Below are 72089 nucleotides of genomic sequence, written 5' to 3' on the forward strand. Positions count from 1 at the left end.
ATTCTAGATATTTAAATTAATGAAAATTATGTATTGTTGATGTACAAAGCATAATGGGAATATTGAATATGTGGAGATATGTGGAGAAGTTACATTTTAATTGATAAATTGATTCTTGAAATTATGTGTTTGATTATGCATATATATAGAGGATTATAATTATGCAGATAACTCCACTAATTAAGGATAATCTTTGTATTGTTATGCGACATCACTATGCAATACAATGATAGAGTAATTGATTGACCTACATAAGAACTTTGATTCTGGACGGGATCCCATGCTGGGATCTGTGACACAAAATGCGGAATCATAAGGAGGTCTGACACGCAATGCAGCACACGTGTATTAATGAAACAGGAAGACGGAGAGACAGACCCGGCTTATAAGCCGGGTAACAACTGAGAGGCTCCATACACACTGAGGAAGCCGCCGAGGATACATGAAGGCGGAGAAACGCGTATGTGATGACAAGTGAGTTATAGCCGGCCGGCTCATTCATTCATTCACTACAGGAGACGCCGACTGCCTCTAAAACACCGCACATCTCAGTACCCGGTTTTCCGGACCCCAGTGCTAAGGGGGAATTAGGAGGATTCTCCTTCATCTGAGTCATACAACATCACAATATAGAGGTTGGTGCGGCACCTGGGGATAGGGGGAGTTTCATATTGTCACATCCACGCAATAGTTCTTGATCATGCCGCCGTGCTGATACATGGACATTTTCACATCAGAACTCCCTTATACTTTACATAGAGACTGTTGCTTCATTTTTGCTTCTTGCAGAAACTAGATAGTCAGATCCAGATGGTGTAGGAGAATTTCTGGGGAATATGCCAGGCTCAACAAGTCATCCAGATATGGTAGGATCCTGACCCCTTGACAGCGGAGTACAGCTGCCATTACCACCATGACCTTGGTGAAGACTCGCGGAGCCGTGGTCAAACCTAAAAGGTAACGCCCGAAATTGGTAAGGGAGGTTGCCAACCGCAAACCTCAGCTACTGCCGGTTGCATCACTGCAATGGGAATATGCAGGTAAGCATCCTGTATTTCCAGGGAGACCATATAATCCCCAGGTCCCAAGGCCAGAACAATAGAGCGAAGAGGTTCCATACGAAACTTGGAGACCCTCACAAATTTGTTCAAGGACTTGAGGTTGAGAATGGGCCAGGATGACCCATTCGGTTTCGGGACTAGGAACAGCCGTGAATAGTACGTCTTGCCTCTCTGAGCCAGAGGCACCTGTACTACCACTCCTGTGTCCAGGAGGGACTGTACCACCGAATGCAGAGATTTTGCCTTCACCTGATCCGAAGGGACATCTGTCAGGCAAAATCGATGAGGGGGACGATTCTTGAAGGATACGGCGTAACCTCGAGTGATGACTTCCCTTATCCAGGCATCGGAAGTGGTCCTTAACCATTCCTGGGTATACCCTAGAAGTCGTCCCCCCACCCTGGGATGTCATGCGGCAGGCTTGTCAGTTTTGGAAGCAGGCTGACGGGCAGCCCAGGCCCATTTGGGTTTGGGCTTATTGGGTTTGGAAGTGCAAACCTGTTTCAGGTACGCCTGACCTTTTGGTTTCCCTGAAGGACGAAAGGAGCGAAATGGAGTACTCTTAGCCTTCAGCACCGAAGGAGCAGTACTAGGTAGACATGCTGTTTTAGCAGAAGCTAAGTCAGCCACTATCTTGTTGAGGTCTTCTCCGAAAAGAATGTCTCCCTTAAAAGGGAGTACCTCCAGGGTTTTCTTAGAGTCCAGATCCACAGACCAGGACCGTAAACAGAGAATCTGGCGAGCCAAAATGGACGTAGTAGAAGCCTTGGTCGCCAGAATACCGGCATCAGAAGCTGCCTCCTTAATGTAATGAGAAGCTTTGACAATATAAGACAGACATTGTCTAGCATGATCAGAAGCGCTGGAAGGCAACTCCACCTCCAGCTCCTGAGCCCACATTTCAACAGCCTCTGCAGCCCATGTAAAAAAGGATTACCAGCGCTAGGAGTTGTATTGCCAATTCAATAAATACTTGGATCAGTTGATTAAAAAATTAATTTTTAATGTAAAAAAGCTGCATGAAACTAAACATTCAATTAATATATGTATATATCAAATTTAAATAATTCATGAAACATTGGCTCTGAGATTTTGGTAATTACTTTGCTGGTAGGAACCAAACCATTAGCTTATGATCCCGGACTTTATATGCATAAGGATTCCCTCCTCCTTGTATGGCAATTGCACAGTCAGCTGGTAATGACCTGATGTTACCTCATACACAGTTCCACAAAGGATGGTAGTTGTTCATCTGTGTAGAGAATTCAAGGTGTTTCCATAAATTGCTGGATGTATAAGCACAGGAGAGGGCTGTTTCCTATTTCTTGCATCCAATTTGGAAAAATGGAAAAGTCCTTATCTGGATCAATCTCAAATGGTGTAGGTTTACGTTCCACAGTGGTGTCTTAACGCGTTTCCCTGAGCTAGGTCGCTCAGCTTCCTCAGAAGTTTTCTTCTGAGGAAACAGCCATAGACATACGGCTGAGAAACGCGTCAAGAGTGTCCCTTGTGTATGTGGACCTTATGGTGAAAACAGTCTTGATCTCCCCCCTGTCGGCAAGACACCTGGCAAAATCTCGTGCAGGCAGCGCGCAGCCGCTGACAGATACCGCCGGAGCGAACCAGCCCGACAGACCACACCACCGCAAGTTTCTGTGGTACTGTTTTGGGAGAGGCGGTCCGCGAGAGTCTCGGTGCAGGAGAAGCAGCCGCATGCTGCCTAAGACACCCACGGACGCCCGGCGGGAGCAGTAGCCGATAAGAACAGGGGTGAGACCAGCCGTGCATGCGGCCTCCATTTATTGAATAAGAACTCACGAATGAACTGTGGAGCATGCTTATTAAATAGGAGTCCTACTATATAAGTAACTTTATCACCAGACGGGGACGCCCGTCAGAACGGCAATATATTCAGTATCAATAGCCGCCAATTAAGGGATTGTACCAAGAAAAGTAGCTACTTTATCTCCTTAAATTTGACATTGCGTGCTCTCAATTTGTGGCTTTGGATGTATTATTGTCCCAGCGGGAGGAGATATATAATTTAGATTTGTGGTGAACATATCTCTCCGGATATGTCTGGGACTGTTAACACCTAACCCTTCCAATTACGTTTATAGGAGGCTGCTCAAAGGAGTTAACCATCAAAAAGGAATAAACACTGAGGGGATTAGTGTATGACATCTAACACAATTGTTTAATTAGATGCAGAGTGTGTCAATTTAATGCAAGTTACCCACTGTGTTTAAACTGTTTCACTAATAGGTACCACTGGAAAACAGCTATGGTTTATAATATGTTTCAATGTCTAAACCTTTAGATCAGTATTGATAAGGATATATGTGAATAGTGATTTTATAATTTTTAATCAAATAAAAAACTCTTTTATTGTGGACAGCGCTTTCAACTTTTTTCTTTAATTTATATTTAAACTATTGGGACTCAACAAACCCACTATTGAAAGCAGCAGTGCACAATTGAGAGGAGGTGTATTTTTAAGGAGCTGCACAGCTGACACACACAAGAGCTTAGCGCTTTCTAAAGTTTGAGGTTGCTTTTCTAATTTGTACTGCAATGGCAACAGGTGCCCCTACTCTCACCCTAATTAAGAGGGTATATAAACAGACAAGGGGCAACATGTGGCATATGCTCCTGAGGAAGCTGGCAACCATAAGACCAGCGAAACGCGTTGAGACAACCACTAACCACTGGCAAACCTTTCATCATCGTGCTTCCTGGTAAACATTTGGACTCATATGCTCCCTCGAATCCTTACAAGTATTGGAACTTTGGGACCCAGATCTTCCCTCCCCTGCTGCTATTTGGATCTCCGCACGCTATTGAGATTCTTTGGGGATCACACATGAGAGACCAGGTAATACTACATCCCAAATGAAATAAGGACTGCATTGAGGAATGAGCCCTAGCCAGAGACTGCATACAGGTTATAACTTTGAATGAGTCAGTGGTCATCTTTTTGCCATCAGCTTATTAAGTTTTGAAGAATCTTGTCATCCATGCCATTGATTTTTTAAACAAAAGATCTTTTTTAACTTTATTATTGTTTTCCCCTGTGGTTATATATTAAATTTGTGTACTAAATATTTTAATATAATTGTTTCACTGTCCCTTTATTGGAAGCTACAGCTAGCACCAGTATATTTCTATTATTTTGTACACACCTTTTTAGGGGCTTGACCCCCCTATACAGGCTGCCGCTGACAGCGCACTCATAATTTTTCTGTTTGTACTAGATTTAGGGGTCAGGCCACCCCATGGTACATTATTTCCCTCCCCTTTCCCACCTCCATCATGTCACTGTCGCCTTCATTTTGGGCCAGACGGGATGCCTCGAGACTGCCAAAGCAGCCCCAACCTCACCCTACTACCACCTCCCAGACCACAATTTGCTGCCCATTGTCCCACTCCTATCAGTTGCAAATACAACACAATCTGATCTATTATATTTACCTACACAGTGTTTTTGTTTTGTTGTTGCTTTATCCCAAGTACTGTAGATCAAAGGCATGAATCTACTTGATAAGGATGGCACTTTCTGGGGTGGCTGGGGGAGGAGGTGTTGGGGGTGGAGGGGGGGGGGGGGGAATTAGTGGAACACCAGGCTGATGAAGACAGGTGATTCTTTTTTTGTCATTACAGCTTAATTTTTTAATATTATACATTGCACTTACCCTTTTTATGTTAAGATGGACTCTTGGACAAAATGGCTGTTGAAAAAAATTAGAGGGCCAAGGTTATGGGTTGGTGTAAAGCTCAGTTGTTTAGCAGGATTTAGAAGGATTGCAGGGGCAACAGGGGGGATGGTCACAATAGCTAGAGACCCAACCAATGATGGGTCTAAAATAGTAATATTATCATTCTTGGTTATATAATATGGCATTTTTATATCTACATACTGTATTGTATGAGAATATTATTTTATGTTGATATAACAAAGTAGATCCTGAGGATGTCCTATACCAGAGTATACTGTATTCCTAACCTCAGACCACAATATATCCAATATTCACAAACAGCACACCATTACAGATGAACATCAGGAGCATCATTACATGTCCAAAGCACCAATTCTTCACAAAAAGTGTGAGTACAATATATGAGAGCCCTAAAACAATAACCTATGGTCCACATGGAAATACACTATGTCGAAATTCCTGATATCCTACTCCTGAGCAACTGAGATTCACACCAACCCATCATCTTGTCCAGACCCTCTGATTTCTTTGTTGTGTCACAAGTATCAACAGATAACGGTGTAGAAATGTCCAAGGCACACCTTGATATATTGACAATTGAACCTACAAAGAAAGGTTTTAAGAAGTGCCAGAACCAACTTCTCTGCACATATGTACGTTTTGTGGGTATTTTGTTAAATTAGTTCCCGGTGTTCCTGGCTGCACATCATTTATCCTCTGCATGCTAGAAACTCTGTTAACAGCAGAGGCGTAACTAGGGTTTTCGAAGCCCAGGGCAAGATGAAGAGTGGTGCTCGAAAAAAAAAAAGGCGAGTGTCAAAAATGGGCATGGCGGGGCGTGGTCACATACCAGAAGGGGCATGGCCACTGAAATTGGGGCGTGCCAACATGACACACCACCTGATTCACGTCACACTGGCATCATTCTTTTCAACTCCACATGTACCTTACCTATAAGTTGGTTTCTCACACTGTGGAACCTCTGAAGAAATGTATCCTCTAAGGCAGATGGCGTCTTCAGTCTGTATTCACTATTCATGTAGGATATCACATCATCTAGAAGATGCCTATTTGTGTAGGAATATTAACAAGATATCATCATACAACAGTGGTTCAACCAGACTTACATTATGCCCCGTGTCACATCCTGCCCCCTGCGTCTCTCAGCCACACCATCTCCTCCTGGGTCTCCCAGCACACCATCCCCTTACCCCACTGTCAAAGTCGAAAAATATTGCAGTACACACATCACGTACAAACTACACACAGATGGCCTCCGTGCGTGTACTTGTTCTGCCGTGCGTGCGCATATCCGCAATTTGTGTATGGTCGCTCCCGCGGTCCTGCGCATTAGCGTGTGGTATGAGTATTTACGGTAGAGTTTGTGAACGCATGGAAGGCTATCAAAACACATTACATATTTAATCCAAATAGTGCACAATGTACACATAGTCTCCCTGCACCACATCAGAAAGTAACAGCAGTTTAAATGGTAACAGAACAAAGGGATTCACCTTTATAGGATAGGAGGGGACAGAACAAGGTTATAAAGTGGTATTTGGTATCCAGCTGAAGGGTATTTTAAGGGTAACATTCCGGTGTTGGTTTGAGAAAGATTGCATGTTCCTGCGGATAGTTATGTGCAGGAGCAGAATATAGATATAAACTGTATTTACTGTACATTATGTATGCGGCGGGAATCCAGAGGAGACCACCCACAAGAGCAGTTGGAACAGACATCGCCCACCTATTCAAACCGACCTATGACCTCTCCTGTACTGTAAATGACCATCCCTGTGTCCAATGGACAAAGAGATTACAGTATCCATTGTGTTATGTTTTGGATGAATTGTATAAAGAGGGCCTGCAGCAGGCCTGGTCAGACACAAGATTCACAAAGTTATCTATTAGATGACCGAGGACCGGACCGGGTAGCGCGGCGAATCCAATCACGTATGTACCATTGAATGTAGCCATTATTCTGTTGTATTGTATTGTTTATATTGTAACCCCCTTTCAGCATTAATACGCTGTGGTGTCAGAACCCAGTGGTTTAACTACAGACTGGTGTCTTGTCTTTCTTTCCCTGCTAAGGTTTAAAGTGTAATAGCATCGCACTGCATTGCTGCATAAGGTTTAAAGTGTATTCATTGGGTGTGTACGCGCTGTGTGTACTTTGTACCGTCAGCCCGGCGCTTGTACGCAAAGTCCGTACACGGTACGGGACTCTGTACGCTAACAGAGTAAAAGGTGCGTAGAGTGTGTATTAAGTTTAGCGGCCGCAGCGGCTCCATGGTAAAGTATATTTAAAGTGTATATAAGGCATAGCTTTTCATTCCTGTATATAAATCAGCATTCTCAATTGGGGGCTCCATCCGGTTTTCCACATACTCACAGCCTAACAGGTCACAGCAGACTTAATCTATCAGCAAAAGGGTGGACAGAAAGTATCCTACGTATCCTTTTCCTGGTCGATGGATACACTGAAAACCCTACTTATTTACTGATTAGATGGTGTCTGCTCTGTATGGTTTGTAGAGATGCTGGTAGAACCTGTAAAATAAACAGGAAAAAAAGCTATTTAAAAATCTGTGAAATTTTTTTTGCCGCCAAAAGCATACACAGCACCCATACTCTTTGTATACCCTCACATTGTTGCCATAACACTCAGATTGCTAGATTCATTTAGACCTGTGTGAAACTGGAGATATTTGTTGCTATATAGTTAAAACTAAAATAAATATTTAAGGAAGTAAGCGTAAAGCACAAACGCAGTCTGGCCTAGTTGTAAAGGTTTATACAGAAAGAAACTGTGTTGTGTTTAGTGGGCAATAGTAGTTTTATTGCTTACATTTATAGAGTTGTATGATTTGTGCTATTGCGGACGTACGGTTTTGTACACGTGTCTCGGACAAAGTACGGAACTGCACACGCGGCGTAAGAGACACGCACGGTCGCGTGTTTACGCAAATTGCGTAAGAGTACGGGCGCTAAGTACAAATTACACAATAGTTTGTTTAGTTTAAAGGTGGGACAGTAGCCACGCTACAATAGCACAAAACTACCCGGTTTCTAAAAAAATGTAGAATAAAAACAAAATTTTGTATAATTAATTTTTATTTAATTTGCCTCTGGGGGAAAAGCTGCCAACCTGAATGAATCCAAATTTTCTGTACAGAAAAACAAAGTATATTTGAGTGAGCGAATGTAAGAGTGAACGTATTGAACTCCGGAAATCGGGTCCCGTGGTACATCAAGTAAGTAGAGGCTTGGTGGCGTGAGGCGGCTGACTCACGTTAATATAGCTTGAAATACGCAAATCATGAGGTGATTTGCAGAGGAGCGTGATAGTGCATAGTAGTGCGAAGTATTGAAATTAAAAGGTTTTTGTATTATGCTCCGGGCTGAGGGTCGCAGTTTGTACAACGACCCGTGGTTGTACGGCAGATAGGTAACAAGTACCTATATGCTGTGCGATTGGACCGCGCATTTGTGGGTGCGATATATATAGCGCAACTGGATACCCCTTTACAAGCTTTTGCGTAAAATCGTGGTACCATTAGCGCTGTATAGAGCATACGCAAGTGTGATTTGTGTATAAGGTTATAGGGAGTTTTTGCTGGTCTCTCTCAGGAAAATCTCCAGCGGTGTATATTTACTGGAATAGGTAAGTCACTCCTAAAAACTTCCAGTAAATATAGGTCAGATAGGGCCCTAGGTTGGGTACATTGCCTTCGCTGTCGACAGTGTATGGTAGTACTGGCCAACGTGGGCGTGAGCGAGTGAAAGCGCTAGGTGTCTTTCACCGTTCATCTGCGATGTGCATTGGGGATTGCGTTTGTTGGCAAAAAGTCTGTGATGGGATCCAATTGCACAAGCAGTGGGCGTTCAGTAGCCAGGGTTCAGGCTCAAGAAGTGGGACCAAAAAGGTCAGATTTGTGACCGAGAGGGTCAGCAAGGTTTATTATGTGTGAAAAGTATGGTTCACACACGGGGGCTTTTTGCAATGAATGGGTATGTATGACTAACAAAGATAGGGAACCATTCCCTAGGGTGGGCAGCTTTGAACCAGAGGTACTGCAGAATGTAAGCAGTAAATTATGTCTTCTTAAATCCAGAAAACAAAGGATTAGACATAATGATTGTTTAATTTTATGGCAGCAAGAGGGGGATATGCAAAGGGAACAAATTCGCAAAACAGGTTAAAAACCTAGCGGGAATGAGAACACAAACACACCACTGTCGACACAGGTCGAAGGGGAAGAGATGGCTACAGTCAATGGTATATCGGTAAATGATAGTAGTATGCAAAAACAATGTATTCACCCTAATTTTTGCAAGATGTATCCTGTTTTGAAGTCTTTTCAAGGTTATAGGTCACAAGAAGATGAAGGATCCAGCCAAATTGCAGCTCTCTTCCAAGCAGTCACCTTGCAGGGAACTCAGGTGGGGCCTGCCCAACCAGGTAGAGCAGTAACAATATTCCCCAATGAAAGAATTGGTGAGGTCACAGCTACCGGTAAGTGTGAGACAGTTCATTGCACAGAGACAACAACACCTCACAGTAAACAGATTAGGAACGGAATGGTAGAATTACACCGTCTTGGAAATAGTAACTCCCAATGGGGGAACCGATAGTCAGGGAGTAATCCTCACCAGGAATAATGCAATGTATTGCCCGTGGCACAGAGATGAGCTGCGCTCAATCATTTCAGAATTCCCCGACCCTCGGAAGCATTTAGCCAGATGTCAGAAGTCTATCAGAGATCTGGGTAATGCGTATGAACCGACAAACAAACACTGGCGGATATTTCTGAAAGCGTGCCTACCCCCTAATATTGACACCCAAAAATGTATCACTGATTGTAGATTAGAGTCGGATAGTCATATGACTGACAAACACAATCAGGAGAACTTAGAGCAAATTAACATGCAACTAGAGTTGTATTTCCCCACAACTGTTAAGTGGAGAAGAATTTTCTCCATAAAACAGAGGGAAAATGAAATGACATCTGAATATTTCCATCGGGCCCTGCAAATAATGGACAGATATATTGGGGTATCAGATACAGGGAACGATGCGAATTACAGGGAGGTGGCTGTCTCTGTGCTAATGGATGGACTCAATAAGACAGTAAGGGACAGGGTACAAACATCTTTGCCTAATTGGAGAGGGGTCACAGTAGCTTGTCTTAGAGAGTGCGCAATTGAACACCACAAGAATATTGTTAGGCGTAGAAAACAACAAGAGGAGAGGCTGAGGACTGAAAGTATACAGGCTCTTACACCAAAGTCTCATCAGCCTAAACCCCAAAACCCTGGTGGTAAGAAAAGGCCAATAATATGTTACACTTGTAAAAATAAAGGACATTTTGCTAGAGATTGTAAGAGTAGTAGAGCACATAGGCAATATAGATCCCTAGACAGAGAAAACAAGCCATGTTATTAAAACACATAGACGGGATCAAGGGACATATAGTAAGGAATCACGAGCCATATAGAAAACACAGATTCGGTTAATGGGGAGAACAGAATAAATGCAACTTTACCCTTTTGACAGAACTTGCTGGGGTTAGGAGGAGGCCTCTAAACTTTTGCTTCTACCTCTAGCAGAAGTGACCTCTAATTAACTTAACAGGAGTTTTGTTAGAGATGGTACACATATAGCATGCTCCCGCCCAGAAAGCACAAAGTATGTTGGATACCCACGAAGACTAATGTTGCATTTCACTGGTCTAGATGCATGTCCATCACAGGTAGAGGAAATGATCTCAAAAATACCGGGTTCCCTATGAACTTAGAATGGACAGGATACTGGATTGATGGCTGGGATAGTCCCAGTAGAGATATAACACACATAAAAATAGAATTTTTCTTAGGGGAACAGACCGAGTAGAGAATCATTCCCCTGTAGTGCCCAATCCAGATGTCAAATTTTGTAAAATATTTTTTTTGCCTCTACAAACTTATCTGTTACTAAATTCTATGAGATTTGTCTTCAAAGTTTCTTCTTCATCTCTTACGTTCACCGACAGGATTACAGTTCGAACGCCACATGCCTACTCGGTCTTTCAGAGCTCTGCCCAAATCCAGTATATCTCACTAGCATAAGGACACCAGTATTTATGCAGTGTGCCTGGTCATGCACAAAGCGTGGAGAATGAGAATACTGGTGAAGGGAAACTGTGCATAGACACCGATATGCATGATGGTGTGACAGCCTGATGGTGAACGCAAATCTGACAAATTTTCTTTTTATTATTTCCCCTCTCTTTTCGCTTTCCACAGACTGTTTACTTCACACAACTGATAATACACAACAGTTAAACGTATTGAAATGCAAGATTTGTGCTCTTTACAGGAAAATGCAGTCTGGAGGTCAAAGGGGTATGGCCAGGAGTCCTCAGGACTTTGGACAGGTGGACACGGTAAGCCAGTAGCCCCCAGAGCACATCTTCCAAGCCTAGCTGAGGCGGCACATGGTCTGACTCATCTGGGTAAAGAGGGTATGTGTAAGCTGGTGAGAGCCTACTGGTGTGCGCCAGGATTCTCTTCTCATGCAGGTATGAGAGCATGACATGTTTTACTTGCTTGAGGAAGAATATTGGAAAGTCAATACCAACAGAGCCATCCCATATCCCTCTGACAGACGGACCATTTCAGGTAATACAAATCGATTTCATACAGTTACCACCCTGTAGGAATTTAAAATATGTATTAGTTTGTATCGATGTATTTTCCAACTGGGTAGAAGCGTTCCCTGCTGCCACAAATACTGCTACGTTCACTGCAAAGAAAATTGTGCAGGAATTTGTGTGTAGATATGGTATCCCTAGAATAATTGAAAGTGATAGGTGTACCCATTTTACAGGTGAAGTTTTTCAGGTCATGTGCAAGCTGATGGGAATTAATAGCAAGCTGCATACTCCGTACCGTCCACAGGCGAGTGCAAAGGTGGAGAGAGTGAATAGCACTATTAAGAACAAGCTGAGCAAATTAATGGCTGAAACTGGATTGTCGTGGCCAGAAGCTTTGCCACTAGTGTTGTACAGCATCAGAACCACTCCCAGGTCTCCCCTTAACCTATCACCCTTTGAAATTATTTTTGGCCGACAACCTCATGTAATTATAGACCCCCAGGATGATTTGAAATGTAATAATGAAGTGACTGTGAAATATTTGGTTGGGATGAGCCAGCAGCTGAGAAATCAACAAAATTTAAAGCTGGTGATTCCTGACCTACCAAACAGTAATTGTCATGACATTGAACCTGGGGATTATGTGATGATTCGAAATTTCTTACGCTCAGGTTGCCTCATAGACAGGTGGGAAGGACCATATCAAGTCTTGTTAACCAGCACAACAGCATTGAAGGTCGCCGAAAGAGAGACTTGGATCCACTCGTCCCACTGCAAGAAGGTCGCTGACCCAGAGAGAACTCGTGACAAAGAGCAGAGTGTAGAGAATCTCTATCACTGGAGTGTCTGTTCCGGGAAAGTTGAGAGGCAGGACTGTTGAAAGGCATCTGAGCACAGAGAGTAACAAGAGCTAGAACGGTTGTCGTACCACTTTCTTTTTTCACCTCCCCCTGCATTTTTCCTTTCTTTTCTCCTTCTTATTTTCCTTCTTTCCCCAAACGAAATGGATCGATCACAAGAGACTGCGTTTCGGGTTCTGTTAGTAATTCTGGTTTTGATAAGGACAGTTTGTTTTGGTGAGGGTCCCAGAGAGGTCGAGCAGGGATCTGGAATGGGTTCTGATGGCAAGTATGAATTTGTAGGATCTCAGGATCAGCGCATCACTTTAGTAAAGGCTGGCATCAGTAAGCGCTCTGGTAGTCAGGGAGCTCGGAGGCACTGTAAGGGGTTATTGTCTGATGAATATTGTATTTGTAGGAATTGTGAGAATATAGTTGAGGATGGGTGCATCCAGAGATGTCAGTCCAACCTTAATATCGACATGGACCATCATCCTTTGAGTGATTACCACACACTAGTGGGTAAGGTCTTTAACCAGACAGAATGCTGGGTGTGCTCACAGGTACCTCAAGGTCAGAGCAAGTCAGGATTAGTACCGTACCCTTTCGCAATAGATGAGGTACTCGAATTACGGGGTGGGAGACCGGTGGACAAGAAATTCAATATTTCTAGGCCCCCTAGTTTGAAGCTCCACCAGTATCTTGTAGACAGGTCCTTATTGTGTTTTAATATTTCCAATTACCGAAAACCGGGAAATTGGGAAGTGACGTGGAATAACCAGACAATGACCTTTTCACACAGTGCTGATAGGATACCCATAGACTCTGAACTTGTACGCCAAATAGCCAACAGTGGGAGGTATTTTTGGTATAGGTATACTCATGGAAACAAGACCATGTGGGTTGGAAAAGTATCGCCAGGGTATTGTGCTCATATCATCCTGCCCGATACTTGTACTGAGCAGATGGGAGAACTAGGGATTGGTTTCTTCACTTGGGAAGATTGTAATATGGTGATGTTATATTTTGTCCCCTATGTTCTCCCAGATGATGCCTATTTCATATGTGGGAGGAAGGCGTACAAGTACTTGCCCCGAGCTCAGAGGGATTGTGTTACATTGGGAGAGTACTGCCAGAGGTCATGACCATAACCCATGATAAGATGAAAGACGTTCACCACAGTGCTCAGGCTCCTTATACTCATACTCACTATGAACACATCATCAAGAGACACCTCATAAATAGGACAGAGCACGCAGCCTCTGATTTGATCCACGAATCCACCGGGATTCAATTCCTTCTCGCATTAGACATCACCCGTATTGCCAGAGGAATGATAAATTATAGGTATATCCATGCGCTAGCGAACTTGATAGATAATATCACTGAGATGTATGACGACACCTTCAGGTATACGGGAAGGGAGTTACAAGCTTACAAGCAGGAACTGATTCAGCACAAGATGGTCCTTAATTATATCACAGCCGTGACAGGTGGGAACTGTGTTACTCTGGCAACTCAATATGGTGTGAAGTGCTGTACGTATATTACAAACAGCACTGATGACCCCACGGAGATCATCGATCAAAAGATGGACGATATCTTGCAGTTGAAGTGGGAGTTCAGGAGGAAGCACAACCTTACCTTAGCGACTGTGAGTAATGAACTGACCAGCTGGGTCTCATGGTTGAACCCACAAAATTGGTTCTCAGGTTTAGGAGAGTGGGCTCAAAATGTTATTATGAGTGTAGGGAAGTTTCTCCTTTGTATCCTGGGAGTCGTCATAATTATTGGTTCGATATTTAGGTGTGTTTGAATTCTGACGCGGCGCAAGCACGGCACAAAGTTGATGAGTCTAAGGAGCGAGGGCGCTGTTATAGCAGCAGATTTAATTTATGACCCATCCATAGAGACAGTGTTATGATAAGGATTGCAAATGAATTTCATGGCCTGTTTCTTTCACCCGTTTTTCTTTTGTTTCCCCCTCTGCCCAGATACATCCATCCGGAAAAGACATCAGCCCTACCCAAAATGTTTATGTGAATGTATTTTAGATATGTGTCTTATCTTCATCTCTGCAACCTCCAGTTAACAGCACACATAGTCGACAGGTGATATCCACATATACTAGCACTCACTTATGTTTCCCCCTCCATGTATCATCAATTAAATGTGTACTCCATTTGTTTTAACAAGAAGCCGAAAAAGAGCTCGGTAGTGTTTGTTGGCCCATTTACAGACCCTTAATACGGGATGAGAAGGATTTAATGTATACTTGGCAATACCTCGAAGCTTATTTAGAACATATACGGCACGATGATACATGCCCCTCAGACATGGATTCATACATACATGCTTTCTACTATCCCACTAGGTCATACATTTCCCACCTACAACTCTCCCCCGACCATCCAAAACTTCTGTAGATATTTTATAGATATTTTTCTGTTTAGTGATTAGATAGTGGCAGTTATTGGTGACTGCCAAAGGGTGGACTGTCAAAGTCGAAAAATATTGCAGTACACACATCACGTACAAACTACACACAGATGGCCTCCGCGCTTGTACTTGTTCTGCCGTGCGTGCGCATATCCGCAATTTGCGTATGGTCGCTCCCGCGGTCCTGCGCATTAGCGCGTGGTATGAGTATTTACGGTAGAGTTTTTGAACGCATGGAAGGCTATCAAAACACATTACATATTTAATCCAAATAGTGCACAATGTACACATAGGGCAATATTTACTAATATTCGTGTTTTGGCCATTTTGAAGGGAGTTTGAACTCGAATGGTATCGGGTGCATTTTACTGCAACTTTTTGAATCTTGATACGATCATTCACTAAGCTGCCGAGTTTTGCACAATCGTTTTTTCCGATGTCGATGTGATTCGTAATATCAGGCAGTGTTTTACGGGAGTGATGAGTAAAACACTGCCTGAAAAAACACAAGGATTCCCGGCCGGATCTGTGAGATCCGTGCAGGGCTTCATTGTGTACCTTAAAAAGTTCATTAAAGTCTTTAAAATTCAGAAAAAAATTGCGTGGGGTCCCCCCTCCTAAGCACAACCAGCCTCGGGCTCTTTGAGCCGGTCCTGGTTGAAAAAATATGGGGGAAAAAATGACAGGGGTCCCCCATATTTAATCAACCAGCACCGGGCTCTGCGCCTGGTCCTGGTTCCAAAAATACGGGGGACAAAAAGCGTAGGGGTCCCCCGTATTTCTGAAACCAGCACCGGGCTCCACTAGCTGGGGAGATAATGCCACAGCCGGGGGACACTTTGATATCGGTCCCTGCGGCCGTGCCATTAAAACCCCCACTAGTCACCCCTGTCCGGGGTATCCTGGAGGAGTGGGGACCCCTTCAATCAAGGGGTCCCCCCCCCTCCAGCCACCCAAGGGCCAGGGGTGAAGCCCAAGGCTGTCCCCCCCATCCAAGTGCGGCGGATGGGGGGCTGATAGCCAAGTGTGAAATTGTGAATATTGTTTTTAGTAGCAGTACTACAAGTCCCAGCAAGCCTCCCCCGCAAGCTGATACTTGGAGAACCACAAGTACCAGCATGCGGTGGAAAACCGGGCCCGCTGGTACCTGTAGTACTACTACTAAAAAAATACCCCAATAAAAACAGGACACACACACCGTGACAGTACAACTTTATTACATACATGCACACCAACAGACACACATACTTACCTATGTTCCCACGAGGCTCGGTCCTCTTCTCCATGTAGAATCCTAGGGGTACCTGTGATAAAAATTATACTCACATAATCCAGTGAAGAATCCGGCCTTTGAATAATCCACGTACTTGGCACACAAAAATAACGCAAACCCGACCACGCACTGAAAGGGGTCCCATGTTTACACATGGGACCCCTTTCCCCGACTGCCAGGACCCCCCCTGACTCCTGTCAAAGAGGGAACTTTGCGGTCAGCGGTTGACCGAAAGTAACCTCACCGCTGACCGCAAAGTTCCCACCATTGGCTACAATGGAGCGCATAGGCGCTACATTGTATCACTGCCGTGTGCTGCCTGACAGACACTACAGGAGCACACAGCCAATCAGGAGGGTGCCACGACGTGGCGCTCCCTGATTGGCTGAAGGGACCCTCTTTGACAGGAGTATAATTTTATAGATATAAACTGTATTTACTGTACATTATGTATGCGGCGGGAATCCAGAGGAGACCACCCACAAGAGCAGTTGGAACAGACATCGCCTACCTATTCAAACCGACCTCTCCTGTACTGTAAATGACCATCCCTGTGTCCAATGGACAAAGAGATTACAGTATCCATTGTGTTATGTTTTGGGTGAATTGTATAAAGAGGGCCTGCAGCAGGCCTGGTCAGACACAAGACTCACAAAGTTATCTATTAGATGACAGAGGACCGGACCGGGTAGCGCAGCGAATCCAATCACGTATGTACCATTGAATGTAGCCATTATTCAGTTGTATTGTATTGTTTATATTGTAACCCCCTTTCAGCATTAATACGCTGTGGTGTCGGAACCCAGTGGTTTAACTACAGACTGGTGTCGTGTCTTTCTTTCCCTGCTAAGGTTAAAAGTGTAATAGCATCGCACTGCATTGCTGCATAAGGTTTAAAGTGTATTCATTGGGTGTGTACGCGCTGTGTGTACTTTGTACCATCAGCGCGGTGTTTGTATGCAAAGTCCGTACACGGTACGGGACTCTGTACGCTAACAGAGTAAAAGGTGCGTAGAGTGTGTATTAAGTTTAGCGGCCGCAGCGGCTCCATGGTAAAGTGTATTTAAAGTGTGTATAAGGTATAGCTTTTCATTCCTGTATATAAATCAGCATTCTCACCACCATCGTCTCTCAGCACACCATCACCTCCCCCTGCAATGTCTCTCAGCACACCATCATCTCCCCCTAGTGTTGTCTCGCAGCACACCATCCCCTTACCCCACCATCGACTCTCAGCACACCATTACCTCCCCCTGCGACATCTCTCAGCACACCATCACCTCCCCCTGCATCGTCTCTCAGCACACCACCACCTACCGCCTCTGTCGTCTCTCAGCACACCATCACCTACCCCCTACATCATCTCTCAGCACATCATCATCTACCCTCTAAATCATCTCTCAGCACATCATCACCTACCCCCTACATTGTCTGCAGCACACCATCACCTCCCCCTGCAAAGTCTCTCAGCACACCATCACATTCTATGTCTCTGTCTCCCCTCCCCTTCATTTTGTCTCTCATTGTGTCGCGCCCCTTCATTTGTGTCCCTCAGTGTGTGTCCTCCCATTCATTCTGTGTCTCCCCCTCTTTTTCTATGTCTCGTAGTGTCTCTCTGTCTCCCCTTCTATGTCTCTCAGTGTGTGTGTAAGGGGACACACACACTGAGAGACATAGAAGGGGAGACAGAGACACTAAGAGACATAGAAAAAGAGGGGGAGAGACTTCCAGTGGGCGGGCCATTGTTTTCGCTGCCCGGTTGGCTGAGGAGGTGTCCCGACGCCTCATACCTTACCTAGAGAAAAAAATGTGTGATGTTTTGTCTGTTTTTGATCGGGAACGAACTTCCTTGGTTGATTGCTCTCACAGTATGGAAGCACCTATCTTGTCACAGGATGACTCAGAGATTGATGATCCCACTGATCCTATTTTCAGAGATGGGTTGGTTCCTTCTGAGCCCACGGATGTGGTTGGGGTGGCCATTTCCTCTGTACGGTTCAGTGGATTCACCTCCTCTAGGCTGCCTTTAAACACTACAACACATATTGTTTTTGTGGCACCAGCCCCACACTGCCTCACGGAGATCCTATTGGTGACGGCTTCATATTGGTCACACCAGCACTCATTGATTGATCTGTGTACACTATATTTGGAACTCATGTCATCTCTCGCAGTTTTTATTTTGCCGCAATTTCTAGGTCCTTTTGGGGCTGTTACATGAGGAGGTGGTTACTTACCCATAACCCTTATCGTCTTCCTCATACTAGACATACCTTTATGACTTTAACCATGCTCTTAGTTGACTAGAATCCCTATTGGTTATGGCGCAAAGATGGTTTATATGCTGCTTACTCCATAGTTTCAGTTTCAAGTTGCAGTACTGTTTGACTGATGACCGCAACCGAATATTTAACTTACATTCTCATTTTGCAACATAGTTTCCACTACATAGGTAGTTTGTATTTCTGTTGTAGTTTATCTTATGACCATGGGCTACGGCCGTAGCTCATGCTCTTCCCATTTTGGTTTGGAAAATTAAAAGGAAAAGGAGTAGTCTGGAGCAATATGTTTTTCATTTAACTTGTGATTACCATATGTCTTTTGCTATTCTTTTCTATAATACGCTATCACAAAATTTTCTATGCTGTGTTAAAACACTATCTCACTAGGTTCCTAGACCTACATGTAACGCTGTTATACTGTAAGACTTATTTTTGAACTATGTACAGTTTGAATACATTTGCTCCAATAAAAAAAAAAAAAAAAAGAGGGGGAGACACAGAATGGGCATGATTCAATTTGATGACAGTTGAATAGCTCCGGGAATTAGCTCCTAGTGCTATTCAATACAGCGCAGTGGAAAGTCGGATACTGCCCATTCTCCTGGACTAAACAGGGTGTTTTGTCGGGAGAACCGACATTCTCCGGCTTATGTGCCAGGTGCAGCACTGTTCTGTTGCGCTAAGGGCAGAAATCAGCATCACCCTGGCACTTTTGTTGGATTTCTGCTCAAGGTGTGCGAGAAGAAATCCCGTTGCCGGTTGTCACAGGGCGCTGTATTGAATAGCACCGGGAGCTAATTCCCGGCGCTATTCGGCTGTTATTGAATTGAATCATGATCAATGTATCTCGCTCTCCGCCCTTCTAAGTCTCTAAGTGTAACTCTCCCTCCTTCTATGTCTCTCAGTGTCTCTCTCTTGCCCTCTATGTCTCTCAGTGTCTCTCTCCCCCCTTCTATAGCTCTGTGTCTCTCTCCCCCCCTTCTATGTCTCTCAGTGTCTCTTTCCTCCCTTCTATGGGGTATATTTACTAAGCTCCCAATTTTGACCGATTTTGTGTTTTTTGTTCAAAGTGTCATCTCGGGAATTTACTAAACTCAAATCTCGGCAGTGATGAGGGCATACATTTTTTTTTTTAAAGTCAGAGATAAAAAAAACAAATGAATACACCATCGGTCAAACACGCCTGTTATTTTATACAACTCTGTAATTTACTAAAAAATCGTATTCTCAATCACTGCCTTCAAAAGCCAAACACTGCCGTGAAAAAGTACAAATCGTAAAAAAAAAGCAGTTTTCAAATAGAACTGCTTTCCCCCCCCCCCCGTATTCTGATAGGCATGCACGGATCAGTGAGATCTGTGCATGTTCATCTGTGGGAAGGGGTGTGAAAGGGTTAAAAACTAAAAAAAAAAAAAAAATTGCGGGGGTTTCCCCCTCCTAAGCATAATCAGCCTCGGGCTCTTTGAGCTGGTCCTGGTTGTAAAAACATAGGGGAAAAAATGAATAGGGTCCCCCCCATATTTAAACAACCAGCACAGGGCTCTGTGCCTGGTCCTGGTGCAAAAAATATGGGGGACAAAAGACGTAGGGGTCCCCCATATTTTTAACACCAGCACCGGGCTCCACTAGCCAAGGACATTATGCCGTAGCCGGGGGACACTTTTATACTGGTCCCGGCGGCCCTGGCATTACATCCCCAACTAGTCACCCCTGGCCGGGGTACCCTGGAAGAGTGGGGACCCCTTAAATCAAGGGTTCCCCCCCTCCAGCCACCCAAGGACCAGGGGTGAAGCCCGAGGTTGTCCCCCCCATCCGTGGGTGGTGGATGGGAGGCTGATAGCCTTTTGTGTAAAAAAAATATTGTTTTTTGTAGCAGAACTACAAGTCCCAGCAAAGCTCCCCCGCATGCTGGTACTTGGAGAACCACAAGTACCAGCATGCGGGGGGAAACGGGCCCACTGGTACCTGTAGTTCTACTACAAAAAAATACTCAAATAAAAACAAAACACACACACCGTGACAGTAAAACTTTAATTTACATACATGCACACTTACATACACACATACGTACCTATGTTGACACGGAGCCCCTCGGTCCTCTTCTCCAGTAGAATCCACGGGGTACCTGTAAAAAAAAAATATATACTTACAAACAATCCAGTGTAGATCGGTCCTCTTCTTTAAGTTTGTAATCCACGGACTTGTGTAAAATAATAAAACAAAATACCCGAACCACGAACTGAAAGGGGTCCCATGTTTACACATGGAACCACGAACTGAAAGGGGTCCCATGTTTACACATGGAACCCCTTTCCCCGACTGGCGGGACCCCCGTGACTGCTGTCAGTGAAGGTCTCACCAGCCAATCAGGGAGCGCCATGTCATGGCACTCTCCTGATTGGCTGTGCGCTCCTGCACTGTCAATCATGAGGAGCGCACTGGTTACGATGTAGTGTAGCTGCGCTCCATTGTAACCAATGATGGGAACTTTGCGGTCTGCGGTTAACCGCAAGTTGTAACCAGTGCCCTCCTCATGATTGACAGTGCAGGAGCGCACAGCCAATCAGGAGAGTGCCATGACGTGGCGCTCCCTGATTGGCTGGCGGGACCTTCATTGACATCAGTCACGGGGGGTCCCGCCAGTCGGGGAAAAGGGTTCCATGTGTAAACAATAAACATGGGACCCCTTTCAGTTTGTGGTTCAGGTATTTCATTTTATTATTTTACACAAGTCCGTGGATTACAAACTTAAAGAAGAGGACCGATCTACACTGGATTGTTTGTAAGTATATTTTTTATTTAGAGGTACCCCGTGGATTCTACTGGAGAAGAGGACCGAGGGGCTCCGTGTCAACATAGGTCAGTTTTTTTGTAGTAGAACTACAGGTACCAGCGGGCCCATTTCCCCACCGCATGCTGGTACTTGTGGTTCTCCAAGTACCAGCTTGCGGGGGAGGTTTGCTGGGACTTGTAGTTCTGCTACAAAAAACAATATTTTTTTTACACAAAAGGCTATCAGCCTCCCATCCACCACCCACGGATGGGGGGGACAGCCTTGGGCTTCACCCCTGGTCCTTGGGTAGCTGGAGGGGGGACCCCTTGATTTAAGGTGTTCCCACTCCTCCAGGGTACCCCAGCCTGGGGTGACTAGTTGGGGATGTAATGCCAGGGCCGCCGTTACCAGTATAAAAGTGTCCCCCGGCTGTGGCATAATGTCCTTGGCTAGTGGAGCCCGGTGCTGGTGTTAAAAATACGGGGGACCCCTACGTCTTTTGTCTCCCGTATTTTTTGCACCAGGACCAGGCGCAGAGCCCGGTGCTGGTTGTTTAAATATGCAGGGACCCTATTTATTTCCCCCCCTGTATTTTACAACCAGGACCGGCTCAAAGAGCCCGAGGCTGGTTATGCTTAGGAGGGGGGACCCCATGCAATTTTGGGGGGGATTTTTAACACTTTACAGACTTCTTTTAAGGTACACAATGAAGCCCTGCACGGATCACACTGATCTGGCCGGGATTCATTGTGTTAAGTCCTGCAGTGTTTAACTAATCACTCCCGTAAAACAGTGCCTGACATTACGAATGACATCGACATCTGAAAAAACGAAAATGCAGAATACGACAGCATAGTAAATGCCACGTAAAAAAAAACAAAAAGTTGCAAATTCACACTACCGATGTCATTCATGTTTAATCTCCCACCAAATCCCTACAATTACAAATCTTAGTAAATATACCCCCTATGTCTCTCAGTGTCTCTCTCTCCCCCCTTCTGTGACTCTCAGTGTCTCTCTTCCCCCTTCTATGTCTCTCAGTGTCTCTCTCTCTCTCCCCCTTCTATGTCTCTCAGTGTCTCCCCCTTCTATTTCTCTCAGTGTTTCTCTCTCACCCTTCTAAGTCTCTCAGTCTCTCTCTCCCCCTTCTATGTCTCTCAGTGTCTCTCTCTCCCCCCTTCTGTGTCTCTCTCTCCCCCCTTCTATGTCTCTCAGTGTCTCTCTCTCCCCCTTCTATGTCTCTCAGTGTCTTTCTCCACCCTTCTATGTCTCTCAGTGTCTCTCTCCCCCCCTTCTATGTCTTTCAGTGTCTCTCTCTCTCCCCCTTCTATGTCTCTCAGTGTCTCTCTCCCCCTCCCTTCTATGTCTCTCAGTGTCTCTCTCCAACCCTTCTATGTCTGTCAGTGTGTGCATAATGTACTAAGCTCTCCCGCCGTGGGATATCCCCTCTCTGCGATTCAGTTACCTGCTGCACGGTAACTGCTCTTCTCCCTCTGGCCGGCGCTGCCCTTCGCTTCCTGTAGGTCTCTCATCTCCCTTTCCGCATCTGAATCCCCATCATCGCCACGGCCACTCTGCTCTCCGCGTTGCGTTGGCTCAGCCGCCCTTCCCCTTTCCTATTCTCTGTCATTCCAGTGTGCACATGACGGGATGCTGTGCTAAATATGTGAGCGCAAGAGAATAGGAAGGGGGCGGCTGAGTCAACGCAGAAATCAGAGTGACTGCGGTGATGGGGATTCAGATGCAGAAGGGGAGATGAGAAACCTACGGGGAGCGAAGGGCAGCGCCGGCCAGAGGGAGGAGAGCAGTTACCGTGCAGCAGATAACAGAATCACAGTGAAGGAAGATTCCGTGGTGGGAGAGCTTAGTACATCCCACCTTGTGTCTCTCCGCCCCTTCTATGTCTCTCAGTGTCTCTCTCTCCCCCCTTCTATGTATCTCAGTGTGTCTCCCCCCAATGTCTCTCAGTGTCTCTCTCTCCCCCTTCTATGTCTCTCAGTGCCCCAACACCCCCCATGTCTCTCACAGTCTCTGCCCCCTTCTATGTCTCTCAGTGTCTCTTCTCTCCCCCATGCCTCTCAATGTGTTTCTTCTTCCACTACCCCCCCCCCCTTTCAAATAATATAACAGGGTCACCTCTCTCCCCCCCTCCTTACCTCAAGGGACTCGGGAGCCGGCAGGGTGAGGCGACTGGGAGCCCAGATCGGTGGACCTGGAGCCGGCAAGGTGGCTGGGGGCCGGGATCTGAGGGGGCTGGGAGCCGCAATCTGAGTACCAGGCTGGCAGGGTGTGGCGGTTGGGAGCCTGGAGCTGGCGGTGGGCAGCGGGCTAATCAAACAGGTAGCGTGACACGTCGCGGTCATGCTCACTGCAGCAAGAGGAAAGACGCCGGTTGGAGGGCGGTGGATTAGAGTGGTGGAGCTCCGGCGGGCCGCAGCGGTGGTGAGCGCAATGGTGCACAATGGGGCGAGCAGGCCATGCAGGTGCTGGTGGCATACCTCTGTTGGGCCTGCCATGGTGCCTAGGGCACGTGCCCTGCTCGCCCTGTGCTAGTTTCGCCTCCGGTCAAGAGTCACCTCCAACATATCTACAAGCACATTTGCCTGTGCCTTGATAATGTATTTATTTATTGGGTTTCTTATATAGTGCAGTATATTCCATTGCGCTTAACAATTGGAACAACAGTAATAGAACAGAACTGGATAAAAACAGACAGACATAGCGGTAGGAAGGCCCTGCTTGCAAGCCTGCAATCTGATAAGTTTCATAACTGAGCTTTGGGATGTCAATCTACTTCCAAGGAGGCACTGAGAGTCAAAGACATTTTGTGTGGACAATAGACCATCTATATGCTGTACGAGTGCAAGTTTTCTGACTGCCAGCAAACCACAATAACATTCATCACTCTCAAGGGGAGATGTATCAAGTCTTGAGATATAGTGGAGAAGTTGTCCAAAGCAGCTAATCAGTTTCTACCATTTCAAAGACTGTGCTAGATAAATGACAGAATCTTATTGATTCCTTTGAGCAACATCGCCACTTTATCACTCTCTCCAAGGCTCTAAGGCTCATACTCTTTAGGTTTATCCAGGGCCGGTGCTAGGGTTTTCAACACACCCTGTAAACTATAAATTTACGTCCTCCCATACTTCAGAAAGAGACTGCATGCGCTGAAGTCTTGTGTCAGAAAAAGGGGTGTGGTCTCACAAAGAAGGGGTGTGGCCACACAATAGTACCACCATTTAAAATAACGCCACACATTAGCACAATCTTATTCACATTACACTGCACATAGTAGTGCTGCTTATACACATATTGTACCCAATAGTACTGCCGCTTATACACATAATGCCCACAGTAGTGCCACTTATACATATATTGCCCACAGTAGTAGTGCCACTTATACACATAATTCCCCCAGCAGTAGCTCCGCTTATACACATAATACCCACGCACCTTATACATAATGCTCACAGTATGCCGTTTATACACATATTGCCCCCAGTAATAGTGCCAATTATGCACATAATGCCAACAGTAGTAGTGCCGCTAATACACATAATACCCACAGTAATACCACCCCTTATACATAATGCCCCAAGTAGTAGTGCCGCTTATACATGTCATGCCCCAGTAGTAGTGCTGCTTATACATAATGCCCATAGTAGTGGTGCCGCTTATACACATAATGCCCATAGTAGTAGTGCCGCTTAAACATAATGCCCACAGTATGCTGCTTACACACATAATGCCCACAGCTGTAGTGCCACTTATAAATAATGCCCACAGTAGTAGAGCTGCTTATACACATAATACCTACAGTAGTAGTGCCACTTATACATAATGCCCATGGTAGTAGTGCCGCTTATACACATAACGCCCACAGTAGTAGTGCCGCTTATACATAATTCCTACAGAAGTGCCGCATATACATAATGCCCCCAGTATGCCATTTATACACATAGAGCTTCTAGTAGTAGTGCCGCTTATACATAATGCCCATAGTGTGCCACTTATATATAATTCCCTGAGTAGTAGCATCCTTATACATAATGCCCGCAAAGTGTTGCTTATACATTATGCCCCCATAGTAGCATCTTTATACAAAATGCCCACAGCATGCCACTTATACATAATGCCCCCATTAGTAGCGACCTTATAAATAATGCCCATCATATGCCATATTCTCTCCCTCTGTACAGAAGCCTGGTCCCATGTAGCTCTACCCCCTACATCCTGTGTAGCCCCACCCCCTCTTCAGGCCCTGCACAGTGCACACTGCTGCTGTAAAAGGACGATGGAGGGCATTTGCTTCAAGCTGCCGGTGCCACTGCCTGATATAGTGTGACAGGCACAGAATCTGGCAGCAGCAAGGGAGACAGGAGCAGCAGCAGGGATGCAGAGTGGGGAGATTGCCTCACCAGCCTGGTGCCTCCCTGCTTTGCATCCCTTTGCTGATCAAGTAGCACTGGGCCTGGGTTTATTTATAACCTTTTTTGTTATGTGTATCCAGGAAATGGGAGCATATCCATTGTAAGCAAGACTGAGCTTCAGAGATAAATACATTATACTATAAGCACTGTCACACCTTTGAATAAATAAATAGTCATTAATGCTATGGCTGTTTTGCAGACAATTTCTACCCCACCTAGGGTACTATATGTCACATATTCTGTGTGTGTGGGTGGATAGGCGTCAAGCAATGATATTGGTCAGTTACACAAACATGTGCTGTAAGTTTTCAGATTCTCAGAGAAGTGATTTTCAATTGTTGATGAAGAAGTCAATAAATGCTGTTTTTACCTTATAGCATTACTAAGATCTCATATCATATTAAACACTATAAGTAAGGAATATCAACATTCTGTTTTCAGGTAACATCATATAGGCAAAAATCTGACCAGTATTTTCTTTAGTATGTGATAGGGGTGCTAGCGTGCAGGTGTTGACTTACTTCTTACATGGCATCGCACCCTCTCACCTTAAGGCCATAAGATGAACCAACAGTCCTGATACACAGGCTGGACATGGACACAATGATCTAGGAGAAAGGAGATGAGGTGAATACCGTTCTTCCTTAACACAGACTGATGTGTCCACTGAACCGAGATGTGTTGACGAATAGGGATTTCAAGCTGAAGAAGAGGTCATCCTCAGCACTCGTGGACTCAGAGCCGTAATATTCACCTAATGGTACTCGCGCACTAGGTGACGATTGTCTGCCCAGAAGGAAGAGGGCTAGGTAGGTAGGAACACACACACACACACACACACACACACACACACACACACACACACACACACACACACACACACACTAACAAAAAGAGATGGTTCTCACCATTGTAAATCTTGTACGCTGACTGCTTCTCCCTTTAAGGAGACAAACTCACCACCGCCAGGCAGGGCCTAAGTCTATCTTACTCTACAGATGGAGCCACACCAGTCATCACTCTTTCTATGCCTGGACAGGCGCGCCTATCGACTACAGAGACTCTGTCCGGGCAGGCGTGCACGCCCATGATGGAGACTCACCCCATTCACTAGAATGGGAGAGCATCTTCGTCTGGGCGGGCGCGCGCACCTGGACGGAGACACTCTCCCATTCATAGAATGGGAGAGCGTCTCTGTGCACTCCCGGCGTGACTAGGCAGACGGATCGCCTAGTCACGCCGGGAGTGCACTCCTGCGATGGAGCCGCCTCAGATGAGTGCGGCTCCATTTGTACCTGTCCGTTGACAGAGGCTACAGGGGGAAGCTTTATTTGCTCTTTAACTTTCCATCCCTATATGCCTCTCCAGTCCTCATCTTCTTTCTTCTGCCGCTGGACCGGGTTAGTTAGCGGCGTCGCCTCTTCGTCTCTGTCTCTAACTGGAGCCTCTGTCATCTCTCTTGAGGCCAGTGTCTTCTGGCCTTCTGCCGGAGCTCTTTCCACGACGTCCTCCTTCTTCTTCTAATGCCGCCCGACTTCTGTCTCTATCTCCCTAATGTCACATGCCGGGGCGGGGCAAATTGAGACGTGGTGAGCTCTGATTTGCTTGCCGTGGCCACACATCATTGACTGCCACTCCGTGAGCCATGATTGGCTCATAGATGGCGCCATGTTCAAAATGCCGCTGCTGGCTCTCTTTTGGCTGCCGATCTGGCTTAAAATTTTAAACACTGCATCCGTGGCGCTGCCCGATGCTGTTGTTAAAATTAGTGGTAGAATGCCCTTATTCTTGTTATTCACATGATCTACTGAATATTTTGTGTGATTTATTGTGTATTTTTGTTTGATAGAATGTTTGCACTATCTGTAATAGTGCAATGTAACTGGGATCACCTTCGTAATATTTTCAGTTAGATCCTCTGGGTTGGCTCTCTACTGCATATAGAGTGTGTCTAACTATGCAAAATGTGTCTGCAGACAGGCTCACACACCGGTTCACCAGGGATTCGGGGAAATCACCAATGGGCCCCACTGATTCATAACCATGCTGTCCATCGTGGAAGGGCAGGACCTATGGTGACGATGCTGTTTATTAAAGAGGGGCGCAGGGTTTAATGCTGCTTGTCACCTGATCAGTCATCAAGGCTGTTTGACCTGATGGCTGCAGGCAACTGGCAGGTTGGGTCAGGACAGCAACTGGGGCAATGCACTACTGGGTAATAAATTCCATGAGACTCTACAAAGGGGTCAGAGGAGCATGTGCTGATATCTGATTGGAGGAGCCCATCACATGCTCCTCTGACCCGTGGAGATTAGCAACAACGCAGCCTCATGTGAGTGATTCATTGTGAGACTGTCTTCTGCTCTGCCAGCTGACTGTCTGATGCTGTTGCTCTCTCTCTTTTCTTCTGCTAACAGGTCAGGTAATTCTTTGTGGGGGGCTGATGCAACATGTGTATTATTTATAGTTTTACTGTGGGGGCTAATTTGTTTGATTTTTTTCCAGTGGGGACCAATGTGTGTGTTTTCCCCCATGGGGGATAATGTTAACAGATGTGTCCTGTCCACGTACATTTTTATTCATCATGGGCTTAATGCTGTGGCATAGCATATGGTAGTTGTGTGCATACATATGCATGCTCCCGCTACCAATACAGTAATCGGCGGCAGAGAGCCGGAAGAGGTAGCAGGGAGTGATGCTCTCGCCACCCACATGTACAATGGAGCCTGTGGAGGACCTTCAGTGGGGGGTAGCGGGAGCATAGCTTTAACTGGGGAAGCTGGGCAGTAGTAGCATGCTCCCCGCCAGTGCCGTAACTACGCATTTTAGCGCTGTGTGCAAGAAACGACATTGGCGCCCCCCCATGCAAGATAAGGGCAGCGCGCGCCGCAGGCGCGTGAAAAATATATAGGGGCGTGGCTTCATGGGGAAGGGGCGTGGCCACAAAATAAGAGCAATTCATACTACGGTGCACAGTAGTCTCCATTATTCAAATTACGCTGCACAGTAGCGCCACTACACCAGGTAGAGCCCCTTTTATACATTACAGCAGACAGCGTCCCCCTTTTTACACATTACAGCAGACAGTCCCCCTTTTTACACATTGCGGCAGCCAGTCCCCCTTTTTACACATTGCGGCAGCCAGTCCCCCTTTTTACACATTGCGGCAGCCAGGCCCCCTTTTTACACATTGCGGCAGCCAGTCCCCCTTTTTACACATTGCGGCAGCCAGTCCCCCTTTTTACACATTGCGGCAGCCAGTCCCCCTTTTTACACATTGCGGCAGCCAGTCCCCATTTTTACACATTGCGGCAGCCAGGCCCCCTTTTTACACATTGCGGCAGCCAGGACCCCTTTTTACACATTGCGGCAGCCAGGACCCCTTTTTACACATTGCAGCAGCCAGGACCCCATTTTACACATTGCGGCAGCCAGGACCCCTTTTTACACATTGCAGCAGCCAGGACCCCTTTTTACACATTGCGGCAGCCAGTCCCCCTTTTTACACATTGCAGCAGCCAGGACCCCTTTTTACACATTATGGCAGACGGTGTCCCCGAGAGAGAGAGAGAGAGAGAAAGAGAGAGATGGATATACTTACCTTCTCCCCGTTGACAGGCTCCTCGTGCTGGCATCTCCCTCTGTGCAGGCATCGGACAAGGAGGAGGAGGGAGGGGGACTGGAGCCGCAGCAGTGCTATGTCATTGGTAGTAAGCGTCGCTGCAGCATCCCCCTCTCCTTCCGTATTGGTTGCCTGGCGCTGCTGTGGATGCTGGGATGGAGGAACCGCATCCCAGCATCCACAGCAGCGCCGGGCAGCCTATACGGAAGGAGAGGGGGATGCTGCAGCGGCGCTTACTACCAATGAAATAGCGCTGCTGCGGCTCCAGTCCCACTCCCTCCTCCTCCTTCTCAGCTGCCTCCGGCGCTTCTCTCTCCTCCAGCGCGGCTGCGGCGCACGGCGCAGACTTCAGAGGCGGCATGTAATGAGTCAATTTGACTCATTACATGCCGCTGGCCGTGCGCCCTCAGGGCAACTGCGCTGTGTGCCAAGCCCACTTGGCACACACATAGTTACGGCCCTGCTCCCCGCTACCCTATGGAATTTTATGCGGATGCAGCTGACTGTGGGAGTATGCACTATGCCGTGATGTGCAGCACTGTGACATGCTGCCTTCTGCAGCAATGATTAGAGAGGACACATCTGTATGTTGTTTTCCCCCGGGGACCAATGTTTGTGTGTTTTTTCCCCATGGGGACAATGTGTATGTGTGTTTTTTTTCTAGTAGGGAACAATGCAGGAGTAGATCATGCGTTGATCTTCAAAGCAAATGAGCCAGCTGTTACTGTCTGTGTCCTGGCCGGCTCCTGAAGCAAAATGCAGAGCTGCACAACCAAAAGTTTGTGCAGTCTCTGCACAGCTCTGGTCTTACTCAACCGCTGCGATGATCCGGCCAGGAGCTGACGGCAGGTATCCTCCCTCCAAACGGCTGGGCATGCCTGTGTTTTTCAGGACACTCCCTAGAAACGGTCAGTTGACACCCACAAACAGCCTCTTCCTGTCAATCTTCTTGCGATCGCTTTTTTCATTAAATCTGTCGCTGTCTGGCGATCCCCAACGCCGGTGGCCGACGCGCCTGCGCATTGTGGAGCATACGCATGCGCATTTCAGACCCGATTGCACCGCTGCAAAAAAAACTAGCATGCGATCGGGTCTGAATGACCCCCTGTGTCTGCATTGGGGACTGTCCTTGTGTGCTGTGGAGAAGTCTCCTGTGTGCTGGACAGAAGGATTGATGGGAATCAATGATAATTGTTAAACTGGCCTTATTTGAAAGGTACATTTTTAAAAATGTATATATTATACTGTACTATGGAGCTCTTATAATGGCTGTCCACACCCCTTCCAGCAACTAACCGCACCCTTTAGTGGGCCTCTGTGATTGCATTCCCCTGAGGTCTATTTTAAGGGGATATTTTGTAATACGCAAAGTTTAGGAAAACTTAAGTTATGCAACTATTAATTATAATTGAAAAAGATAACATAAGCTACCAGTGTTCACTACCTGATCAGGCATGGATCAGCATAATATACAAGTTCACTTTTCCATATCTGAAAATCCGATATCCAAAATATTCCGAAATGCTATTTTTTCTCTAGCATCCATAAGTGATACTGGAGTCTTAGGGGGTCATTCCGAGTTGATCGCTCGCTAGCTACTTTTTGCAGCGCTGCGATCAGGTAGTCGCCGCCTATAGGGGAGTGTATTTTCGCTTGACAAGTGTGCGAACGCCTGTGCAGCCAAGCTCTGCAAAAACATTTTGTGCAGTCTCTGAGTAGGTCTGAACTTACTCAGCCCTTGCGATCACTTCAGCCTGTCTGGTCCTGGAATTGACGTCAGACACCCGCCCTGCAAACGATTGGACACGCCTGCATTTTCCCAAACACTCCCACTAAATGATCAGTTGACACCCATAGACGCCTTCTTCCTGTCAATCTCCTTGCGATCGGCTGTGCGAATGGATACTTTGTTAAATCCATCGCTCAGCAACGATACGCTTTGTACCCGTAAGACGCACCTGCGCACTGCGGTGCATACGCATGCGCAGTAGTGACCTGATCGCTGTGCTGCAAAAAACAGCAGCGTACGAACAGGTTGGAATGACCCCCTTAGTACAATAAGGGTATAGATGGGGTCCAAAGGAGCCGGTGCACTTTAGATTTCTTCAACAGGGTGTGCTGGCTCCTTCCCTCTATGCCCCCTCCCACAGCCAGTTTAGAAAAATGTGTCCCCAGGGGAGGATGCACACTCTGGAGCTCCAGAGGATTTTCTTCAGTTTATTTTAAACTTTGTTATTTTCGGTATGCTGTTTGGGCAAAAGCATACCTGCCCCGTGGGAGTTAGGGGGGGAAGGGGGGCAGTCACCGGCCTCTGTAAGGTGTCAGAGCTGCTTCCCCGCTGCAGGACCACCGTCCTGAAAAGTTGTGGTACCGTGGGCACGGCGCCTTAGCGAACGTAATCACAGCACGCCGCACACCCCTAACATTGCCTGAAGGTGACAAGAGTGGTGAGTACAAACCCCCGGCTCTTGGTGCGGCGCTATTACAGGGGCAGCATCCGAACCACCCCCCCCCCTTCTCCTCACCCCTGGCGTAACCTGGCCAGCGGTTTGGTGAAATCAAGTATTCATACTCTATTTTACACCATAGGAGACATTTGCCAGTATAAATAAATGCATGGCTCCGGCGCCGTTACAGGGGGCGGAGATTACCAGAGCGGGACCAGCGGCTTCTTGGCGCCTTCCTCTGCTTACAGCTGCAGCAGCAAGGCACACAGCTCCTCCGGGACACTCAAGATACACAGGAAACTGGTACAGTGGTGTAAATAAGGGGGAGAGACGCTATTTTCAAACTCCGGTATTACGCCGAGCTAATACAGCCTGCAGTCTTACTGAGTCTGCTAGGCTTGGGTGTTGGTCTTTTCTCTCTCTGGCTCTCCTACTCGCATACCAGTATGGCCAGGCTTGCTATATATACTTGTCTGTGTGTTGTGTGTGAGTGTTTTGTCTCCTGTAAACATGGTAAAACATCAATTATGTAAAGTTTGTAATAGATTCTCTCCCTCCATTGCTGGTTCCCTCTCATGTGAACAGTGCAGCCAGTCCTGCCAAGTTAGTGAGGAAGCTGGAGGTTTAGGAGCCATCCTGGTTAAGTACTATATTAACCATGATGGCTGATATGTCTTCTCAGCTCACTGCAAATAGTCGAAAGACACAGCAGCTGCAGCAGACCTGGCTGCAAAGGCAGATGACAGACAGAACCCTCTCCCTAGCACAGGGACACATAAACGTGGACTCCCTGACTTATTCTCAGAATATGATGAAGAGGGACTGGAGGAGGGGGGAGGAGCTGGACCCTATTACAGAGAATTCATCTCCAGCACAGGGGATTGAACCCCTCATACTTGCTATTAGGGATGTATTAAAAATCCCAGTAGAAGACTCTGCAGCAAAGCAGTCGTTCTTCTCCTCCCAGAAAAAGGTTAGCGTCACTTTCCCTGATTCTAAGGAAATAGATAACATGTTTAAGTAAGCCTGGAAAAGCCCTGATAGGAAATTCCAGGTGACAAGGTGCTTTCTGAGTACTTTCCCATTTCCTCCGGATGGCAGAAAAATTTGGGAAGATCCCCCAGCTGTGGACGTGTCAGTCTCATGCCTATCTAAAAAGGTGGTATTACCAGTCCTGGCCACCTCTGCCTTAAAGGACCTTGGAGACAGGAAAATGGAGACTACATTAAAGTCTATTTACACAGCAGCTGGTGTATCACAAAGGCCTGTGATAGCGGGTTGCTGGATGGCACATGCCATTCACACATGGGCATGCCAGATTCAAGAGGGCCTAGCAGGGAATATGTCTCCGGTGAATATGGTTACACTGACGAAACACATTCAGGATACTGCACGTGTCCTGTGTGATTCTATCAAGGAGATAGGCTCTATTAATTCTAGGACTCCTGCCATGGCAGTGTCTGCGCGCAGAGCTTTATGGCTGCACCAGTGAATAGCAGATGCAGATTCCAAGTGTGGAGTCTCTTCCTTTCTCAGGAGAGTGGCTATTCGGGGTTGAGTTGGATATGTGGATTTCGAAAGCTACTGCGGGGAAATCCACATTTCTCCCCTCTGGGGCCCCACTGGCCAGATGCTCCTACCCGGGACCATCTACACAGTTCTTTCAGACCACTAGATTTAGGTCAAGAATCAGAGGTGCCTCAAATGCTGCAAGAGGCACCAGGGCAAGACAAGAAAACCAGCTGCCGCTGTTTCTTAGGAACAAAGCACCAGCTCTGCTTCCACCAAGGCCTCGGCATGATGGTGTTCCCCCACCCCAAGAGAATCTCGAGGTGGTAACTCGGTTGCGTCACTTCAGCCGCATCTGGGAAGGCTCCTGCCAGGATACCTGGGTAAAGGAGCTAAGTTCTAAGGGCTACAAGCTGGAGTTCGACAATGCTCCTCCCCACCGATTTTTCAAATCAAGTTTACCAGTTTTGGCGGATACGCGAGTTACACTGCAACAGGCCATCCTGAAATTTGTCCAGTCCCAAGTCATTGTTCCAGTGCCACTGCAACAACAGGGTAAAGGTTACTACTCCAACCTGTTTGTGGTACCAAAACTGGATGGTTCGGTAAGACCTATTTTGAATGTAAAATACTTGAACCCTTACCTAAAGGTCTTCAAGTTCAAGATGGAATCCTTGCGAGCAGTGATTGCGTGCCTAGAGGAACAGGAGTTCATGGTTTCTCTGGATATAAAGGATACTTATCTCCATATCCCAATTTGGCCGCCTCACCAGACTTACCTGAGGTTTGCCCTGTTGAACGATCACTACCAGTTCCAGGCACTGCCCCTCGGCCTGTCCACAGCTCCAAGGGTCTTCACGAAGGTGATGGTGGAGATGATGTTCCAGCTCCGAGTCCAGGGGTCAATATTGTCCCTTGCGTAGATGATCTCTTGATAAAGGAGAAATCCAAGGAGCTTCTATTGCTCAATATAGACTGCACTATACAGCTTCTGTCACATCATGGGTGGATCCTCAATTTACAGAAGTCTCACCTGGAGCCTACTCAGCGGCTCCTGTTCCAGGGATTGTTTCTGGATACAGTGGCTCAGAAAGTATTGCTCCCAGAGGACAAGGCAAGGATGCTCCAGGAGATGGTCCGAGCGGTTCTACGGACGAATCGGATCTCCATTCATCTTTTCATAAGATTGTTAGGAAAGATGGTAGCCTCATATGAGGCGATCCAGTATGGAAGGTTCCATGCCAGAACATTTCACTTGGATCTCCTAAACAAGTGGTCCAGATTACATCTTCAGATGCACCGGATCATACGTCTATCACCTCATGCCAGGATTTCCCTTCTGTGGTGGTTACAGTCCTCAAACCTGCTGAAAGGTTGAAGTTTTGGGATTCAGGATTGGATTCTCCTCACAACGGACGCGAGTCTGAGGGGATGGGGAGCTGTCACCCGAGGGTCCCAGTTCCAGGGAAGGTGGTCAACTTACAAAGCCCTACTTCCAATCAGTATTCTGGAACTACAGGAGATCTTCAATGCTCTGCTTCAGGCCTCTCCTCTGCTCCGGGATCAGGCCATTCAAGTTCAGTTGGACAATGCCACAGTAGTGGCATACATCAATCGACAAGGAGGAACAAAGAGCAGAGCCTGCATGCGAGAGGTGTCCAGGATACTCCTCTGAGCAGAAAAAAATGCAAGAGCATTGTCGGCCATCTTTATTCTGGGGGTGGACAACTGGGAAGCGGACTTCCTAAGTCGTCATGACCTACACCCGGGGGAGTGGAGCCTCCTCCCACAGGTATTTCGGCAGATCACCGATCTGTGGGGCTGCCCACTGATCGACTTCATGGAATCTCAGCTCAACAAGAAAATTTGCCGGTATTGTTTGAGGACCAGGGTGGTAGCAGTGGATGCACTGACGACACCATGGCCTTACAGGTTGGTCTACCTGTTTCCTCCGATTCCGTGGCTCCCGAGAGTGCTAAAGAGAATCAGGCATCAAAGAGTCCAGGCAATTCTGATTGCCCCAGACTGGCCTTGAAGGGCATGGTATGCAGATCTTCTGGACATGTCCATCGCAGACCCTTGGCCTCTGCCAATGAGAACAGAGCTTCTGCAACAAGGACCGTTTGTCTACCTGGACTTACGGCGGCTTCGTTTGACGGCATGGTGCTTGAGCGGAACATCCTAGCTCACAAAGGCTTTTCCAAAAATGTTATTGCAACCATGGTTCAGGTCAGAAAACCTGTGACGTCAAAGCACTATCATCATATCCGGAGGAGATATGTCTCTTGGTGTGAAGCGCAAGTATCCTCCGGTGGATTTTCACTTGGGACGTTTCTTACATTTCCTGCAGGCTGGAGCAGATATGGGCTTACGTCTGAGCTCTCTTAAGGTCCAGATTTCAGCCCTCTCAATCTTCTTTCAGAAAAAGTTAAAAGTGTTGCCAGAGGTTCAGACTTTCTTGCAAGGGATTCTTCACATACAACCTCCCTTTGTGCCACCAACGGCACCCTGGGATCTGAATGCAGTATTGGAATTTCTGCAGTCCTCCTGGTTTGAACCATTAAGGACGATAGAAGACAAGTACCTCACGTGGAAGACAGTGATGTTACTGGCCCTGGCTTCTGTTAGGCGTGTCTCAGAATTGGGGGCCTTATCGTGTAAAAGTCCATAGTTGGTCTTTTACGAATACAGAGCAGAGCTCAGGACTATGGAGCAGTTCCTGCCGAAGGTTATCTCTGCGTTACACTTGAACGAACCTATTGTGGTTCCATCAGGTTCTGGAACTTCTGCCCCTCCAGAGGCGTTGGATGCTGTGCGAGCATCGACGATCTACTTCAAGAGGACGGCTCGGTTCAGAAAGATGGATTCCCTGTTTCTGCTTTATGATGCGCAGAAAAATGGTTGCCCTGCTTCTAAGCAGTCCATTGCTTGTTGGATTAGGCTGACTATCCAACAGGCCTATGTGTCGGCAGCCTAACCTGTTCCACAGTCTCTGAAGGCCCACTCTACAAGACCGGTGGGGTCTTTCTGGGCGGCTGCCCGTGGAGTCTCGGCCTTGCAACTATGCCAAGCTGCTACCTGGTCGGGGAAGAACACCTTTGTGAAGTTCTACAGGTTTGTTACCCTGTCTAAAGAGGATACCCAGTATGGGTAGGCGGTGCTGCAGACGTCTCTGCATATTCCCACCCATTCTGGAAGCTTTGGGACATCCCCATCATACTAAGACCCCAGTATCTCTTAGGGATGCTAGAGAAAATAGAATTTTAATTACCTACCGGTAAATCCTTTTCTCGTAGTCCATAAGGGATACTGGGCACCCGCCTCAGTGCGTTGACTTTTCTGCAGGTTTTTCTTTTGTAAAAGTTTACCTGTTCAGCTGTTGCTGTTGTTGTTACCAGCTGTTGATGGTCAGTTACTTATGTTGTGGTGTGCTGGTGTAAATCTCACCATTCGTTATTGTTCTGTTCCTTCTCTCAAGTATGTCCATTCTCCTTCGGGCACAGTTTTACCTAGACTGGCTGTGGGAGGGGGCATAGAGTGGAGGAGCCAGCACACCCATTTGCAGAAATTTAAAGTGCACTGGTTCCTTTGGACCCCATCTATACCCCCATTGTAATAAGACTTCAGTATCCCTTATGGACTATGAGAAAAGGATTTTACTGGTAGGTAATTAAAATCCTATTTTTTTTTTTGCATCCATAAGGGATACTGGGATCTTAGTACAAAGGGGACGTCCCAAAGCTTCCAGAACCGGTGGGAATGTGCGGAGACGTCTGCAGCACTGCCTGCCCAAACTGGGTATCCTCTTTGGCCATGGTATCAAATCTGTAGCACTTCACAAAGGTGTTCTTCCCCGACCAGGTAGCAGCTCGGCATAGTTGCAAGGCCGAGACTCCACGGGCAGCCACCCAGAAAGACCCCACCGATCTTGTAGAGTGGGCCTTCTGAGACTGTGGAACAGGTAAGGCTGCCGACACATAGGCCTGTTGGAGATAGTGACACATTTGCTTTCTGATGGTTCAATGTACACCAGCTTTGTTTCATGCACAAAATTATTAAAAATAATTTATAACATCACCTTAAGGCTAGGTGTATAAGGTATATCCCCAAGATATCTCATTATGGTATGCAAATATTCTAAAATAAAAAAAAATGCTAAATTAAAAATAAATCTGGTTTTGAAGCGTTTCGGATATGGTACCTCATACTTAATATTAACACACAATTAAAGTGGAGCGCATCAACCAGCTACATTTAATGTTTGCAGAGCATTTATCCTGTTATTTAAGGGCCTGATTTGGACTTGGATTACCAAATACAAGGGTTTACGTACAAATCCGATGGTTGGGGATCTCTCGCAGTCCCCCCCCCCCTTCCCTGTTTTAGGGGCGACTGGGACCATTCTACAAAATGGGTGCGTATCTCCCTTGTTATGTAGGTGTGCCGATGCCAGGGTCTGTGTGTTGGCAGATGCAGATTTCCTGGACCCAGCTGACCAGTTCCGACGACCAGTCTGAGTAAGCTTCAGATTGGACGAGGGCTGCAACCATCGTCCAATGGTGATCCTATGCATCTTCTAATGCATTTGCTTGAAGTGTTCACAACTTAGCATCATTCTAATTAACCTTTACTATATTTTTTCTAGTCATTTCAAGACAACAATTTGTCATGCAGTTGACAATTGTAGGTGGGTGGGTGTGGGTTAAGCTACAGCATTCTTTTAGGTAGCAGTTAGCCGTCTTCAAAAGTATACTTAAAAAGCTATTTTTAAAAGCTTAGTAATATTATTAGTAGTAGACTACAGTATTTTGTACACTTTCTGATTGTGCATCATACATTTTTAGTTATATGGTCAGAGGCACCAAGATGTGGGTGCAGGTACTGATTACCCAGGCCTGGGCTTGTTGGATGAGTCAGCTGCTGAGGGGGGCAAATGTAGTCATTTTTATAGTATTTTTTCTTTTGTTTGGAAGGGTTGTGGCCACGCCTCCCAGTACCTTGTCCCGTTCAACTCTCGTTTGCCCTGTATATGGTAGACATGGTTAAATTGGCAAATAGATCCAGAAAACTTAAGGGTCATAGAGAATGGCCGTGTCGTTTTTTACACAGATCCTATAGCGGCCGAAACACATTTTTTGTAGGATAGATCACTTCATAGATCTTCAAATCACTGATTAGTTTCCAGGGGCGTTTTAAGAGAGGAGAGTGCCCACGTGCAGCCTTTCGTTGCAGGCCCCCTCCTCTCCGGCAGCGAGTAGAGACTCCGGAGGGGAAAGTATAATATATGGGTGCAGGGTGTGCGGTGTAGTCCCCCTGGACAAAGGGGCCCGTGTGCACCAATCACCTTGCACCCATTATAGAAACGCCTATGTTTGTTTCATATCAAAGTACCGGTAGTTTTACTTGCCACATATTGCTTTTCTGTATAGGTATGGCTTTTGTTGAGCGGTGTACAATAAAAGTTTCTGAAGTTTCCCCATATGGAACCTCACAGTTTCGGTTTCTGTGTATAACCAAAAAGGTACCATTTCTTCAAACTGGTGCCCACTTCTAGTTCTCTAGCATTGAAAAAAAATGTAGCTGTTAAAGTATTGCATTGCAAACCTCCCAACATTTGAAAATCAGGATGCTGGGCCAACAAGGGACATGACCTATATGAAAAGGGTCATAGACTCGCGACAGTTCCGCGATCATGAGGCACGTCCCCGTTTTCTGTCACTAAGGGGACGACATGCCTAGTGCTCTGTGAGCTGTTTCCATTGAATAGTCTATTCACCGCTGCTCTGCTAAGCAGACCAGCAAGTGATAGAAGCCTCCCAACTGCCCCCCACACCGTGGGACACTGCGGCCCGTGGGAAGGACAGCGGGACATTTCTGTGAAAATCGGGACAGCTGGGACGTATGCATTATTATATTGTTCTTTTTCATGCTATTTTTATCCTCATGAAGATATTTTTGTTGTTTGATATTTCTGTGTAATATTTGCATATATTTTATTGCAGGTTGTATGTTGTGTAAATCACACCGTCCGTTTTTGGGGTTTTTTTTTTGCCCATCTTCCTTTAGAGGGGTGGGGGTAAGTTAACCATCCTGCCAAACATTTCTACTCCTACATCAATTTCCACACACACACACACACAGATATTTGTCTCCTGGATTGAACTCCACTACTAAATGAAAACGTGGCATCTCGTCTCAAACAGTTACGCTCAGACATGATTTCTTTTAGAAAACACATTGGGATAAGGGTTCTGGTACCACAAGCCTCTTGATTAAGTCACGTTTCAGCCTCTTATCATAATAAATTTAGAGTGGTTGCCATACGTTTTCATAAACATTTTCCCCATAAAATCCTTGCATAGGTTGTTGATGTGGAAATTTATCATACAAAATATTTGCTACCAATGTGGATTCACAATCCTTTTTTTACCCATCTTCATAAGATTATACACTGCCTTCCAATTCTCCTAAATCAATTGAAGGAGATTTTAACACAATGGATGATCCTTTAGTGCAGTGGTGGGGAACCTCCGGCCTGCAGGCCGTATCAGGCCACAAAGCCGTTTGTTGCAGCCCGCTGCTGTGTGTCAGCGAGACACGTCGCCCCTCAGTCCGGCGGTGGCGTGTCTCAGCTGTCAGGGCAGGGAGGAGAGCGCAGCTATGTCCAGCGGCAGCTAGGATCTCAAACCAGCCGCCCGTTCATGAGCTTGCAGACCGGCAGCCAATCAGGAGCTGCCACTGCTGGTCCGCGAGCTCTGATTGGCTCATGAATCGGCGGCTGGTTTGAGGTCCTACACGCCACCGCCCGACATGACTGCGCTCACCTCCCTGCCTGGTCCCTGACAGATGACACATGCTGCCGCCGCCGGACTGAGCACTAAGTGAGCAGCGCGGTGGGGGGGGGGGCATGTGTGGGGCAATTTGTATCTGGCACTGTGGGGCAATGTGTATCTGGCACTGTGGGGCAATGTGTATCTGCCACTGTGGGGCATTTATGTATCTGGTACTGTGGGGCATTTGTGTATCTGGCACTGTAAGGCAATGTGTATCTTGCACTGTGGGTAATGTGTATCTGGCACTGTGGGGCATATGTGTATCTGACACTGGGGCAACGTGTATCTGGCACTGTGGGGTAATGTGTATCTGGCACTGTGAAGTAATGTGTATCTGGCACTGTGGGGCATTTGTGTATCTGGCACTGTGGGGCATTTGTGTATCTGGCACTATGGGGCATTTGTGTATCTGGCACTGTAAGGCAATGTGTATCTTGCACTGTGGGTAATGTGTATCTGGCACTGTGGGGCATATGTGTATCTGACACTGGGCCAACGTGTATCTGGCACTGTGAGGTAATGTGTATCTGGCACTGTGGGGCATTTGTGTATCTGGCACTGTGGGGCATTTGTGTATCTGGCACTGTGGGGCAATGTGTATCTGGCACTGTGGGGCAATGTGTATCTGGCACTGTGGGGCAATGTGTATCTGGCGATGTGGAGCATTTGTATATCTGGCACTGGGGGGGATTTGTGTATCTGGCACTGTGGGGCATTTGTGTATCTGGCACTGTGGCGGCATATGTGTATCTGGCACTGCACTGGCATATGTGTATCTGGCACTGCACTATTGGGGGCATATGTGTATCACGTCCCATTTTAATTGGTCACACCTATTTTTTGGCATCTGCGTGCCAAAGTGCATACTCAGTACCACTAAGGGGCATAACTGCGGGGGGAATAACTACGGGGGGCATAACTACTGGGGGGCAAGCTAATTTTTAAGTTAATAATTTTTGTATGGCCCCCGAAGTGTTTTATAAATATCCAAATGGCCCTTGGTAGAAAAAAGGTTTCCCACCCCTGCCTTAGTGGATAAGTCACCCCCTACACAGAGGCTGAATTTTTGTTCTTGGAGAAAAATTTATTTCCTTAAACCCCCAACATCATTTGACAGATCCATGGTGACATTTCAACCCTACTGATAGAACTAGAAATATATTACTGATAGAAATATAGGTGTCACTAAGTAGTACACCACTCATTATTACATATTGATTATATTCTTATAGCTAATGATCTTTCTTCTTTAATACAGAAAGACATCTATGACATTATCATTGTCACCGACAGCTACTTCACTTAGATTTTCTAATCCCTTTGGAGAGTCCCACATTATATATCTCAATAAGAAGACTTTCAACTATTATTGCATTACGCACGACAATATTGATCATCGGAATGACCAGGGCCGGATTAAGCCTTGGGTGTGCCCGGGGCACTTAAGACAAGGGGGCCCTGGTGGAAGGGACGGTGTACTATATATTAGATTGTGCATACCTCCCAAAATGACCCATTCCAGGAGGAACAAAATTCTCTTTACCTGGACTTCTCTCTTAATATATGATTGTGTTGTGCTGAACTATTTAATTAATAAGAAAGGTTTTTTCAACACAGGTGATAGCAATCATAACTTAAGAAGGAAGTCCAGGTAGAGAGCATTTTGTCCCTCCTGGAATGGGTCATGTTAGGGTGTATGGATTGTGTCAATTAAATGTAAACCAATGGTGTATATTAGATATAAAATAATAGTTAATAATGCCTGGGTACTGTTTATAGCGCAACTTAAATGAAATAGAACTATTTTATAACATTTTCTTGTAGTAGAACAAAGACAACTTCAACAACCTAAAAATACACCCAGAAAAAAAAATCTATAAGTTATATTGCCACATGCATGAATAGCAGCAGCAGCCTCTGTACTACTTACACGCTGGGACAGGACTCAGGAGGTCTCTCCCTAGACTCTCATTAGATAACAGGTTACACAGGACCCAGACACCCAGGTGGGGAGGAGCAGAAGCTGAGATTACTGTGTCACTTACAGCTCTCTACACCCTCCTATCACTCCTCTGGTCATAAAGCTCCATCTGTAGCTCATGAAACCTGATAGTCCTGTGTCTCTGCCAGCATTGCATACTGTCCTGCTAGCAATCTGCCAGCCTGCTTCTGCTGCTGCATAAGAGGGAAAGCTAGTGTCAGTGTGCTCCAGCTGGGGGGGCCCTTGACAAAAGAGGGCCCTGGATACATTATTCACTGCGCCCCCTCTTAATCTGGCAATGAAAATGACCCCCAACTTTTTGGGAGATGTCCAAGGTGGTCGTTCATTAGGTGACATATTATTAATTATGCTGCCATGGTAAAAAGGATTTGACAGCCACTTATAATGCACATCAAAAATCTATTGCAGAGACTTTTGCTGCATACACTTCCCTTAGGGAATATAGACAAGGCAACTTTTGGAATTTTCTAAAGCTAAAATAGACATTGGCTTTGCAAAAAAATAAATATATATTATACTAAACCAGAGAGGTAGAGGATATTTATAGTAAACATTACGGACTCTGTTTCTAGTATCCTACATAACTACTCAAAAGAGATTTTGTCTCTCTTTCAAACCTACTGTATCAGGCAAACTTTAGAAAGGGTACATCAATCAATTGGACTATTCAAGCCCAATTGTCTTGTGAGGTTAGTTTTCCTAAACTGACCTCATATCACAGGGAGGATCTTGCACAAGGTATATCTTTGAAGCAGAACAATGCTGTCATGTAGTTTTACACTTTCATAAAATACTGGAACCTGACTGTCACAAATCAGGGTCTTAGACCCACTTACCGTACCTGGTGCTGCTACAGTATTGCATTCCACACATCCCCAGTGTCTCTGCAGTAATCTAGCTCTCCACAGCACATGTGTAAACAAACAAGCCAGCTGCATATGTGCGGCCTTGTTGGATTTCCTTGTGTGTCTCTCCACAATCCCTGTGCTGCAGCCATGCTCACATGATTCTGGCAGCCTATGAACTTCCACAGCTGCCCATTTAAACCCCGTCAGGACAAAAGCATATTGCCAGAGCAACATCATACTGAGATACTTCCTGGCCCCAGGCTTAAGTTATTTCTGCGCTATTCCTGTCTTTGTTGTTGTACTTCGGTGTCTGACCATCTACAGTTTACCATCATTTCCAGTGTTATCCAGCATTTCCAGTGTTAACTTGTCAGAGTCAGATAAATTGGATGAAGGCATTTCTTTATTCAGGACACAAATCACTCAGTTTGATTATGTGAGATTCGGTCACATGCAATTACAACTTATTTGCGTGTTCAGTACAGGTCCCCAGTTATGGTAAGATTGATCTTGGTTAAGGTTATGAGTTGTAAATACTGTATATATAATAAAAGGTTTGGGTCAGAGCAGTTCCAGGTGGATAGCTGCAGCAGCTGCAATCTTGGAGAAATTAGACTTTGATTCCTTATCTGAATTCTGCGTTGATGATAGGCACCTGGTTTGATACTATGCTCCTCTGAGTTTCACCAGTTGTGTTTGTCTGAGTTCCCAGTAGTGGGTTCCATCCTTTAGCTTCTGTTTCAGGGGCTGGGATCTCAGTACTGTATCCTTGTGCATATTCCAGGCCAGAGTGCCACTCTGTGTTATTGTGATTGCCATGGACATCTGAGCTTGTCAGATATAGTCCATATGTGTTCTATGAGCAAGAAAAACTTGAAATCTCATTGTTTCATCGTTATGTCAGTTACAACCCAAGGGTCCTTACGATTTAAATTACTGCATGTTTTTAGATTGGACTGAGAAGATATTATGGGATAAGGAAAGATGCCAGGGCTTTTTGTTTAAGGTATGGGAGAGTTATATTGATGGGATGCAGTTATGTGACCGGCGGTCAGGAGACTGCCAGTCACAATACCAGCACCTACATCCCGCGAACCCTCACTATTCCAACGGTCGGCATGCTGACCAAAATGGACTATTCCCACTCGTGGGTGTCCATGACATCCATAGAGTGGGAATAGATCCTGTGGTGAGCAAAGTGAGTCACCGAACCTGTTGCACTCGGCTCCGACCCCCCCCCCCCCCCTTCTCGCCTGCCATCTAACTGCCGGGTTACCACCGGTCACACATACCCAGCCCATATTGATACCCTTCCTCTCGCCACTAGATTTGAAATCCATAAAAGTTTCCAACTTCTACGTATGAACTTAGAATGGTAGCTAATGATCCTCAACTGCTTAGTTGATTTTAATAAGTGACTGGAAATTGGGCTTACTGTATTTTGCGAGGTCGCTTTAGTCTCTTCTCTTCTCTGTTTATCCTATGTTTTATATATTCATACTTTTGGACCAAGACATTCCATTCATAATGTCTTTTTATTGGACATCTCTCTTTTTTGTTGTTTTCTTTCTCTGTTTATGTAACTGTGTAATGTGTTTGTTGTATTATCACAATGCAAAGTGCTTCCATAAAAATACTTTACAAAAAAAAACCACAAAAAATTAAGAAATATAGATAAAAAGAATGTAAATAGGTAAAAACAATGTTTGGAGAAAATTAGCTGCAGACCACTGAATAGCTCATCTACAATCACTATGTTCCGATCAAAAGCGAGAGAATAATTCTTATTTGTAGCGTAGAAAACTGCAGAAACACATCAGTCTTAATTGTCAAAGAGGCAAATGCTCCTTTCTGTGTAGTGTGTGGGGGACTCCAGCCAGATAGCCAGGAAAGGTCTATGAATGGAGGCAAGCTTGCCCCTGACTGGTTTTAGACACCCCATAACCAGAGCTAGAAATCTTTTTTCCAGGGGTGCACACACACCCTAATGTAATGTGCTGCGCACACCTATGAACTCTTGCACATGTCTTGAAGTCTGGAGGTTTAAGGTAACAGGATATTCTGAAACAGCTGTTAAGCAATAAAGTCAAAGGAGTATCTACAGCAGCATAAAGGTGGTCATTCCGAGTTGATCGCTCGTTATTTTTTTCTCGCAACAGAGCGATTAGTCGCTAATGCGCATGCGCAATGTCCGCAGTGCGACTGCGCCAAGTAAATTTGCTATGCAGTTAGGTATTTTACTCACGGCATTACAAGGTTTTTTCTTCGTTCTGGTGATCGTAATGTGATTGACAGGAAGTGGGTGTTTCTGGGCGGAAACTGGCCGTTTTATGGGTGTGTGCGAAAAAATGCTACCGTTTCTGGGAAAAACGCGGGAGTGGCTGGAGAAACGGAGGAGTGTCTGGGCGAACGCTGGGTGTGTTTGTGACGTCAAACCAGGAACGACAAGCACTGAACTGATCGCAGATGCCAAGTAAGTCTGGAGCTACTCAGAAACTGCTAAGAAGTGTCTATTCGCAATTCTGCTAATCTTTCGTTCGCAATTTTGATAAGCTAAGATTCACTCCCAGTAGGCGGCGGCTTAGCGTGTGCAAAGCTGCTAAAAGCAGCTAGCGAGCGAACAACTCGGAATGACCCCCAAAGTGTTTTCATGAGATGATTGTGCTTATCATGTGTGAACAGGTACCTCTGCACTAGTGTGATTACACTAATGATGACAGGACTGTAGTTGTCAGGAACAGTGTAATGATGTAAGGAGGGGAATAGAGGCAAGCAATACTCACAGGCTCAGTGTAAGCTACTGGGATGAGAAAGGTCCCCAACAGCACAGAAGGGATTTGAGGCTCCCATTAAACAGTGTTAGAAGATTGGCAATACAAAATCACCTCTATATGCAATTATATTCATACATTTAATTAACCAGTGACGTGCGGTGAGGTGAGGCAGGTGTGGCAGAGCTCTTCCTGTCATGATAACGTTTGTGTCAGAGTTTTGACTGTATAAAGTATATGAAAAATACAAATAATATATTTGAAATATCTTCTTTGCATTATTCTAATCATTTTTATAGGCAAAACTCTGGAGTAAAAAGTCTATGGCAGGTGAGGCAGTGCCTCACCTGTGTATCCTTTCCATACATCTCTAATCAAAACTCACCAGATTTCCAGGAGTTTATAATGCTGCACCTGTGTATAATGTCCAGATGTACCCTTTAGCTCATATATTTTAAATCTGGCTCTGGTGCTAGCTATTAGCTCACAGCATGTCTCTGTAATTAACATATACCTCTGTGTATGATTACCGCCTCTCAAGGAGTTTGGTGCTCACATGGTTACTGCTTACACAGTGTACCAGTGTACTGATTATTATCTTGTGGTACTGTCTTTCATTCTGGGAGGTCATATTCTTGGCACTTCTGTCTCATCCCGTTTACTGTTTTGGGTTCCAAAAGAAGCAGATCAATTTTGCATCATCACAATGGCATTACATATTGGAGTTCAGTTGTTTTGGGCGTCCATTTTTACAAGACTGTTTAGTTGCCCAAACAATTGTCAGTATTCAATTGTGTGTGGGCTCCCATGCATATCGTGCATGTTACGCCCAAACACAGAGTGAAATGGCTGAACCCATCTAAAGTCCCGCTTTGGGCGTCCAAACTACTATTTGGACTCCCAAAATGCTGACTTTGCACACTTTTTTTTCTCTCGCTCCTCAGGAGACTGTGAGAAAAAAAAGTGTCTTCCATGGCTAATGGACACCTAAACAATTGAATTGCTGCCTTTGGGTGCCATCTAGTGGGTATTATTACTTATACACTGTACCATAATACAACTAGTACTTTTATTACAATATATGATTAATATTAGTATTTTAATCATTATTAAATTAAATTATATTTCGGTATACGGTACATAATTTTTGTTTCCTACTAATCTAAGGGTATCTTTATGTCGACACTCATTAGGTCATCCACTATTGGCCGATATGCATTATGTCAACATGGTTATTAGGTCGATATGGTTACTAGGTCGACATGGCAAAGATCGACACATGAAAAGGTCGACATGGGTTTTTCACATTTTTTCATATTTTTAACTTTTTCATAGTTTATGATCCAGGTGGACTACAATTGGGAATAGTAACCTGTGCCAAGTGCAGCGAGGCAACTATTGTCTATACCTGTAACCTTCTCCCCATCACCTGCACCCTCTCCCTGTTTGCTACTGCCTATGTCACTCTCTCCATCATCCACTTGCCCGAAGCGGGAATACGGTGCACTAACTGGGGTTCCCGGTCACTTTACGAAGAAAACAACACCAAAAATATATAAAAAACTCATGTCGACCTTTTTTATGTCGACCTAATGGCAGGGTCAACCTATTTCAGGTGTTGATCTAGTCACTGACGACCAATAGTGGTCGACAGGCCCCGCGCTACCCGCTCAGCAAAGGGATGCAAAGCAGGTAGGCTCTGGGTAGGAGAGGCGCTCTCCCTGCTCTGCATCCCTGTGCTGCGCCTGGCCTCCCTGCTGCTGCCAGCTGCTGTGCCTGTCACACTGACAGGCAATGGTGTCGGCAGCATGATGAAGCCTCTTCCTTCCGCTGACAGCGTCATGTCACAGTCCACATCCCAGCCCAAAAGAGGGCTGGGCTACATGGCGCCAAGGGGCGGAGATACATGGGACCAGGCTGCCGAGGAGGACAGACAGAAACTGCTACAGATCCTGACTGCTAGATGGTAAGTTGGGGGAGAGTGAGTGAGAAAGTGTGTATCTGTGTGTGAGTATGTATGTGTGTATCTATGTGTATGTGTGTGTATGTGTGTGCCTCTATATGTGTGTGTGTGTGTGTGTGTGTGTGTGTGTCTATGTGTATGTATGTGTGTGTGTATCTACGTGTATGTGTGTGTGTGTGTGTATCTATGTGTATGTTATGTGTATGTATGTGTGTGTGTATGTATGTGTGTATGCTATGTGTATGTATGTGTGTGTGTGTATCTACAGTATGTGTGTGTGTATCTACGTGTATGTATGTGTGTGCATCTATGTGTGTGTGTGTGTATCTATGTGTATGCTGTGTATGTATGTATGTATGTATGTATGTATATGTGTGTGTATCTATGTGTATCTATGTGTGTGTGTATCTATGTGTATGTTATGTGTATGTATGTGTGTGTATGTATGTGTGTATGCTATGTGTATGTATGTGTATCTACAGTATGTGTGTGTGTGTATCTACGTGTATGTATGTGTGTGCATCTATGTGTGTGTGTGTATCTATGTGTATGCTATGTGTATGTATGTATGTATGTATGTATGTGTGTGTGTGTGTATGTATGTGTGTGTATCTATGTGTATGTATGTGTGTGTGTGTATATCTACAGTATGTGTGTGTGTGTGTGTGTGTGTGTGTGTATCTGCAGTATGTGTGTGTGTATCTATGTGTATCTCAGAGGCAGAACTTCCGCTGGTGCACCCGCTGCATAGCACAGAGGCCCACAGCAATTAAGGGACCTGAAGTCGGCACCATTATAATGAGTCATCATTATAAGCTGCCGTTGCTGCATCGCGCTTCCTGTCCGTCCCAGTCCTAGTATAGATTGAGCCTGCTGCTGTGGAAAATGAGGTCCACAGTCTGGCCAGAGGAGGAGGGGCGCCAATCCTCTCTCTTCCCTACTCCTCCCCTTTCCTCCCGACCAGTCCGGCTCTTCCTATCTGAGGCTTGCTGCCACAGGGGAGGAAGGAGCCCTAAGAGTGGAGCGGGCACTGAGGTCTTTGGAGGTAAGGAGCGACAGAGCCGGGAAGAGGCGGAGCAGCCACCTGCTGCAGAGAGCCCAGCGCCTGTCAGGCTTCTGGAGCAGCAGCTTCCCTGTGAGTAGCAGAAGCCGAAAGAGCAGTTGAAGCTGCCTATGCCGCCCGCGCCCCCCCCCCCCCCCCTTCCCTTACCCACCACGAGAGCATCCGGCCACATATAGCGCCAATGCAGAGAATGTGGTCAGGCTGTGACAGTAAAGTTTTCACTGCCCACCAATGACTTTGCCGGAGGGCGAAGCCATAGAGGACAGCTGTCAGGAGCTGGTTGCTGAAGCCATCACAGGTGTGTAGTTTACCTGTCACCCTCTCCCTGTCTCCCATTGCCTATAACTGTCACAAACTACCATGTACTGTACCTGTCACCCTCTTCCTGTCACCCACTGCGTATACCTGTCACCCTCTCCCTGTCTCCCATTGTCTATACCTCTGACCTTCTCCCCATCACCCGCACACTCTCCCTGTTTCCTACTGCCTATGTCACTCTCTCCATCATCCACTACCTCTCCCTGTCACCCTCTTTCTCACATTGGGTACGGCTGACCGGCGGCTGGGATCCCGGCGGTCAGCATACCGACGCTGGGATCCCAGCCACCTGAATGCAGGCAGGGGGGCGAGTGCAACGAAGCCCCCTTGTGTGCTTGGTGGCTCGCTGCGCTCGCCACAGGTTCTATTCCCACTCTATGGGTGTCGTGGACACCCACGAGTAGGAATAGCCCTCGGCCCCCTGTCGGCATTCTGGTGGTCGGGATCCTGGCAGGATAGTAACTACATCCCTCTTCCTCTCACCCTCTACCTGTCACCCAATGCTTGTCATCCTCTGCCTATCCCTGTCACCTGCTGCCAGTCCTTGTCACCCTCTCCCTATTTCCCACTGCCTATGTCACTCTTTCCATCATCTACTGCCATTCCTTGTCACCCTCTCCCTATATCTGTCACCCCCTCCCCATCATTTTCTACCTGTCCCTATCCCCATCTGCCTGTCCCCATCACCTTATCCTCCTTTCCGTCACCCACTGCCTCTCCTGTCACAGATAGCCATGTGGCATATTGTGAACTTGGGATAGGACGGAAGAGGGGGCCCAAAGTAAATTTTTTCACCTGGGCCCACCATTCACAAGTTCCGCCACTGGTGTGTGTGTATCTATGTGTATGTATGTGTGTGTGTATGTATGTGTTTGGGGGCATAATGTGTATAAGTGACACTTCTGTGGGCATTATATGTACCCAGCACTGCTACTGGGGACATTATGTGTATAAGCAGCGCTACTACAGGGGGTATTATGTGTATAAGCGGCACCACTACCGGGGACATTATGTGTATAAACAGCACTACTCTGCGTGGGGTGAAATGAATAAGATTGTGCTACTGTATGGCGTCATTTGAAATGGGTGTACTACTGTGTGGTCACGCCCTTTCCTTGTGAGACCACATCCCTTTTTTGACGCACGCTGTCCCTTTGGAAAATATGGAAGGGCGCAAATTAATAGTTTGCAGGGGGCGCCGAACACCCAAGCACCGGCCCTGGTGGTCGACCTAATGATTGTCGACCTACTTACTATCGACTCTATGATCCGCACCCAATCTAAGTAGGCACCAGTTTGGGACATTGAAAATGGGGTGACATTAACTACTTTTGCACTCATTTTTCCCTGTTTGAATTACATATTATTGTTTGGCAATCATTAGCTTGATATTGTTCTGCTTTTTAGTAGAAGTAGATTTTAATGTTATAATCATATATATTGCTATTTTGGATTTTTATTACATTATTGAGTTGTATTTTTTTATCTTATATTGTTTATTATTATTATTATTATTATTATTATTATTGTGATCTGGATGTGCTTATTTTTTATTGCTAAAATTATTCTTTCCAGTGGTGAGCAATATCCTTCTATTACTTGTAGTGCCAGGCAATTTGGTTTATTGACTGCTAGATGTTTTCCTGTGCTTTGATGCACAGATTTTGGCTTCCTGTTCTACAAATTAAAGAATAATAATAGCAATAATATTCGTTTGTTAACAAATAGAAAAATATATATAAAAAATGAAAACATGTTGTTCATTGACAAAAAAAATAATGATTTGTTAGTGTTATAACATTCTGACATTTCAAGAGCAGAACAAGTATTGTGACAGGGATGTTTATCTTCTTTAAAATCAAATTATGCTTCCTTGATACAAATATGTCTTTTCAGCCCTATGATAAAAATGGCCCCAAATCTGCCTAAAGTAAGATAAAATGTATGGTAACTCAAATTCTTAATGTTGGAGGAGAGTTGTGACATTATAGGCATAACAGTAGCACGGTTCAATGAAGTTGCTGCAGAAAATTTGTAAAGGTATTGAAGGTTTAAGAATGACAGAAGCAGGGGATGGGTTTGTCTAGACATTAATTCCACTCTAAGACCTGTGTGGGAGGACATCTGTGAGTAAAATGAAAGAGGAAAAGCATAATGAAGTTCTAATTTTTTTTATATATACCAGTATAGATAGATAGATAGATAGATAGATAGATAGATAGATAGATAGATAGATAGATATCCACACAGTGGTCGAGGTATATTTGTGTGTGTATATATATATATATATATATATCATAGGCGTGTGCAGCACATGTTATTAGGGGGTGCACCGTCGGAATGGTGTGCATAGCATCGCCTTTTGGGTATGTCTAGCACCATCTATTGACGGTCAACACAATATAAATATCCACCCTTGTACCAATCCTAATAATGCAGATACATTGTCAGATGTTGTGGTGTGCACCAAACAAACACCCCTGAAGGCACTCACTGCAATTACACTGCTCCTCCTCAGCCTGGTCTGGCTCCCCCTCTTTCCGTGTGACGGGTGGGCGTGCGAGCAGCATGACGTAATCACATCACGCTGTTTTTGTACATGGAGGTGGAGCCAGGAGTTTGAAAGCCGGTGGCAGTGGCACCCTTGATTAACCCAAGCGTCCAGTCAGTAATGCAGTCCTGACAGGGTTCAGCGCAGAGGGGACAGTAATCAGCCGCCTTGGCAATCGCTGCATCAGGTATGTGAGATCGGGGTGCCAGACATTAGGGGGTGCCTGTGCGCACTAGGCACCCCCCCTGCGCACGCCTATGATATATATACTGCTCATAAAGGGAACACTAAAATAACACATCCTAGATCTGAATGAATGAAATATTCTTATTAAATACTTTGTTCTTTACATAGTTGAATGTGCTGACAACAAAATCACACAAAAATTATCAATGGAAATCAAATTTATTAACCCATGGAGGTCTGGATTTGGAGTCACACTCAAAATTAAAGTGGAAAAACACACTACAGGCTGATCCAACTTTGATGTAATGTCCTTAAAACAAGTCAAAATGAGGCTCAGTAGTGTGTGTGGCCTCCACGTGCCTGTATGACCTCCCTACAATGCCTGGGCATGCTCCTGATGAGGTGGTGGATGGTCTCCTGAGGGATCTCCTCCCAGACCTGGACTAAAGCATCCGCCAACTCCTGGACAGTCTGTGGTGCAACGTGGCGTTGGTGGATGGAACGAGACATGATGTCCCAGATGTGCTCAATTGGATTCAGGTCTGGGGAATGGGCGGGACAGTCCATAGCATCAATGCCTTCGTCTTGCAGGAACTGCTGACACACTCCAGCCACATGAGGTCTAGCATTGTCTTGCATTAGGAGGAACCCAGGGCCAACCGCACCAGCATATGGTCTCACAAGGGGTCTGAGGATCTCATCTCGGTACCTAATGGCAGTCAGGCTACCTCTGGCGAGCACATGGAGGGCTGTGCAGCCCCCCAAAGAAATGCCACCTCACACCATTACTGACCCACTGCCAAACCGGTAATGCTGGAGGATGTTGCAGGCAGCAGAACATTCTCCTTGGCGTCTCCAGACTCTGTCACGTCTGTCACATGTGCTCAGTGAGAACCTGCTTTCATTTGTGAAGAGCACAGGGCGCCAGTGGCGAATTTGCCAATCTTGGTGTTTTCTGGCAAATGCCAAATGTCCTGCACGGTGTTGGGCTGTAAGCACAACCCCCACCTGTTTACGTCGGGCCCTCATACCACCCTCATGGAGTCTGTTTCTGATCATTTGAGTAGACACATGCACATTTGTGGCTTGCTGGAGGTCATTTTGCAGGGCTCTGGCAGTGCTCCTCCTGTTCCTCCTTGCACAAAGGCGGAGGTAGCGGTCCTGCTGTTGGGTTGTTGCCCTCCTACGGCCTCCTCTACGTCTTCTGATGTACTGGCCTGTCTCCTGGTAGTGCCTCCATGCTCTGGACACTACGCTGACAGACACAGCAAACCTTCTTGCCACAGCTCGCATTGATGTGCCATCCTGGATGAGTTGCACTACCTGAGCCACTTGTGTGGGTTGTAGACTCCGTCTCATGCTACCACTAGAGTGAAAGCACCGCCAGCTTTCAAAAGTGACCAAAACATCAGCCAGAAAGCATAGGAGCTGAGAAGTTGTCTGTGGTCACCACCTGCAGAACAACTCCTTTATTGGGGGTGTCTTGCTAATTGCCTATAATTTCCACCTGTTGTCTATTCCATTTGCACAACAGCATGTGAAATTGATTGTCAATCAGTGTTGCTTCCTAAGTGGACAGTTTGATTTCACAGAAGTGTGATTGACTTGGAGTTACATTGTGTTGTTTAAGTGTTCCCTTTATTTTTTTGAGCAGTGTATATATATACATACAGTGGTCGAGGTGAGAATTTTGAAGTGAGTGCACTGTTGCGTGCGCTGTGTCGGAAAAGGGGGCATGGCAATTCAAAAGGGGGGGCTTTAAGAGGAGAGGGGCAGCCCCTCAACACCTTCCTCAGCCCCTTCCTCTGCCTCTTAACACCATACTCAGCCCTCATTACCTTCCTCAGCCTTTCATCAACTTCATCTGCCTTCATCACCTTCCTCAGTCCTCATCGCCTTCCTCACCTCTTCCTTGCCTTCCACAGCCCCATAGCAGCTTCCTCTGCCCCTCAGCACCATCCTCTGCCCTTATTACTTTTCTTAGCTCCATCCTCACGTATCTCCTGTCCAGGGCAGTGTAGCAGCTGCTGGTTACACAGGGAGATGCACTAATGTATGCAAAGTTAAGTAAAGCTGCAAAGTTCAGGGAAAGCTGCATTTAACAGGTAGTGGGAAATGCGGCAGAGGGGACATAATGTTAGAACTCTGTTTAGCTGTGTTTTCCAATAATATGCTTCCCTACCACCAGGGGTCGTGAGGGCTCCTGTTATGTGAAGCTACAGTACTGGTCCTTTCAGAGGTGCTGCTCTTTGGACTCTGTTCTGCACGCAAGTGTCAAGCAGGGGCGTATCTACCCCTTGGCCAGGATGGCACTTGCCGGGGGGGGCGGAAGTGGAGGGGGCGCCACTTGGCAGTGCCACCCGTAGCCGACAATGGCAGTCAGTACCTGGTGGGCACAGCGGGCAGGAGTTACTGTTACTGGCGCCTGGGTCCAGCCACCTGCACCGCACCGCACTCCAGTGATCCAAACTGCAACTAAACTACAGCTCCCAGAAGCCTTTGCTGCCTGGAGCTCCTTTCAGTAAGGGCTGTCGGGAGCTGTAGTTTAGTTTCAGTTTGAATCACTGTAGTGCAGTGATAAGTAAACCTCCTACGTTCTATAGCAATAGGAGACTATTGTGATCTTTGTTCCAGATGCCTGCACACCTGACATCTACTCCGGCTGCATCCACATCTATATCTGTAAAGCTGCAGCTCCTGTTGGTGCAGCTTCACGTGTCCTGTTGCTGCAGCTTCATATGTCTGTGAAGCTGCAGCTCCAATGGCTGCTCATGTATTGGCAGATGCCTCTCAGCACCACATGTGGCGGTGAGTTACCAGGACCCCAAAGCAGCAGTCTACATGTCCATCCCTCTGTGTGTCTGTAGGCCATTGCCATGGGTAGCAGTGTCTCCTGGAAGTTAGAGGGACAGAGGCTCCCCATTTGTGGGGTCTCTGTCTGGCGTGAGCTGGTTGCATCTCCTGGGGCCCACCTTTTACCTCAGGAGATGTAGAGCTAACCTGTCCAGGTGACAGATGGTGACATTTGGGCCAGTGCTCCTGGCTTATCCCATACTCTGCATTGCTCCTCTTGGCACAGGTCTCCTGTCCCTGCACCAGAGCCTGCAAGAGGAGCTCATAGCTGGGGTTTGGGTAACAGCGAAGCACCCTGGCACAGCACGTAGTGTACACCCTGCACGACTCTCTCTTTCAAGCACAGCAGCCAACAGCATCAGCAGCATTTCCGAGAGCTTCATCCTAGTGTGGCACAAGTGAGAGCATCCAAACAGTCTCACAGCTCCTTCTATCTCAATCTTGGCTCTATTGCCCCTCTGCTTTCCTGCAGCTTAGACCTGCTGCCCCTGTCCTTCCCTGCTGCTTGGGTTGTATTGCCCTCTCCAATCCCAGCACTGATGCAGCAGAGGAAGTGTCTAAGACTTTCAAAAAGCTGCCTCCTACAGAAAGAGCAGGTGTGTAGGACTGAGTAACCGGGCAACCGGTTCCGGTCCATTTATGCAAGGACAAAGTTTAGAGGCGCCCAGTTCTCTGCACTCACACATGCAGTCACCTGCAATGCAGGTAGTGGGTGTAAAGAGCATTGTCCTGGCATAAATGGACCGGCAGCGGTTCTCCGGTCAGCCAGTCCGATGCTAAAGAACAGTGATAAGTAAGGAAGGCATTAATAAAAAAAAGCGCATTTCCAATGCGATCTGAGCGCAATGTTATTGTCCAAGATCGTATTGCATAATGCGATCACAAGGGTTAAATGGATCACCCGTACAATACACCCAAAAATTCAAGCATATTAAATACAAAGAGCGCTAAAAGTTTAAAAATAATATTACGTCCCTTTGTGTTTGGACACGAACACTCATAGGATGTATCCTCTTGCGGTAATGGGAGTCCGGTTGATCGATTCCAATATAAAAGATAGAAAAAAAACCAACCAATGTGTAGTACGTTCTGTATATGAGGTAAGAATGGTAGTGGTGGCACAGATGTTAATGGTATAGCGTACCCCACTCACACAAATAAGAAGTGGGTAAATGCACATCAAGGTATCTTTGTTACAGACTCAAACGTCCAGTTCCATGGCTCTCATTCCACACAATTTATGGGGGAAAGGTAGATCACAGGAAAACAGATGGTTTATTAGTGCTGGAGCATATCCCAAAACTCACAGGAGATAGATAGATAGATAGATAGATAGATAGATAGATAGATAGATAGATAGATAGATAGATGGCAAACACATCAAGGTATCTTTCAGGTGTGGATAATTAATCCACATTGCGTAACCCAACTCACAATCAACGATGGAATGCTGCTCCTTTCAAGGTATCTTTTGTGTGGTGCATGGTAGATCTCTGAATCCCAATCCCATAGTCAAATTAGATCCACAGTTCATCCAAAAAAGATAACAAATTTATTGGATCATACAAAAGATCCTCATACATGAAAAATCATGACATACAAAAACAAGCAGATAAAAAATCCAGTATCCAAAGGATTTAAAATATTAAAAAAGAAGAAAAACAGTCCAGATGGTGATTAAAAAAACAACTACTCACACTCCCAATGTCCTTATTAACGCGTTTCGGTCATCTGACCTTTTTCAAGATATAATGGATTGTGCAGGAGCTGGATATTTATAGTGCAAGTAGCCAATAGTAGTGGGTCCGGAAGTGACCACACATAGTAGTCACTTAACTCATTTTCTATTATTGTTAATCTTTTTCAAGTTATACACATAAATTTAAAAGCAAAACAAGTTCAATAAACATTCAAAGAGATGCATTAACATAAAACATAAGTTAAAACATCAGAAATACAAGGAATCCCATCGCCGGACGGAAGTGCCTGATCCCCAGGACTGATGGCAAATGTAGTTTTCTTCTTCTTCTTCCCACGTCGTGCCTCATATGATGCGTATCATGTGCTTGTATCACGTGGATGCTAGTGGATGCTGGGCGGCAAATCCTCTCTGTATAGCCGCGCTACTGAAAGTCCCCGCTATTAGTGATGGGAAATGTAGTTCCTTAGTTGTTCAGAGCCCGGAAGTCCTAATGGTACAGCTGTTCTAGTGGGGTTAACGCAAGGAATTCTGGAAATTGTAGTTTTTATTTAACAAACTTCTAAAATAGAATACAGTATCAGTTTTACACAGACCAATGTAGAAATCTATACAATAGCATCCATCCATGGATCACCGACACAGGTGTGATGTTAGTGTATTAGAATGCATAATATTTGTAGACACTCCCTTACTAATCTGTGTAAGCCTGAATCTTCAGTGACGGTCCCTAGGACCAGGGGGATGCTGGGAAGTGAGTGGTCCAGTGTGCAGTGTGTCTGGAGTTGGTGATGGAATAAACAGCACAGCAGTGAACTCACATGTCTTTGTGTCCTTATGACTGGATTTACAAACATATGAACAAAACATGGTGTCAGAAGAAGTTTAACTTGGACTGCTAGTGCTCTCAGAGTGTGAAAGAATCTTGCAGAAGTCTGTAAGGCTGTGATACTCTCTTCAAACAGTGAGTAACCATGGATAAACTAGCTCCTTCAACTGGCATGCTGATGTCTGGTAACTTGTCTGAAAACTGGAAAAGATTTAAGCAAAAGTTTAATATATATCTTGCTGCATGTGGAGCTGATACAGAGGCTGACAAAACGAAGGCATCCATTTTCCTCCATGTGATAGGAGAGGATGTGCTGGACATTTATAATAGTTTTCAGTTTGATGAGGGGCAGAATATGGTGCTATCTTCTATAATGCAAAAGTTTGAAGATTACTTTGTGCCAAGGAAAAATGTGACATATGAAAGATACAAGTTTTTCACATGTGATCAGAAGTCCGGAGATGGATTTGATCAGTATGTTACAGAGCTGCAATCACTCAGTAAAACCTGAGAGTTTGGTGATTTAAAGGATTCACTGATTAGAGATCGTATTGTCTGTGGAATACCTGATAATGGACTCAGAGAGAGATTGCTGAGAGAGCAAGACCTAACACTAGAAAAGGCAGTGACTATGTGCAGATCTGCAGAAATAACTAGATTTCAAGCCAAAAAGTTACACAAGGAAGTTGATGCTGCTGTCCATGTAGTGCAGAACACAGTGACAAGCAAACCTCCATTCTCAAGAATGAAGCAGTCTAAGCCACAGTCTAATAAGGAAATGTGTAGTAGATGTGGAAATGCTCACAATCCTAAAATGTGCCATGCTTATGGTAAAACCTGCATGAAATGTGGTAGACTTAATCACTTTGCCAAATGCTGTAAAATGAAAAGGGAAACAACCAATGTGCATGCTGTTAACCAAACAGGAATTCTTTGTGGATTGCATTGAACTTTGCAGTGCAGATAAGAAAGAATGGATTGTCCCTTTAACTGTGAACGAGATTGTCATTACCTTTAAACGTGATACTGGCGCGCAGGTGAATTTAATATTGTTTCAAGACTATAAGACTTTTAGAGTAAGACCTAAAATTCATCCAGCCAAAGTGAAAGTTACAGGGTACACTGGGGAGGAAATTCCTGTGAAAGGTACATGCTTAGTGACACTGAAATATAAGGGACAACTGTTTAAAACATCTCTACTGATTGTGGATAAAAATGTGTAACCGATTCTAGGATTAAGTTCCTGTGAGAAACTAAGCTTGCTAAAGAAAGTTTTTATGGTGACAACACAAGTAGAAGATGACTGCAAATCGATGTTTACAGAATACAGAGGCTTGTTTGAAGGTCTAGGTTGTTTGCCTGGAGAGCATAAAATAAATATAGACACGCAAGTTTCTTCAGTGATACACCCCTGTAGAAAAGTGCCGTTTGCGCTTAAAGAAAAACTAAAACAAGAGTTAAATCGCATGGAAGCCTTGGGTGTGATACAGAAAGTTGATGAGCCTACTGAATGGGTAAGCTCCTAAGTAAATTGTTGAAAAGAAAAATGGACAACTCAGAATATGTCTAGACCCCTGAGATTTAAACAAAGCTATTAAACAAGAACATTTCAAACTACCAACCAGAGATGAAATCATGTCGCAATTTGCGGGAGCAAAATGGTTCAGTAAATTGGACGCATATTCAGGATTCTGGCAAATGAAGCTAGATGAGGCCAGCTCAAAGCTTTGTACATTTAATACACCAGAAGGTCGATACAGATTTCTTCGACTACCATATGGAATATTGTCTGCTCCAGAAGTATATCACAAAAAGATACACATGATTTTTGAACATATTCTAGGTGTTGAAACAATGATGGATAACTTTATTGTCTGGGGATCTACAAAGGAAGAACATGATTCTAGATTGAGACAAGTAATGGAACTTGTCAAGAAAGTGAATCTAAAGCTAAACAAGGCCAAATGTGAATTTGGTGTGAATACACTTACCTTTATGGGCGACGTGGTCTCGGATCAAGGTGTAAAACCAGACCCAAGGAAAATATCAGCCATAGTGAACATGGAATGTCCTAACAACAAAGACAACGTCAGAAGATTCCTAGGAATGATTACTTACTTAGGAAAGTTTATTTCTCAATTCTCTGAATGAACAGCCTCTCTTAGATGGTTGTTGGACAAAGATAATGAGTGGATGTGGTCACATGAACAAGAAGAAAGTTGACAAAACTTGAAACAGATCATTACAGAGCAACCAGTGCTAAAATTCTTTGATCCTGCGAAAAGAATAAGAATTTCAGCAGATGCTTCGCAATTTGGCCTATTATTAACAGTTTCTTATATAGCGCAGCATATTCCGATGCCTAGGCCCAGTGCTGTTACAAGAACATGAGGATACATGGCAACCAGTAATCTATGCATCAAGAGCACTGACAAGTGCTGAAACAAGGTATGCTCAGATAGAAAAAGAACTTCTAGCGATCACATATGCATGTGAGCGATTTCATCAGTTTGTGTATGGTCAAACATTTACAGTGGAAACTGACCACAAGCCATTGGTAGCTATCATGACTAAATCATTACATGACTGTCCCATGAGAATTCAACGAATGCTTATCAGACTACAGAAATATGATGTACACTTGCTGTACTGTCCTGGCAAATACATGTACATTGCTGATACACTTTCTCGTGCTGTGGACAAAATGAAGGTTCCAAAAGTCTGATGGATGAAGAGATAGAAGCCTATGTGAATTTGATTGTAGCTTCTCTACCAGTGTCTCTTGCAAGACAAGAATAGATTAGGAAAGAAACTGAGATTGATGACACAATGAAAGTGTTGAAAGATATAATTCTGAAAGGTTGGCCAACAGAAAAACATGCGTGCCCGCTGTCTATCCATGATTATTGGATGTACCGCAGTGACCTTACAGTTGTCGATGGTATTATTTACAAAGGCAATAGGTTTGTCATACCTGCACGACTAAGAAAAACTATGCTGTGCAAGATACATGAAGGCCACTTAGGAGAAGAAAAATGTAAGCGGAGAGCGCGTGAAGTTATGTATTGGCCAAGAATGAACCAAGACATAGCACAGACTACAGCTACATGTGAATTATGTCTTATGTATAGACAGAAACAACAAATCGAGCCACTGAGTCCTCACGCAGTGCCAGAGAGACCATACCAGAAAGTTGGCGCAGATTTGTTTGATTGTAATGAGAAAACGTACATTGTCGTGAGTGATTATTACTCTAACTACCCTGAGGTGAAGACACTACATACAACTACTAGTATAGCCGTAATCAATTGCATGAAGTCAATCTTTGCAAGGCATGGTGTTCCTATGGAAGTGTTCACTGACAATGGTCCTCAGTTTTCCAGTGCTGAATTTAGACAATTTGATGATGAGTAGGAATTTGTCCATACTACGTCAAGTCCCCACTATCCACGCTCAAATGGGTTGGTGGAAAGTTCAGTAAAAACTGTAAAGAGTCTCATGAAAAAAGCTCAAGAAGGTAAAGAATATTTCTACAAAAGTCTTTTAATCTACCGCAGTACACCTTTACAGAATGGACTTTCTCCTGCACAAATGCTGATGTGAAGGAGGATTAGAGCAAATCTCCCGATACATGATGAACTGCTTAATACACATAACTCAGCGTTGGTCAGACGGAGTAAGGAACGTCAAAAGGCGAAACAGAAACTGTTCCATGACAGGCGAACAAAAAGCTTATCTGATCTAGAATCGGGTGACCAAGTCCGTCTCAGAGATCACGAGAAAGGTATTTGGGTGCAGAAAGGTATTGTGCAAGCACAAGTAGCACCAAAATCTAATACTATACGTACAGAGCGTGCAACGGAAGTAAGAAGAAATCGGGTGGATTTAAGATCTCAACCTAACCATAATGAAGACAACATGACTGAAGAATACCCTTCATCTGACATGTATGATGATTCTGATAATGGTGATTCAACCACTATTCTAGAAAGGTCCAACATGGTCGATGAAACACAGACTGTGTATGAAAGACCCAAAAGGGAAATACGCAGACCTGAGAGACTCATTGAAACGTGTTAGATGATGTTCTTAATATGACGTTGTTAATTGTTGCATTGAAGCATATAGGGTGATATCTTTAAAGAAAAGAGGATGTGATGTTAGTGTGTTAGAATGCTTAATATTTGTAGACACTCCCTTACTAATCTGTGTAAGCCTGAATCTTCAGTGATGGTCCCTAGGACCAGAGGGATGCTGGGAAGTGGGTGGTCCAGTGTGCAGTGTGTCTGGAGTTGGTGATGGAATAAACAGCACAGCAGTAAACTCACATGTCTCTGTGTCCTTATGACTGGATTTACAAACATATGAACAAAACAACAGGCAGGGACAGGGGCTCCGAAAGGAGCCCATCCCTGTGATGTGCCAAGTTGGGACCTGGGCAGTGACGTGTGGTGAGGGCAGTGACTGGTGAGGCACTGGCACCACCTCTCCTCCTCCCCCCACCAAAAAAAAGCATAGGGTTCCCCTTCTTTTACAAAGACCAGCACTAGGCTGAACCAGCCAGGGGGAGTAATGCCATAGCAGGGGTGACACTCAGTATGGGGTCCCCCTGCCATGGCATTAAGCATTCCCCAAACCAGTCAGCCCAGGGTTGGAATTCCTCAGGAAGTGGGGACAGCAAAAATTTAAATGGGGTCCCCCCTCCTGAGCAACAACCAGCACTGTGCTGAAAGCCCAGTGCTATGCCCGCACCCCTGGTGGTGGTGGGTGTGGGTTTCATGGCATACTAATATTGTTCTTTACAGTCGGCCTGCAGGTCCCAGCAAGCCTGCCCAAGCATGCCGGCATGTGGAGAACCACAAGTGCCAGCATGCCTGGACACTAAGGGCCCGCTGGCACCCGTAGTCCGCCTGCAAAGAAAATCTTAAAATAAAAACACAACACCTGATGTTTTAATATTTTATTGTGCTGGACTTTCACCTGGGGGAGGCGGCATTTAAGCTCTTTTGCATGGCCACCCCCACTCCAGGACTTCCGGTGTCTTCACCTGGGGGACGGCGGCCTTTAAGCTCTTTTGCATGGCCGCCGCATCCCCAGGGCTTACAGCGTCTTCGGGAGCTCTTGACTGCTCCCATCCCGCCGCCGGACTGACCGCCGCTACCTCACTGTTGGCTTATACAAGCCAGTTGAGGGGGCAGGGCTATGACGCGGCGAGCCGTGATTGGCTCGCAGCGGCCATCTTGAATTTCAAAAATTACGCTGAGGCGCCATTTTTTAAATTGGAAGCCGCTCTCTGCTGCCGAACTCTGCAGAGTGGCTGGCAGGGGCTGGATCCTCTCGGATCCTGGTCTGCCGCCTGCCACCCTTTTCCCGCCGGGTCCCACCGCCATGATGCCACGTCGTACCACCGCATGTGCCCGCTGGCCAGCAGATTCAGTGGATCCGCTGGCCAATCACATCTTGGGGACTGACAGGGGTGTGCATTCATGTGGGCTGAATGCACACCCCGGTCATTGAGGCACCAGTATAGGTGCCGCTTCCCCATACATTTTCAATGGGCTTTTACAGCCCATTGCTTCGCCCTACCCCCCGCTGCCCGGACTTTAATGTTAGCAGCGGGAGGCACCTCTCCCGCTGCCTCCAACCCTAAAATGCAGGGATTTTCTAGGGGGGAATGGTTAAAATAATAAAAGAAGACATTTATCACAGACTGTGTTATAAATATCTTCTTTTTATTATTTTAATCATTATGACAGGAGAGTTAAGTCGGATAATGCCCGTTCTCCCGACAAATCAACCTGTTAAGTCCAGGAGAACAGGCATTCACCGACTTAACACTGAGCAGAATTGAATAGCGCCGGGAGCTAAATCCCAGCGCTATTCAACTGTCGGCAAATTGAATTGACCCCATACTTGATAAATGGGCCCCTAAATGAGTCATGATGAATGTCTCTGAAAATTTACAACAAACTCACAATTTATCACTGCGAGTCTAATCCATAATTAACATTTCACATTTTTTTTAAACATGATGAATAGGCCCCTTTGCTATTTTATATTCTCATCTTTAAAACATATTAAGTCCATAATGTGTAAGGGGCATTACTACTGTGTGCCATAATATGTAAGGGATGGGCCACTACTGTGTAGCATAATTTGAATTAGGGTACTATTGGGTGGCCATGCCCCTTCCACATATGACCATGCCGATATATCGGCCATTGATGTTTCAACTTATATATATTAAAATGTTTACTTTTTTTATTATTATTTTTTAAATAAAATCATGTTTGATATGTTAAAATAAATGTTCTTAACCTAGTTTAATAAAAACAAACAACAACAAAAACACTGACAATTTCTGAGCGTTTCTTGGAAAAAATATTAGCCAATTACAGTTTGTGGTTAAGTCTACTTGAGTCCAGCACTCATGGCTGGGTCACTGATATTGATGTTCACTGATGTTTCTTTTTGTTTATCTTTCATGTTTTTCCTTGCCAGGAGTCCTTGATACCTGCTTCTGTTTGTTTTTATTAATTAATTTATTAACAGTTATTTATATAGTGCACACATATTTTGTAGCGCTTTCCAGAGAATATTTGCTGTTCATGTTTTCTGGATCTGCAAAGCCAAGGAACTTTTGTTTGGACTCATGTTTCATGTTTTGCCTTGCCAAGATTCCTGGATACTTGGTGGTCTGCTTTGCTAAGTATTTCTGCCTTGTCAAAGTAATCTGCATATCAAGTTAATTGTCATGCCAAGAAAATCTGCACTGTCAAAGTAATCTGCAGATCAAGTTTATCTGCAATCCCCTGCTATCAGTGGTGAATTTCCTATTAGGCATGTGAGACACGTGCCTAGGGGCGGCATTTGTTTGGGGGTGGCACTTCGACACTTGTGTTGGCACTGTCAACCCAAAAAGTACCAGTGACTGTAAAATATTTCCACTGTACTGTACCATATCCCATCTTGAGTGGAGTGTAAATGGGTAGGACATGCACATACTGCCCCTGTATGCTATCCTACTGTTACATGTGCTGCTGCCTGCTCTCTGTCTGATTGGCTCTCAGCTGCTGCCTAGCAACTTAGATGCTACTGCTGCTCTTTCCTTTTTGCATTCCAGCTGTTGCTTAGCAACTTGGACACTGGCTGCTATGTGCAGCAATACACTTGTTTTGAATGCCTTGTTACCTGACTCCAGCCTGATGACTCTTGTTATTGGTCCACCTCCCTTTCATTAGGGTTTCTAGGGAGTTCTTGCCAGCCGGTGATATTACTAAGTTTCTGCACCTAGTGAGTCCATCACCCATGCTGTGCAGTTCCCTGTTCCTGAACCTTCACCTGTCTGTCTGAACCCTGCACAAGCAACCATCACAAAAATTGGCTTCAGAATATTCCAGGAGGCCAATTTCAGCGCCATAAACTGTACGTAAAAAGCTCTTTCTCCAACAATGTAACAACATGAGAGACCAATTTGTGGAGAAAGGATATAGCAAAATAGAACTGGATAGAGAAATAGAAAGAATTACAACCATGGATAGAAAAAATATGATCCAGTACAACCAGAAACCAATAGAAAATAATTATAATACAGACTTCATAACTCAATTTAATAGTCGCTACCATCAACTGGAGAGCATCTTACAAAAACATTGGCACATTTTATTTCTGGATAAGCAATTGGTTCCCCATATTAAAGAGAAACCTCAAATCATATATAAGAAGGCGAAAAGTATTAAACAGCATTTGGTCCTAAGCTACCTACAAAAGGACACTTTCAATCAGACAGGAAATAAAGGACATTATCACTGCCTGAATTGCAAAGCCTGTAGAATTACGTGGAATAACTCTACTCGACCGATCACAGAATTTAAATCAAATGTGACAAACAAAATATACAAAATGAAAGAAAAAATTTAATGCGACTCGGAAGGAGTAATCTACTTACTGGAGTGTCCATGTGGATACCAATACATTGGACAAACTAAAAGAAAATTGAAACTAGGATCTCCGAACATGTATATAATATACAAAGAGGTATGGAAACCCACAGTGTCTCTAGGCATTACAAAGATCACCACCAACAAAACCCCTCTACCTTTAAGTTTATGGGGATACAAAAAATTAAAAAAAAACTGTCGAGGAGGAGATATATGGTTGGACCTGAGAAAAAAAGAAACTAGATGGATTTTCCATATGCAAACTCTACAACCGTTAGGACTAAATGCAGAAATTGACATTAACTCTTTTTATTAACATAACAATTATTTTTTTATAAATACACTATTTTTATGAATGCCATACCTCATTTAAATAAAAGAAAATAAAAAAATTAAAATACATTTTCAATTTTAATAGTAGTTGAAGAGACCCTGTAACACATGGTAAATGAAGCATGTGGTTGCCGCCAGATTAGGAATTTCCGGTATTACCACTTCCTGTTTTTACAATTAGAACTATAAAAAATTTTAGGTATAAAAAGAAGCTATCAGGAACTATCTCAATCCTTGACAAAAGGCTACAAAGCAAAGCCCGAAACGCATTGGAGAGAGACGGAGGAAAGAGACACAGAAGTGACATCATCGCAGAGTGCCGAGCACCTAGCAACAGACGCTCACGGACACCGCTACTTTGCATGAGGGAACCAAAGCCGGGACGCCAACAGTAGGCAGCGGACTTACTCGGAAAAATAATTTTCATATACCGGACAAATAAACGGAACCCCCTGCATTCTTAACAACTATACACCTCCAAAAATCTACACAAAAGAGCTGTATACATTTTAACTAATCAATATATTTCTTTTCAGATATGTGCATTTGTAATCTATTACAAGCGCTTCCTTTTTAGAATATTTTATATAGATTATAACTTATTGAAACTGCTATAATATACACAAGCGCAGTTTTAATTGTATTTTTAAAGTAAGGCGTTACTGTTGTGCCTCAGGTAACCCTCGCCCCTAAATCCGCCCCTACCTGCCATTGTAATTTCCCACAATAAACTTCATTTTAAATATGATACAAGAAGTTTCACAAGTGCGCCTGCTAAAAGTGTATGGTTGGTGACTGGTAATTGCTGCACTATGAACAAATGATGTTTTATAATGTGATGCTGGCAATATATAATCAATAACAATAAACGGTATATATTAGAAAAAATGCGTGTTTTATTTTCTGCAGTGATAAGGTCTTCTTCTGCTGTACGCAGAGAGGGGGGGGGGTAATTGGGAAGGGGATAGGAAGAGTTTTTTACTGCTTTGGATAAGGCAGTACCTAAAATTGTAAAAATGACACCCTCAGATGGGTGTGCTAATGCTCCACTCCTATAGGTGGCGTCCCACCTAGGTAGTGGAATAGTGTCGTAGATTGATATGTGAATAGTCCAGAGCCAATATAATGAAAATGTTGATAATTTGAAAGTCCTCTTAATGATGGAATCCAAGAGCTGAGGCGTGGGGTAACCCTAGGTGACCACTGGCAGTGCGGGGAGTGGGACAGAGTTAGTAATAAGGACTCCGGACAAACCGTATCTCCTTTGTGTTCTGATCTGCCCCGATGTCGCTCTGGTGAGCGCACCGCGGTTCTCTAGACAACAGGGGATCGGTTATTTGTCTTGGAGAGAGAGAAGGGGAATGCTTCTAGCCCTAGTAGGGCTATCCGCTTTGCCTTCTCCTCTCCTACAGAATCCCTTACCTGCTTGCTTCTGTTCTGTCTTTTTTCCCCCTCCGCCAGCGGTCTTCTCCGATGTCTCTGCTTCAGCTGCGCCCGGCGTCCTCTCTCACTTCTGGGTTGTCCCGATCACGTGACCGCAGTGATCGGGACAAGCATCATAACAAGCCAAGAACTTTCATATCGTTTATATCAGAGCCAGATATCCAAGAATAAGAGGAGGAGGAAAGTACGTGGAGAGAGCCGAGAACCATCGAGACCTCACTGCGGTCACGTGAACGTACATTGTTGTGACTGATTATTACTCTAACTACCCTGAGGTGAAGACACTACATACAACTACTAGTAAAGCCGTAATCAATTGCATGAAGTCAATCTTTGTAAGTCATGGTGTTCCTATGGAAGTGTTCACTGACAATGGTCCTCAGTTTTCCAGTGCTGAATTTAGACAATTTGCTGATGAGTGGGAATTTGTCCATACTACGTCAAGTCCCCACTATCAATGCTCAAATGGGTTGGTGGAAAGTTCAGTAAAAACTGTACAGAGTCTCATGAAAAAAGCTCAAGAAGGTAAAGAAGATTTCTACAAAAGTCTTTTAATCTACCGCAGTACACCTTTACAGAATGAACTTTCTCCTGCACAAATGCTGATGGGTCAGCGGTTGACTGAAAGTAACCTCACCGCTGACCGCAAAGTTCCCACCATTGGATACAATGGAGCGCATAGGCGCAACATTGTATCTCTGCCGTGTGCAGCCTGACAGACACTACAGGAGCACACAGCCAATCAGGAGAGTGCCACGTTGTGGCGCTCCCTGATTGGCTGAAGGTACCCTCTTTGACAGGAGTCAGGGGGGGTCCTGGCAGTCGGGGAAAGGGGTCCCATGTGTAAACATGGGACCCCTTTCAGTGCGTGGTCGGGTTTCCGTTTTTTTTGTTTTGCCAAGTACGTGGATTATACAAAGAACAGAAGGTACACTGGATTATGTGAGTATAATTTTTTTCACAGGTACCCCTAGGATTCTACATGGAGAAGAGGACCGAGCCTCGTGTGAACATAGGTAAGTATGTATGTTTGGAGGTGTGCATGTATGTAATAAATAAACTTATACTGTCACGGTGTGTGTGTCCTGTTTTTTTGGGGGTATTTTTCTAGTAGTAGTACTACAGGTACCAGCGGGCCCGGTTTTCCACCGCATGCTGGTACTAGTGGTTCTCCAAGTACCAGCTTGCGGGGGAGGCTTGCTGGGACTTGTAGTACTGCTACTAAAAACAATATTCACATTTTTTTCAAAAGGCTATCAGCCCCCCATCTGCCGCCCTTGGATGGGGGGGACAGCCTCGGGCTTCACCCCTGTCCCTTGGGTGGCTGGAGGGGGGGAGGACCCCTTGATTTAAGTGGTTCCCACTCCTCCAGGGTACCCCGGCCAGTGGTGACTAGTTGGGTATGTAATGCCAGGGCCGCAGGGACCTAGATAAAAGTGTCCCCCGGCTGTGGCATTATGTACCTGGCTAGTGGAGCCCGGTGCTGGTTTCAAAAATACGGGGGACCCCTACGCTTTTTGTCCCCCGTATTTTTGGAACCAGGACCAGGCGCAGAGCCCGGTGCTGGTTGATTACATATGGGGGTACCCCTGACATTTTTTTCCCCATATTTTTTCAACCAGGTCCGGCTCAAAGAGCCCGAGGCTGGTTTTGCTTAGGAGGGGGGACCCCACGCATTTTTTTCCAGAAAATGTAACACTTTCCCACCCCTTCCCACTGATAAACATGCACGGATCTCATGGATCCGTGCATGCCTATCAGAACACGGTAAAAAAAGCAGGTCTGTTTTAAATTTGCTTTTTTTACGATTTGTATTATTTCACGGCAGTGTTTGGCTATTGCCGGCAGTGTTCGTGAAATACACTTTTTAGTAAATTATCGAGTTGTATCAAAAAACAGTCGTATTTGACCGATGGTGTATTCATTAGTATTTTTTGTCTTTGACTTCCAAAAAAATACGAATGCCCTCATCACTGCCGAGATTTGAGTTTAGTAAATTCCCGAGATGACACTTTGAAGAAAAAACACCATCTCGGTCAAAATCGGGACCTTAGTAAATATACCCCCATATGTGTGAGGACACATATGTATTAACCAGATATCTCATAGGAGCTAAGCAGGAGACTTCTGACTCCCATTATGTCACTGTTCACAGACTATCACACTGTACACAGTCTTTCACATAGGGGTAAATTTACTAAGATGGGAGTTCTATTTAAGATGGGATGTTGCCCATAGCAACCAATCAGATTCCAGGTATTAGCTTCTAGAAGGTGCTAGATAAATGAGAAGTAGAATCTGATTGGTTGCTATGGGCAACATCCCATCTTAAATAGAACTCCCATCTTAGTAAATTTACCCCATAGTGTCAATATGGCTCAGTAGAGATCTCGTCAACCGTCTTGGGAGTGGGTGTAAAGCCACCCTGGAGAACAGGAAGACTGGAGTCTGCACAGTAGCACACTCCTTTTTCAACAGCATGAAGAGAATAGAAAGAAAAAGTAAATAAAAATTAGCCTTATTTTTCACTAAGAATTACTAATGTGCAACATTATTGCTATCAATTGAAACTGATATCTAATAACTTCAAAGTCAGGTTTTATTTTATTCATTTATTTGTTTCACAAACAATACTAATACAGATGTGGAACCTTTATGAAGCTAGATCAAGTTCTGTATTTCACTAATTGTGGAGATTCAGAATGAAAATTATTCTTAGGGCCTTTATACAATGTCAGCAGAAAAAAACAGAAAGCAATTTTCTTTGTTTCTGTTTTATGTAGCCCGAACATCAACAATCATTCTGCACAATTCTGTTTTGTGCTGATGATTGTGTTAGTAAATCAGTAAAATCCAACATTTTGGAAATTCTTAATTGACAATTCCGACCGAAAAATGACTGTAATCGTTGAGTCGTGGATTTTTAACATATTGTATTTTGCTGATCATCAGAGAATAGCCGATCAGCAGAGATTGGCCAATTTAATTGGCCATAGGAAAATCAGGGATTCACATGATTGATGCATGGGCCCTTTTAGAACCTCAGTCTCTACTAGCACTACATTGTTTTAGTGCCATTATAATTTTTAGATTTATAGAGACCTGTGTTTAGTACCAGCAGTCACTGAAGCAGATATTTGTTAATTATCCGAGGTTTGAATTCTGGAAATTATTATATAACTCAATTTTAGTTTAATGAGTATTCATGGGTTTTCAGTAAGGGTACATGTTTTCAAATAACGTTTATACTTTTATTGCAAATCTGTTTTTCTAATAATAAAATGATTGGTTTGGACAGCAGCTCTCTCTTATGTTTGTGTATTTGTTTGTTTGTTATTTGCATTTTTACCAGTTGAATTGTAGTATTTGTATTTCATGTGTGTCAGGTTTTAAATCAGTGAGCATGTGTGACAAAAGTAAAGTGTTATAAAGATTTAACTCCTTTACATCCTTAGGCAAACCTTGCCTCTCCCATTTGTCCTTGAGCCGAAGCAGAGACACATCACTATCTAGATAAAAGAAATCAGTTATAACGTATATGCTATCAGACATACAAGAAGGTAGGGCCTGCAATTCAAATCCTGGCCTGCTTACAATAAAATATTTAAGCAGTTTGTTTTTTATTTCTAAAAGTGCATAATTTAGTCATAATTATCAGCGCAGTAAGTGGTTCCTCGCCTCTGCCAGCCACCCACCCCCCGAACATGAGACGTTACGAAGACATGCTGAGGAGGTCAGGGCCACCAGTACCAGGAATAAGAGCAAGGCCTTGAGCTAGGGATAGCCATCAATCATCGATGATTCATAATCATCTATGGTGTTTGGCCAAAGTAGAATACTTTTGCCATCGATGGGGGAGAACCAGATGTTTTCACTCCATCGATGGCATGGCATAACTATATATATATATATATATATATAGAAATGAAGACTACGGCGCTTAGGTGCAGCTTTGTGTTATCTATACCTTAAGTTAAAGTAACCTTTTGTAAAAATAGAAAATAAATAAATAAATAAAGAACACTTCTCAATATATTATGTGAGCGGCAGCTTATAGTACATACACATGTGCTTGGCATGCACACATAAGTATTTAAAAGAATTGGTGAATATAAGCGCCCAAGAGTGTAATTTGTATAACCAGGTGAAAAAATGAAGGTATCAAGAAAAGGTATGTTAAAACCAGTTAAAACAACTTAACTGAAAACCAGAGAAGCTTAGTTCAAGCGGTACTTCTTTGTCGCTTAATACATGTAGAAAAAACAAAGGAAAGCAAACATAGTGTGTACTGTTTTTAAAAATCAAATTTCAAAATATATCACTGCCAAGAAGTCATTAGGCTCAATTAGGGAAACAGCATATTCCCAAAATGCAATCAATATATAGCCTGGGCAGTGTATATATAGAAGATAAAAATATTTAATACACGTAATGACATAAAAATACATAAAAATACATGAAAAGCTGTATATCATGCGTACAGAATAAAAGATTATATCAAGCTTATCTGTCCATAAATAGCTGGAATGCATGCGTACAGAATTCAAAAATATATATGGCTTATCTGTCCATAAGAGGAAATGTCAGCAGGTAGTCCCAACGTGTTTCATCCGTCATCAACAGGACTTCATCAAGGGGATGGACACACAGAGCAGGCATGCTTTATTTATACCCAACTGGGGCACTTTGTGATGACATCACTTCCTGTGATGCCTTTTTGCTGGAGCATTTAGGAAACCGTTAAAAAGAATTTTAATTGGCACTCAAAAAAGGGTGACAATATAGTACAATGGAATAAGATAAAGAGGAAGAAAAACGAGGTATAGAAGTGACATAAACGGAAAAGAAAGCCGTCTGGAATGGGCAGTGGAACGCATGCGTCATTTCCGGAAATGGCGCATACGTCATTTCCGGTCGGCGTATCCCGATATCAATTGAGTGCAACAAACTAGCATAGGTGAATTGAAGTGTATGCATTTAAAATAAATAAATACCGGACTAGAGATTTATTAAGGATGGTGCTGAAAGATGATAAAAATATAATTATTTATTTATTTTTCTTATTTTTTTTTCCAACTAGGTGCTGGGACTCGGAGCATAGCTGCGCCCCCTGACACCCACAAAGCCACGCCCCTGGCCCTGATTGGCCTGCGTCTCGCTCAATACTAAAGTAGGGGGTGACCATCGAGGTTATCCATCAAGGGTACCATCGATGGTTATCATCAATGGATAACCCACTGATGGCCATCCCTACCTTGAGCATACTAAGTATGCTCCAAGTGGTTCTATGGGCTTTGGGTGCACGCCGGTCAGCTATACTGGGTACATGGTACTGTTTCAGGCACCTTGCAACCAAATGCAGGTATCATGGGGCAGCAACGGTGCCGCACCCAGGGCCCTATGCCCGGGGTGGTGACACTGCTGC

The sequence above is a fragment of the Pseudophryne corroboree genome, chromosome 7 (genome assembly GCF_028390025.1).
Source record: "Pseudophryne corroboree isolate aPseCor3 chromosome 7, aPseCor3.hap2, whole genome shotgun sequence".
NCBI classification, from domain to species: Eukaryota; Metazoa; Chordata; class Amphibia; order Anura; family Myobatrachidae; genus Pseudophryne; species Pseudophryne corroboree.